The 58,843-nt window shown below is 42.5% G+C and overlaps 1 protein-coding gene and 1 pseudogene across 2 annotated transcripts; both read right to left on the reverse strand.

The window, feature by feature from the left end:
• Positions 1-4,125: 4,125 nt before the first annotated feature.
• Positions 4,126-28,042, reverse strand: LOC115870360 (zinc finger protein 568-like). 2 transcript variants are annotated; one of them, XM_045292894.1, is made up of 6 exons: positions 27,994-28,042; positions 27,456-27,584; positions 26,066-26,105; positions 13,995-14,118; positions 13,624-13,719; positions 4,126-5,828 (listed from the first exon to the last, which is right to left on the reverse strand). In XM_045292894.1, exons 3-6 carry the CDS (start codon positions 26,072-26,074, stop codon positions 4,423-4,425), a joined length of 1,635 nt encoding a protein of 544 aa, XP_045148829.1. In that variant the 5' UTR covers positions 26,075-26,105; positions 27,456-27,584; positions 27,994-28,042; the 3' UTR covers positions 4,126-4,422. The 2 variants fall into 2 exon arrangements, with proteins under 2 accessions (XP_045148829.1, XP_045148828.1); XM_045292893.1 differs by having other exon boundaries at positions 26,066-26,112.
• A 20,403-nt stretch (positions 28,043-48,445) lies between these two features.
• On the reverse strand, positions 48,446-50,687 carry LOC115870361 (annotated as a pseudogene).
• Positions 50,688-58,843: the final 8,156 nt, after the last annotated feature.

A 58,843-nucleotide genomic window follows, 5' to 3' on the forward strand; every position in this document is an offset into this window, starting at 1 on the left:
CCCCCCTCCCCCCTTGATTTCTGTGTAGAACTCTGATTTAAGCTGTGGCGTCATTTCTGTTTTGTTTGTTTTTTAACTTAAGTCTCCATTTGCACCCTTGTGATGATTATATTAAATAAAGAACATTTGGGGTTGGAAAAAAAATTTCTCATAGGCTGTTAGATTTGACTTGTTATATCGTGATCATGAATACAGTGAATTATATCATGCATCATAACTACAGTGAAATCCTGGTGGCATAGTGGGTTAGGCATTGGGCTGCTAACTGCAAGATAAGTAGTTCTAAACCACCAGCTGCCCTGAGATAGATGTTTTCTACTCCTATAATTAGTCTGATACCCGAAGGGCAATTCTACTCTGACCTATATAAGGTCCCTATCAGTAGGAAATGACTTGATGGCAATGAGTTTATTTTTTTTGTAGTTGATTTGACTGCTCTTTGCCCAGATTTTGCAAAAGGGTAACTCGATCCTCACGTGACTCTTTATTTCCTGAAGATTAAGTTTATCTTTAAGACAATCTGCTGTTAAAGGAATTCTATGGTGTTGCTCTTTGACAAATCAGTTTCTTCTTGGTTCTTTTATTCAGGACACTTCCCCCCCAGGACTTATACTATAAAAAGTTGAATGTATATACTATAAAAAGTTGAATGTATATACTATACAAAGTTGAGTATACTGTATACTACAAAGTTATACTATAAAAATTTGAATGTATATATTTAGATATACTAAAAATAGTTGAATATATAAATTTAAGAAAAGAATGCTTCCTGATATACTGGGAAAAGCTGATTTCATACAGCTATACTATAAAAAGTTATACTATATTATATACATACAGCTTTTCCCAGTATATCAGTATTCTTATATATGGATTTTAAATGACGCTTCCAAGATTTACTGACAGCAAACATCTGAGTACACGAGCAAACACAAACATTTAGGATACTCTGGTAGAAAGAGACATATAATGGTGCTTTTTTTGACAAGGTTAGGGACAGGGCAATTGAGTTGTTTCAGCAGCTCAATGTCAAGGACACAGGTAGTTGCAATCTACTCTCTCATAGTGGCATTCACAATTTAGCCCTCCACTGCGGAATTACAATGATAAGTATCACATATATGCATAATATGAACACTTCCTACTTTGATAGAAAACAGGATTAATTGTAGACTTCTGCAAAGCAAGCTAGGAGGGCAAGATTCTAGGACTGATAGCCTCAGATGAGTGGAAGGCTCTCACAGCAAAGAAAAATTATAATGGCCAAGGGATAGACAATTGTGATAGCTTAAAGGTTTTGCTGTCAACTTGGCTGAACCAGGCTTCTCAGTAATGCCCCATAATGAGAGCTAATATAATCATCTCCATAATGAGACCAGTTATGAGCAGACAATCGGTTGAAAGGACATTTCCTCTGTGTTGTGGTCCATTTCCAATATAAGTGGATGCTGTGGAAAAGTTTTTGTTTTGCTGGGTCTGGATCCTGCATCTAGCTGGCCAACCTCTGGTTCTTTGGACCTAAGCCAATGGCTTGCTACACTAAGTGCTGATCCTGGGCATTCTTGGCAGCCTGCCATCTGCTCTCCCAACTTTAGATTCAATGGCTTCTGTAGTCACAAACTTGACTTCATTTGTCTGTGCGGACACCAGCCTGAAGTCATCTTGATTCAGGGTTCATCAGCCCCTGCAGCTTTGTGAACTAGAAGTCTCCAGCCTAACATCTGGCCCACAGACTTGGACTATGCCTGCTTCTACAACCGTGATAGGCATTTCTTAATATGAATTTCTCTTTATATATAGTGAAACCTCACTAGTTTTGCTTCTCTAGAGAACCCAGCCTAAGGCAACAACCGTGTCTGCTACAATACTGTCTTACAAAATATATCCATTTTCCCCCGATACATATTCTTTCATGATGGTTTTCTTGCCAACTTAGTAAGGTTTAGGGTGCACCCTCATTAAAAAACAAAACAAAAAAACTTTCAAATATATGTGTGCATATATATATATTTATATTCCATTAACTTTTTAAGACTCTTTTGTTAAACTTTTTCTACATATTGAATTGAAGGGGAATCCACTATTTCATTCCTTTGATAACAAATGTAAGGACCAATTAGAAAGAGGCACCACACGAATGCAGTGAAGTCAGAATTAAGTCCTGGCTCTGATTACCCTACTTACACCATACGTTAAAAATAACTCATTTTAGCCCACATGGAAGAAGCACACCAGCCTGTAAGATGACAAGGCGGTGAAGGGATGAGGTATCAATGACCCCCCCCCCCAAAAGAATCCCAACATTGTGAATGAGGGGGAGTGGAGAGTGGGGACCCAGGACCCATGGGGGGGGGGGGATTGGACATCCCCTTGCAGAAGGGCTGCGGGGAGATGAGCCAATGAGTGCAGTGTAGCAACGATGAAACATAATTTTCCTCTAGTTCTTAAATGCTTCCTCCCCACCTATCATGATCCCAATTCTACCTTACAAATCCGGCTGGACTGGAGGATGTACACTGGCACAGATAGGAACTGGAAACACAGTGAACCCAGGACAGATTAACCTCCCCAGGACCAGTGGAGAGAGTGGTGATATCGGGAGGGTGGAGAGGAGAGGGAGATGTCGGATGGGGTAAGATATGATAAAATAATAATTTATAAATTATCAAGGGTTCAGGGGGAGGGAGGAGAAAAATGAGCTGACACCAGGGGCTCGAGTGGAGGGTGGGTGTTGTGAGAATGATGAAGTAAACATATGTGTTAATCTGCTGGACACAACTGATGTATGTACGGATTGTGATGAGTTGTATGAGCCCCTAATAAAATGATTATTAAAAAAATAGCTCATTTTCCTGAAGATAGCTTTGTTTGCATCACATTTCAATATGTAGTGCTCTCTTTGTCATCCATCCAAGTGACAATTTGCTTTGATTTCTTTTTCAATTTTTAATTCTTAATTGGGTGGAAAGTTTACAAAGCAAATCAACAGTTTTACATTAAACAACTCATGTAGATTTTGCTTCATCTCATTCATTGCTTAATTCTTTTTAACATAAATTTACAGGTACCTTTAAAATTTCCTACTGGGCAAACAGGTTTTGGCTAAGGTACTGTTGTTTTCTAATTATCTAAAACGGAGGCCAAAGATTGTAGCACAACCCTTTTGCTATTTGAAAGGTTTTAGTAAAGAATGGTTGACTTCACAGCAACCCACTGTTACTCCACAGGGTTTCTTTACTTTATCAATCCCCATATGAAGCAGAAGAGTAAACTACGAATGAGTGTCTTAGTTTTTGTTTTTCTCTATAAAGACTTATCTAACATTTCAATAAAGAAAACAAGATTGTGGAAGATGGTTTTAGATTCACTGCACACATAGAAACCATAATAAAATCGTAACAAAAGCAGCTCTCACTCAGCACACTTTCAATAGGAGCTGGACAGTGTTCCAAGGGATATAAATTTTTATTTTTAAATCCTTACAATGCTACTAAGATATATGGTGATTAATCTAATTTATAAATGAGAAAATTCAGTTAAATAATCTGTCCTATATAAAATAAGTTATAATGCTTAGGGTAAGTAATGACAAAACATTTGTTAAACTTTTTCTCACTTTGATTAAATTCAGAATTCTAGAGAATGAACCTGCTAATATTTAACAACATTTAAGTGGATGGAAAGATTTTTGAACCATTTTTAACATTAACAGGCTTCCTCAAGTACGAATTATCAGATAAATATATCATTAGCTACAACAATTTGGATCTCACACATGGCATTTATAGTATGAATCCTTGAATCTCTCATAACAATGGGAGGTCCCAAAAGTTGAGGAAGGTTTGAATAGTTGAAATCTCTAGCATATTCAAATCCTTGCTAAACTTCTCCGTTTTGAATTCCCAGAGGTTGACTCTTCTGAACCACAGAAAAAGCCTTTTCCACGTTCCTTATATTCATGGAGCTTTTACATTTTTTATTAGCTGAACTCTGATATCCATTAAATTCTGAGTCATAAATAAACCCTTCCCTATTCCAAACATGAGTTAGGCATTGGATTGCTAAATACAAGGTCAGTGGTTCAACCCCCCACAAGCTACTCTTAGGGAGAAAGACAAGGTTCTCTGCTTCCATAAAGATTTACAGTCTCATAAACTATATACACAGGGTCACTATAAGTTGAAGTGATGAGTTTTTTTTTATTCCAGTATTTATAAAAGCTTCTCATTAGTAACAAGTGTTAAATAAATCCAGGCCCTTAAATAAATACTATTCAGGCCTTGCTTTTATAGTACAAACTCTGATATTAAGTTTTCACAAATATAAATGCTGATATTTAATAAATGGTTGGCCTCAGATGTTTTCTCACATTCTAGTCTGAATTTTTTGTTAGCAAGCTCTGAGCCTTTCCACATTTCCTCACTCATCCCTCTGTCCTATATGAATTCTCTGATGTTGAGTGAGGTGTGAGCCACGAAAAAAAGCCTTCCCACAATCCTTACATTCATAAGGTTTCTCACCAGTATGTATCTTCTGGTGGCGACTAAGTTCTGAGCCACGGCCAAAGGCCTTCCCACACTGCTTACAATCATAGGGTTTTTCACCACTGTGACTTCTTTCATGATGAATAAGTTCTGACCTTCTAATGAAAGCCTTCCCACATTCCTTACATTTATGGGGTCTCTCACTAGAGTGAACTTTTTGATGTCGAATAAGTTCTGTGCTACATGTAAAGGCCATCCTGCATTCCTTGCATTTATAAGGCTTCTCACCAGTGTGAGCTCTCTGATGTCGAGTAAGTTCTGCACCACGACGAAAGGATTTTCCACATTGTTTACATTTATAAGGTTTCTCACCAGTATGAACACTCTGATGGCGAATAAGGTGAGCCTCGGAGATAAAAGCATTGTCACATTCTTTACATTTATAGGGTTTTTCACCAGTATGAATTCTTTGATGTAGAGTAAGTTGTGAAGCACAGCTATATGCCTTCCCACATTCCTTACATTCATATTCTCTCTCATTAGTGTGAGTTATCTGATGAAGACTAAGTTGTGTGTCATAACGAAAAGCTTCCCCACATTCCTTACATTTATGGGGTTTTTCACCTGTATGAATTCTCTGATGGCGAGTAAGGTGTGAGGGACGGCTAAAGGTTTTCCCACATTCTCTACATTCATAGTATTTCTCATCGGTGTGAACTCTTTGATGTTTATTCAGCTGTGAGGCAGTTGGAAAGGCCTTTCCACACTCCTTACATTTATAGGGTTTCTCACCACTGTGGATTTTTTGGTGCTGATTAAGTTGCGAACTAGAACTAAAGGATTTCCCACATTCTTTACATTTATGCAGTTTCTCACCAGTATTAGTTTTCTGAGGATGAGTAATTTGAGAGTCACAAGTAAAGGTATGCTTCTTATTTTTGTTACTTATTTTGTTGTCATTAATTCTCTGATGCTGAATCAAGTCTGATCGACTATTAAACATTTTTCCACACACCTCACATTCACTGTCTTTTTTCTTACCATTTTTTCCATTTTGAGCAGAGCACGATTGGGACCTGAAAGCTTTACTTTCCTTGTATTCACAGGCTTTCTCTCCAGTACGAACTCTCTGATGTATGCTACCGGGTGTTATCCCTGTGTGTCTGAACTGTCCCTCCTGGTGTCTCTCTAACTGAACTTTGCTTTCCCTATCATCTCTGGACCCGACACACTCAAGGTCAGAGCTTGAAAGCCTTTCTGTTACTTCTTGCTTCAATGATTCAATTTCACAACTTTCCTCTTTTACAGACAAATTCTTGATTTCCATTCTGGATTCCCAATCTGTAAGACAACAAGAAAAATCAACAAAAACCATTAAGTCTTTTCATGTTGCAGGCAAAATTAGTTTCAAGGTATAAATGACAAACTAAAAGTAGTGAATAATTTACAGTCTATTTGATGAGGAAAGACGAGTCTGTTGAATTAATGGTTGTGGGAAAATTGTATTTCCATGTGAAGAAACATGAAGTAGCATCTATGTCTCATACTACATGAAAACAAATTCAAAATGGATTAAGGACCTACAATATAACAATGAAAACCATTTTATCTTTAAAAAAAAAAAAGAAATGCAAAGGCAACACTGTCAGGCCAATTTTTTAACACTAGAGTATCAACTGAGAAGAGTACAAACAGTACAATACAAAATAAATGGAAACCCTTAAAAATCAAACCTTTTGTTCATCAAAAAATTTTACAAAAAAGATAAAATACTGACTGGAAGAATATTTTGAGAAACCATATATCAAACAAGAATGTAATAACCAAAAAATATATAAAATCAGAACGAACGACAAAACAATTTAATCATAAAATGGACAAAGGACTTGAACAGCCACTACCAAAGAGGGCACTCAAATGGGTGCGTTCAAAGATGCTCAATGCTATCAGTCAGAGAGATGTATGTCAAAGCCACAATGAGATACCATTTCACTCCCACAGGATGGCTAAAATTAAAAACACAAAATACAAGAAATTGATAATGTTGGTAAAGATGTGGGGAAATTGGAACTTTTACCCACTGCTGGTGGGAATGCAAAATAGAATAGCCATTGTGGGAAACAGTATAGAATTCCCTAAAAGAGAAAACTAGAACTGCCCTATGACCCAATAATTCATTCCCAGGTATATACCCACAAGATTTGAAGTAAGAAATTCAAAGACTTGTATACCAACGTTCACTGCAGCATTATTCACAATACTACAAGGTGAAAACCACCAGAGATAGTTAAGGTTTATTGTGCCAACCTGGCCAATAAACATGTGTGGGATTAATTGGAGAGATAAATGGCTCGGTGAGCCTTGCCTTTCTAGCTCTCAGGTCTCTTGCTCTTTGATGATCGGCAAGTATGCGGCTGCCTTAGCTTGTTCTCTGCTTCAATTTGCAAGCTACATTACCTGTGGGACACCTAACCCGTGGACTGTGTCATTGTAGTTTCAGGTTCCTTCAAGACCTGTTTCACCATGCTACTGGAGTATATATCACTTGAGTTGGGGACTGTCGGACCCTGTCATCTGGCTGACTGTTGGTGACCTGCCTTGCTGTTTGCTGTCTGTGGCCAGATAGCCTGAATTGCTCTACAGAGGACTACCTGGTGGCCTTCAAGACTTGAAGGACTGCCAGTGTATTAGCTATCTCATGGAAGTGAGTTGCACTGAGCTATTTGTACCGCTTTACAGATTAATTAACTATTTATTATTATATATAAAATCATTAGTGGCCTGGTTTTGTTTCTCTAGAGAACCGTTTAACATAACTAATGCTTATCAGAAGAAGAATGGCTAGACAATGTGGTACATACATATAATGAAATACAAAGCCAGTAAAATAAATAAAGGGCACTTTATAAGCAAGCTATCTAATTCTATGGTGGACCTCAGCACTTCATATTTACTTAGCATTTTTATTAAAGATTCTATAGAAGCATCTGATCAAAAGAGGAAAAATACAAAATGTAATTTCAAATTCTCATGGACTTCAGATTTCCTAGAACCTATGAAGGTTGGATGAACCCTGAAATTATTGTCCTGAGATAGCCTTTAAACCTTAAACCAAAACATTTCCTGATGTCTTATTAAAACCAAACAATTTAGCTGAGCTGGTAAAAAATATCTGTGAAACATTAGTCTTTTAAGATTTATATGGGAAACAGAAGGATTTCTCTCAAGTTGTCTCCCCCAAATATATGTCAGACATAGCTGCTTGAGAATGACTATATACTTGGAGGTCATCAGGAGTAGATTAGGGGTCATTACCCCTAAGAGCTATCAGCCATCTAGACCAAGCAGACACCACTGTTTATCCCACAAGTAGGGCCCACTCCCTTCTGATAAGGATAGTAGTTGTCTGTTTCCTTGTAGGAGACTCTAGAGAGGTCAAACCTGCCCAAGGATGACCAAGGTTAGGCTGCCATCATGAATCTAGGGTCTGCCCAACTTGTCACATGTATACCCCTAGACCTCCCCATTCCTATGGGCACACCCCTAGCTCATCCCCTTCCTGTCACCCTTATGCCTATCATAGATCCCCTTCCTACAATGTATATACCTATCGTACTGCCCCTTACTGTGACGTGCGGTTACCTGTAATCATGTCCCCCTAAAGAGATATAATGCTTGGTTAGCAATAAAGAAAAAGTTCTCCCCGGTTCCCGGACCCCGAGACTCTCTCCTGCTATCATGGCCAGGCTTCCCCCCACGAGGACCACCAAGCGGGGCTGAGGTGAGCATGCTACCATGAATTGTGCCTGACTCCATTTATTCCAATATCTCCCCTACCTTTCATGCTCTCTGTGACTTTACTATAATCTTTACTTATTATCGCTGTACAATTGCGCCTACTGGACCTGGGATGATTTGTGGGGAACCCTCTCCTTCTCCCTACAGATTTATACGGGATCAATTTGATAACAGCAACTTGAAAGGTTAGATAGAAACCTCAGAGAATGATGAATTTATGTTAATAAGGGAGAAAATACTCAGAAAAGGAGAATAAGAATGGTTACACAACTCAAAGAATGTAATCAAAAGGAGCTGATACCAAGGGCTCAAGTAGAAAGAAAATGCTTTGAATATGATGATGGCAACATACCCGGTTTCCCCAAAAGTAAGATATCCCCTGAAAATAAGACCTACTTACAGTTTTGCCTCTCGTTGAAATACAAGGCACCCCCCCCCCACCCCCCAAGCTACCGTTAGTCTGGACTCTGGACCGCACAGCTCACTGTTGGCCGCAGCGCAGCCGGAGCAGACAGGAAGTGCGTGGTCTCTTTTAATAAAACAATAATCAATAAATGTATACCGTATTCTTCTTCATGAAAAAATAAGACATCCCCTGAAAATAAGACCTAGCGCATCTTTGGGAGCAAAAGCTAATATGACACTGTCTTATTTTCAGGGAGACAGGGTATGTACAAATGTGCTTGATACAACTGATGTATGGATTGTTATAAATGCTGTAAGAGTCCCCAAATAAAATGATTTATTAAAAAAAGAGAGAAAAGAATGTAATCGATTTCACTAAAAGGTGCATGCAAAAAAATTTTAAGTGTTGCCTCTTTTATATCATAAAAATTTAAAGAGCTCTTAACACTGTATTACAATTTGAAAAACTCACAGTGGGGTTAAGAACAGAGTAAATATGGTATCTCATAAAGGAAACTGAAGGCAGTTTCTCTCCTGCTTCTGGTGAGAATCAAAACAGCCAGAGAATTCTGTTAAGTGTGATGAAAAAAAGATAATGGGTAGTAGTGATGATTGTATAGGATTGGGAGCCTGTAAAAAATGACTAAAATGGCAAGTACTGTTATGTATACTTAACCATAATTAAAAAAACAAAATACAGATATTCAGGAATATCCAAGACCTATTTCAAGAAAGTACATCTAACAGCAAAACCTCTCATTACTGCCACGAAGTTGCAGGGCAGAACTGTCTCTGTGAGTTTCCAAGACCGTAACTGTTCGTGGGACTGGAAAGCCCTATTTTTCCCCTGCAGAACAGCTGGTGGTTTTAAATTGCTGGCCTTGATCACAGCCCAACTTGTAACCACTGTGCCACCAGGGCACTATCTATCTATCTTAATTCTATCTGCATCTTTAACAATAGCCCAAGCGACCACCCTTTTTCACTTGGATTAACAAAGTATTCTCCCTGAACTGGCCTTCCTGTTTCTACTGAGGCTCTAATACTTTATATCAACATAGGAGCCACTATGATCAGATCATGTTCTTGTCTTTTTAATACTTTTATTGGGGGCTCTTACATCTCTTATCACAACCCATACCTTCCTCCAATGTGTCAAGCACATTTGCCGCCATCATCATTTTCAAAGCATTTTCTTCCCACTTGAGCCCGATTTCAGCTCCCCATTTCTTCCCCCTGTACTTGTCTATTATCTCTTTCTGACATTATTACCTACCTCCTTCCATTAGCTGACTTTTCCCTAGCTTCCTGATCTACTTGATATTTCTTTAAATTTGCAAGTATCCACCCCCGCACCCTCAACTTGGAATCTCTGCCAGCAAAGATCTCTCCTAAGATATTAACATGGCTCATACAAGTGGGTACCCCGCCCCAAAAAGAAATTTTTTCAGTTATGTATTTAAATTTTTTTTTTACAAAACAACCTTATCACTTTCAAAGCACTCTCTATTACATTTGTCAAATCTGAGATTCCATTCTTGGAAACATTTTTCAAACTCATCTGTTTGGATGGCTGACAAAGAGCACCTCCCTTGTTTTTTTCCTTCACCTCTTCTATGTCATCAAATTGCTGCTTTTGCATGTCCCTCTGCATTTGCAGAAAGAAAAAGAGGTTGCATAGAGTAAAGTCAGGTGAGTAAAGGCGCATGGGGCAAGAGAGGCATGCTGTTTTTTGCCCCCAAAACTGGCACATTGAGATGGCTGCATAAGCAGGTGCGTTCTGGTGGCTACAAAACCAGTCCCCAATCTGCTACAAATCAGGCCTTTTATGTCACACACTGTCATGTTTTCAGAACCTCTAAATATAAAGTTTGATTAACAGTCTGACCTGGTGGAACGAACTCCAAATGCACTATTCCCTTCACATTTAAAAAACCAAATGAGCATCATCTTGGTCTTTGATTTCACTTGCCCAGCTTTTCTTGGGTGAGGTGAAGATGCGTCTTCCACTGGCTTGACTGATGTTTGGTTTCAAGGTCCTAAGCATAGCACCATGGCTCATCACCAGTAATGACCTTGGAAAATCGGTCTGGGTTGCTCGGAGCTGCTCTTTCAAAGCACAGGATGTTTCCACTTGACCCTCTTTTTCCTGGTCAGTCAGAACCTGAGGCACAAATTTTGCCACTATCCTCCTCATTCCCCAATCTGTTAAAATTAGCTGAACAGAGCTCCAAGATATGAGTCCAGATAACTTCCCCATCTCTTCAATGGCCTGTCGTTGTCATCATTGGTCTTTGAGCACAAGTGCACGAATTTTTGTTTGTTGGGGAAGCTGATGGATGTCTAGAACGAGGTTTGTCATCGAGAAAAACACTCATACACTCGAGCTTTCTCATAGCACTGTCTTTGCAAGCTATGTTCAACATCACAACAGTTTCTTTGGCATTTTTCCTGAGCAGGATACAAAATTTCACAGCTGTATGCTGTTCTCTTAAATTGGTCATCACAAAAATTGAGGTTCAAGTGAAACTGCTTTTACAAAAAAATTCACTGTAACCAGAGAGAACTTTCCCAGGAGACACAACTGGATGCACTAACTCAGAGCGAGTTGTTCGATGCTCGCGTGAATGGGAAAAATGCATACTATGAAAGCTCCACTCTGCCCAGAGCAATTCCATTTTTTTTTGATACCCCCTTGTATACTTCATTCTGACATCTATACCAACTTTTGATACCACTTTATAAAATGGAAGCCCATTATTCTACTTACTTTGTGTGCAGAGAACTTATGGTCACCTGTTACCTTATCTATGTTTTCCACATTAAGAACATTTTCAAAAGTAAAAATAAATGGAGAAATGGCAATAAATGTACAAATGTGCTTGACACAATGGATGTATATGTATGGATTGTGATAAGAGTTGTACAAGCCCCCAATAAAATGATAAAAAATAAATGGAAAATAAGCCTCTATTCTTACTACCTAGATTATCTAAAAAATCTCTTTTTAAATTTAATTAATTTATTTATTTTAATCATTTTTATTAGGGGCTCATACAACTCTTATCACAATCCATACATACATCAATTGTGTAAAGCGCATTTGTACATTCATTGCCCTCATCATTCTCAAAACATTTCCTCTCCACTTAAACCCCTGGCATTAGGTCCTCATTTTCCCCCTCCCTCCCCGCTCCCCTCTCCCTCATGAGCCCTTGATAATTTATAAATTATTTTGTCATATCTTGCCGTCTGACGTCTCCCTTCACCCACTTTTCTGTTGTCTGTCCCCCAGGGAGGAGGTCACACATAGTTCCTTGTAATGGGTTCCCTCTTTCCAACCCACTCTCCCTTTACCCTCCCCGTACCTAGATTCTATAGTAAGTATTTTGCTCTATTTCTTAACTCCTCTATCCATCCATAAGTCCTTTTTTGGTAAACATCAGTACTTTAACTCTTATATAAATCAGATTATGTTATACTTTTACTTGTTTATTTCTGAATTGCCTGTCTGCCACATACTCTGCCTGAATCAGGGCCTGGACAATTCAATAATTTTGTGTTCAACTTCCTTCAAGGATTCTGAGACAATTAAAAGTATAGGAATCACTAAACAATGTCTTTCCCCTGCAAGTACAGGAAAATCTAAACTTCCTTACCATATCTGCAAAGCACTGTATTATCTGAACCCTGCTTCCCTATTTATTTCATTTTGAGCCACACTCTTTCATTTATATTCTTTCCATTATACTTGCCTTGGTTGAATTCCTATACCATATTAATCATTTTGTCATCTTAGACCTTTACAGACAATATTTTATCTCTTATGAATTCTTTGCCTTATGCTTCTTTTAATTTGTATCCTTTTCTCTTATAACTGCAATGACTGTGAATCAACTTAATGGCAGTGTTGGTTTTTTTCTTCCCAGTGACCTAAAACAATAAAAAAATTCACTGTCTTATAGCTTTACAAGCTAGAAATCTGAGATGGACCTAAATGGGCTAACATTTTATGACATGGTGTCTGTTCTGAAGACTCACACACAACCAAAAGTGCACACAGACAGAAAACAAACTAGATTATGGGGTATTTTGAAAATTAAATATTTATGTGCATCAAAAGACCTCGCCCAAAAGGGAACCTAAATTTTTTTTGTTGGGGGGAGGAAAATTGATATGTATCTGACAAGGGATTAGTCTCTAAAATTTAGAGAAAACTTCAACATCTCAACAACAAAAAGACAAATAATCCAATTTAAAATTGGCAGACGACACGAATAGACACTTGACCAAAGAAGACATTCAGGCAGCCAACAAACACAAAAAGAAATGCCTGCAACTGTGAGCCATTTGACTGTTGTAAATCAAAACAAAGTGATCTATCGCATCCCAGCAATAAGAGCAAAGCTCAATAAGACAGAAGAAAACAACTGCTGGTGATGGTGTGTGAATTGGGAACTCTTATGCACTGCTGGTGGGACTATAAAGTGGTACAACCACTTTGGAAAACAATATGGCACTTCCTTAAAAGGATGGAAATAGAAATATCGTATGATCAGCAAGCAGTCCCACTTCTGGGTATACCAGGTATCTTCAAAAAGTTCATGGAAAAATTCTATTGTCTATTAATTCCACTTTTCCGTGGACCTTTTTAAAGCCCCCTTGTATATTCTAAAAGGAGTTCTGGTGGTCCTGGGCTGCTAACCTTCATGTCAGCAATATGAAACCAAGGGAAGAAGATGAGGCTTTCTGCTCTTGTAAAGATTTACAGCCTCGACCTCTCAAAGGGGGCAGGTCTACTCTGTCCTAGAGGGGAGATGAAGACCGTTCGTGAAATGAGAAGGATATATGAGACAAGGTTGTACTAATGTCTCGGAAGTGCTAACTTTTCAGAGGCAAACTTGGTTACCACCAAAAATTCACCATTGCTCACCTGGGCACCAGGCTTTTGCTTCCTCTCTCCTAACCATCCAGGGCTCTTTCCTTTGCTCCAATAATGAGATCACAGCTGGCTTATAACCAGTGAGTCCTGCTCAAGGGAACAGGGGAAAAAAAGAAAGAAAGAAATGGGTTATGATGTGAGTGTTCCAAAACTAAATAAAACATGTCCATGAGTAGCCAAGAAAGAGGAGCAAATAGATTACGGGTCAGAGTAAGGGGTAAAGGTTAGAAACAGGGTGACCCATTTTCAACTCCAAAAGGGACAACTCATTGATTTGAAAAGTGTTTATAAGAAATTCACAGCAAAGAATACAAACATTCCAAAAGGCCCATTCTCGATTTGTGGGGTACAAAAAAACCTACCAAGTAAGACCAGGTTGTTGTAAGCCTCCAACATTATATCTCGATACAAATCTTTCTGTGTGGATTCCAAGCATTCCCACTCCTTTTCAGAAAAGTAAATGGCCACATCTTTGAACTTCAGGTCCTGAAATCACACATAAATACACTATTTGTGGAAGCAAAGTACAAAACCATCTTTAATATGAGACAAAATAAATGGAGAGAGCAATGCAGAAGAGGAACGTTATTAGCAAACTATGCAGGTTCTTTTAAGAGATAGGTTCAGGTGTGGAAACCAGAGCCAAATGTATCATAGTTTTTGAATATTCCTGCTCCTATAGATGTAGCCTCTGGCACAAGGTAGAAAATTACCCTTATTTGCCCAGGTCTAAGAATAAAAAAGTCTAGATAATTGGTACATACAAGTGCATAGCACAACATAGGCCCAGTACCCAAGAATTCTCAACACTTGTGATTGCCTTCTTCCTATTTATCCATTAGAGGATTCGAGAAGAAGTCAGTAATAAAACTTTAGTAAATACACGGTTAATCTAAGCCAACATTCAATATTTAAAATGACGAAAATGTCTTGTGGGTTAGAAAAGGGATGATGAAAGAAAATACACGACCTGCTTGACCAGTGAGAATACGCTAGTTGTTCGTTATTAGCTAGCAAAAGCATAAAGATATCCTTTAGTTTTCAGTTACTGGTAAATCAAGAAATCAAGATTGCAAAAATATTTAAGATAGCCAACAAAAATAGTTGATAACTTTCAAACAGAAAGGAAAATTACATGATAATGAAATATAGAAAAGGTAGAACAGAAAGCACAAATAAGGTAAGAACGGTATTTTCAATTATATCAGTTATTACAAGTATTGTAAATGAACTAAATCTTCCTGTTAAAAGAGAAAGATGTCAAAATCTAAAGTCCAGCTAAGTGCTGGACATATCTAAAACATAAGAATTCTGAAAGATTGGGAGTAAAGTGATGAAGAAAGATAACTTGTGCACACAGCTAGTGAATAATACGGTATGTAATATGCAAAAGATCCACACATAAATATAAAAAAGGGAATTACAACAATAAACAAATCAAACCTCTTTAGTGAGCAATTTTAACCCATCAGTATAAATAACTGAAAGGTTGCAAGAGACATTAAGTTAGAAAAATAGATTGTATTTAAATAGAAAAATAAAAACTTGATTTACTATGGGGGACAATGCACCCAATTCTAAAATGCAAACTTTCTTCTTGGCCTCAGATGGGTAATTTCTAAAAACCGGTCACAATGAGTCTTTGCTCAAGATAAAAATATCTGTGTTTAAATGCACATGAATAAAAAGATGCACATTAGCAAACTTTTTCTATAAAAGGCTGCATAATAAATAGCTTAAATTTTGTGGGATATGCATATCTCTGTCACAACTCTGCAACTCCGCAGGCAAGAGTCGCAGATCGCATGTACATGAACAAATGTGGCTACGGCCTAGTAAAATGTTACTCACAGGCACTGACATTGGAATTTCATACCACTTCCACATGCTATCAGCTATTCTTCTTCGTCTTTTCCTCAACCACGTACAAAAGGTAAAGGCTGTGGTCAGTTTGGGCCTAAAAGTAACAGACCTTGACTAGCAGATCAAAGCAGTTCAGTGCATTGCAACACCAATGTTCCTTGCAACATTAGTCACAATGCCCCAAAGGTGAAAACAATCTAAAGATGAACGGATACAGAAAATGTGAAATGTAACATACAACGGACTGTTAACCATCAAGAGAAATGAAACCCTGCTACATGCCACAACATGGTCATTGAAAACATACTGAATGAAGTCAGTTAGTCACAGAAGAACAAACATTATACAGTCTCACTTGTATGTAATATGAATATATACAGATACCAAAGGAGCCTTGGTAGCACAATGGTTAAGTGCTTGGCAGATCATCAAAAAGCTAGAGATTTGAGCCTATGCAGCAGTTTTGTGGGAGAAAAGACCTGGTGATTTGCTCCCATAAAGACTACAAACAAGGAAACCCAGTGGGGCAGTTCTACTTTCTCATACAGGGTTGCCTGGGTCTGAATGGGCTTGGTACACAACAGCAAAGACAGCAAGGCTTACCTGTGGCTACCAGGGGTGAAAGTGAGGAAGAAGGGGAGAGTTGACTAAGTGTTATGATGCTATAAAAAGGGCAAGGTGGGAAATCCCTATCCTCATCAATTCCCTCCGGAATTCGATCCAAGTTTGACCTTGCCAGATCTCTAAGATCCTCATTGCCAGCCACTTCTGTGACATTTCCTTTCTCAACCTAACCACACAAAGTTAGGTCAGTCAAATCCAGGATAAGTTCTAGGCTTAGGATGCTGTACAACACCCAGTACTACAGACTAGCCAGCTCACCTCTCTCTTCCTAGTCCCTGGGGCTCGGCCACAAACTAGGCAAAATTCTGGTTTTCATGGACTACTTTCCATCACCCACATTCCCAGGACAAGGACTTCACTAATCAACCGCTTGTGTAGCCTGCTTCTGACCACCAACTACCCAGAATCCCATTGCTCCCTGTGGGCTCATTAATGCTCTATAATGGCTCAACAAAAGGAGTTCCGGTATTGTAGTGGGTTACACATTGGCCTCCTTCCTACTCCTTGGGAGAAAGATAAGGCCTAAAGCCCCTGTAGACTTACGACCTCAGAAACTCACAGGAGCAGTTCTACTATGTCTCAAAGGGTCATTGGGGCGGAATCAATTCCACGGCAGTGAGGTTTCCCCCCGTTTTTCCTGATACTACCTTATACTTTAATTATAATCAGAAAGACTACGAGTGAAGAGGTGTACCAGGAAAGGTCTGGGAGAGCTCCTGGAATAGGGCTTCCATTATCCCTAAGAATGTGCCATATCCTCCCATTCATGGATGTTATCCCCAAACCCAGGGAACCCTGAATGAGGAAAGTCCTAGGTTCAGGGATTCCAAGTCATAGGGACCTCATGCCTATGTGTGACTGAGGCCTAATGCATAGTTACTATCATCCAATCAATAATTGACTATATCATGCCCCCTTCCCTTCCTGAAGTATGTTGGCTAGATGTGGGTCCTATGTAGCCCCTACTTGTCCAACTTTTTGAGAAAAAAAGAGTATCTCAACTCTGGGCTACTCCAAGGGCTGTTTTCAGAAACCACCAAGGCTAGGTCAAGTTTTTTGTCCTACATAAATGTCTTAGTTAGTCATGTTGGGCCCATGGGTAGATTATGTTGAGAAGACAAAGTATGGGGGTGGCCAGACGAGAGATCAAACATGTGATCCCATGTATAGAGCTTACAGCAACACAGTATCAATCAGCCTGACCTCCAGGGAGAGGAGGACATGTAACCTAGCATCATGAATGATCTAAATTTGTTCATTCTTCTGGCTCGGTGGTATAGTCAATATTCTTTGCCAACAATAAAATTTCAAGGCATCAATTCTTTTTCCAACTTTTACATGCATATACAAAGGGACACATAAGAAGGAGCCTTCAAAAAGAAAGTTCCATTTTTTCCATGAACTTTCTGAAACCTCCTCATAAAGGAACTCATTTTACCACAAGGCTAAGATTAAATCAGCCATACAGATGTAAAGACGTTCCAATAAAACTCTGGACACCAAGGCTCAGGTGAACTTCTCTGGTTGACAATATTCTGCCATATCAATGTGCCAGGACACAGAAGCATGCTGATTCTGCAGGGAAAGGATAACAGGAAGCTTCGTGTTTGGGATTCTCCCAGATCTTTCCCGAGCTCTTCCTTTGGCTGAGACAGGATGAAATAAAGGAAATCTGTCCAACTCCTGGAATTCAACAGGCAGGAAATGGGACAATGGCACAACTTAACTGTGAGTATCTAATGACTTACAAGAAAAAGGATGATCCTGGGAGTAGTTCAGAGACTGGCGGGACTGAGCACAGAGGATGGGGCCACGACTTCTTAATTCTCAAAGAATAACACTCCCAATTTTGGGGGTCTGGAGAATGGGATCAATACACAAGTTCAATGCCCTAAGTTGAAGGAAAGAAGCTGGTGATCTGTTGGCCAAGGAGAATGGGGGCCACTCAGTACCAAGTGTGAGGTCATTGCTCCAATAGTAAGGGAGAATAAGAGCATGGCCTAAAATCAAGGGAACAAGGCTAATGTCCCAGTGGACCTATAAAACAGGGCTAATATTCAGGTCTACAAGAGAAGGGTAGTGTGCCACCCAGAATCCAGAAAGCAGGGCCTTTATCCACAGTCATTGCCCAGATGTGCCCAGAGGATAAAGAATCATTTTCAAGCCTTGAAATCTAACAAAATTTGTCCTGTAGACTTTCAGGCTTGCCTGGTACCCCTTGTGTGGGATTTATAATTAATGCTGACCAAAGAATTTGGTCTTCTTTTGTCTTTGGTTACTAAGAAGTAACCTTTAAACACTGTAATTTTTACAATGATTGAAGTATCTTTAATAATTAACTCCAAACCTTACTTAGATAGAGGTTAGTGAGACTAGAGAAAAACAAAAACACAAAAACAAAAGAACATGAGTCCTACCTTAGGGGAGGCCAGTGCAGGTTGGATTCAATCATGTCTATATCAAGAGACCATACTATAAAATCTCTGGATACCAAATTCATGGCATGTCCTGCCTGGTGAGAGACACCTGTGCATGTGGGAGAACAGTGCTTCCTCTGGGACACTGGGATGCCTCCCAACCTCAATCTATGCATTTCTTCATTTATATTCTTTTTTGCTATAATAAAATGATAATGATAAGCCTGGTGCTGTCCCAAGTTCTGCGAGTCATTCTAGTGAGTTACAACCATGAGAGTAATGGGAGCCAGCAGGTCAGCCATGAAGGTGCTCCTGGAAACCTCAAGCTTCCAGCTGACATCTAGCATCTGGGTCACATAGGCAGGATGCAGGACTGCGCCCTCTACCTGTGAGAACTGCCCTAGTCCCAGGTCGTCAGCATCAGAAGAACGGTCAGAAATGGAATTGGAACAGAGAACGGAATCAACTGAACTTGATTGTACTGACATCTTAATTTTATCACGACTCTGCTCTTTCCAATTTCCTCCTCTTGGAATGGAAATGTCTGTCTTATTATGCGTGTTTCACCATTGTGCTTTGAGTGCAGATTACAGCTAGAGAAGAATTTCATCCCAAATTGGATTATCCTCGGAGTCTCACCAGACCTGATTTAGATGATTCAGGAGATGAGATTTGGGACTTAGAAATGATGCTGGAATGGGTTAAAACTTTAGGGGATGCTGGGCTGCGGTGAATGTATTTTGCACAAGGGAATGGCATGAATTCCTCTGGGGCCAGAGAGAGGAGTGGTATGGATTGAATTGTATCCCTTCAAAATATAAATTGAAGCCCTAACTTCTGTATACAAGTGACTGTAACCTTGAGTGGGAAAATAGGGTTTTCCTTAGCTAATTAAATCATGCCCATGTCGAGTTCATTCAAGTCCGAGTCACGGTTGAGTGTGCCATGACATAGAAAGACAGACACAGGAAAGAGAGCACAGAAGGCTCTGTCCACAAATCACGGAATATGATGAAACACTGGCTATTAGCAACTGAAGGGGATAAGGAAGGAGGAGCTGTCCCTACAGGGGCTAGAGCTAGAGTAAAGCCCTACTGACCCCTGAAAATCACACTTCTAGTTGTCGGCACTGTGGGGAAGTAAATTTCTACTCTTTGAAGTTACTCACTTTGTGGTATTTTGACATGGCAAACACAACTCAACTCACCTCATCAAATCAATTCCAACTCATTTTGATACTTTGGGACAGGACAAAACTGCCCCATAAGGTATCCAAAGCTACAGTCCTATCGAAACAGATTGCTACATCTTTCTCCCACGGAGCAGCTGATGGATTTGAACTGGTTCCCTTTCAGTTAACAACCAAGAACTTAAACACTGTGCTATTAGGGCTTAATCCTAACAAACTTAAAAGATAGTTTACCTCTGAGGGGTAGAAAAGGCAATGAGGCTAAGGTGATCACAGCACACATGGGGTTTCTAACAGTGATTAATGCTCTACTTTTCAAACATTGGTGTTTAATTATTCTTTCAACCTTATATGATGTGGCTTCAAAAAGTTTACAGAAGGTAAAACTAACAGATAATATATTTTTCACCAACTTTTTGAAGGCCCTCATAATTTTCTACGACTCAATATCTAATTAAAGCAGTTTTATAAAGTTAAAGTTCAGCTATAGATAAATACAGCAGAGGGACTGAAGTAATCCCTCAATGCAAGAACACTTTGTTCTATTAAACTGGCATTCCACGATGCTCACCTTCCTGACACAATCGCTGAAGACAAATGTGAAGACAAATAAGCAAATGTGGTGAAGAAAGCTGATGGTGCACCAGCCTGTGTGATCATGAGATGTTGAAGGGATCAGGTATCAGGCATCAAAGAACAAAAAATCATATCATTGTGTGCTCACCTTACCAATATGATTGCTGAAGACAAATGTGTGCATAAGCAAAAGTGTGAAGAAAGCTGATGGTGCCCGGCTATCAAAAGATATGGTGTCTGGGGTCTTAAAAGCTTGAAGGTAAACAGCGGCCATCTAGCTGAGAAGCAACAAAGCCCACATGGAAGAAGCACACCAGCCTGTGTGATCATGAGGTGTCGAAGGGATCAGGTATCAGGCATCAAAGAACAAAATATCATATCAATTGGAATGAGAGGGAGTGCAGATTGGAAACCAAAGTCCATCTGTAGGCAACTGGACATCCCCTTTCAGAAGAGTCGCAGGGAGGAGACGAGCCAGTCAGAGTGCAGTGTCGCAATGATGAAAAATACAACTTTTCCCTAGTTCTTAAATGCTCCCCCCACACACACACTATTATGATCCCAATTCTACCTTAAAAATCTGGCTAGACCAGAGGCTGTACACTGGTACAGATAAGAATTGGAAACACCGGGAATTCAGAACAGATGATCCCTTCAGGACCAGTGGTGAGAGTGGCCATACCAGGAGGGTGGAGGGAAAGTGGGGTGGAAAGGGGGAACCGATTACAAGGATCTACATATAACCTTCTCCCTGTGGGATGGACAACAGAAAAGTGGGTGAAGAGAGATGTTGGACAGTGTAAGATATGACAAAATAATAATCATTTATAAATGATTTATGAGGGAGGGGGAGCGGGGAGGGAGGGGGAGATTCTGATATTAAGGGCTCAAGTAGAAAGCAAATGTTTTAAGAATGATGAGGGCAACAAATGTACAAATGTGCGTGACACAATGGATGTATGCATGGGTTGTGATAAGAGTTGTACAAGCCCCCAATAACATGATTAAAAAAAAACAACAGCAGAGGGGAATGTAGTCGCTCAATGCTACCAACCCCTATTAAAGCCCTGAAAGAGGCTTTGCATAAGTTGGTTCATGAGTTGGGTCCAGCAGAACCCAGAAGCGTGCCTTTTGTGTGCTTTGTGCAATGAAAGGAGGAGATAGCACGGTGCATCGAGGGAGCTGCTAGTAGTTCAACATGGGTAGACTAGAGTGAGAGAGAGAAAGAACTAGAGAGCGATGTGGCTGAAAGTAAAGCTCACGAGACACTTGGGCTTATTCTCACAGATGGTAAGTCTTAAGAGTTTTAAGCAGATTAAATTGACACTAAAGAAAAATAGAAGAATCTTGTTATTAGAAATGGTCACTTTACTCGACTGAGGATATGGAGAAAGTTTTGGGTAGCAAAATTAAATGGGACTTACTAAGGAAACAGAACCCAAACAAGCAGAAAATGGATTGACCAGCACTCTAAATAGAGTGAACAGAAGGTGGAGGGAGACTATGCACATCCCTTGTGCTGGATGAGCACACAGCTAACTGGGGTGACTGATAAGGGGTTGGGGGGACTAGTACAGTGAGTGATTTTGGAGAAGCTGACAAGAAGGGCCAGGTCCGAAATGTCTTGATGGCAGCTATCCCTGGCAGGACTTAACACATTACCCTTTGCTCACCACTTCACCCCAGAGCTTGGTGTTGTACTAGAGAATGTGCTTTCTGGTAAATATGCAACAACTATAAAAGAGTTGGACTGTTAGCTTGAAAGTCAAAGGGATTCCTTGCATAAAATCATGGGCAGCTGAACTACTTTGCTAAGAAGTAAAAGTAGAGCCAGGGCCTTGGTAGTATAGTGGCTACGCCTTCAATCCACTTGGTCAGCAGTTCAAAATCACTAGCAGCTCCGCAGGAGAAAGATTGGGCTCTTTGCTCCCTGTAAACAGTTATAGTCTCAGAAACCAACAGGGGGTTTCTATGACTCGACATTGACTCAATGGCAGTGAGTGAGAGTGACAAGTAGAGCCAGAAATCCCAATTAGGAGATCAATACACTATCCACGGTCACAGGCCTGCTCTGGCACAATGACAGTAGAGTGAGGAACTCAAGAATCGGAAAAGGACTAGAAGTAATAAGGCTTGAGACCTCACTGGACGTTGAGGAGACTGGGAAGAAGGATTGCTGGTACAAACACATTCTAGTGCATTCCCATGGCCATCATGCACACAACAGCCCTGTTTTATAATAGAGGAAGCCCATGCTTACACAACAAATGGCGGAAATGGGTAAGATCCTATCTACTCTTTTACCATAGTACATAAATGAAAATCCCACTGCCCAGAATCAATTCTCACAGGATAAAACAGAAAGGACAGAGTAGAGCTCCTTAGGGTTTTCAGGACGGCAAGTCTTTATGGGAACAGAAAACTTCATCTTCCTCCCATGGAGGGGCTGGGAGCTTGAATATTGGACCTTGCAGTTAGCAGCCTAATGCCCAACTCACAGCACCACCAGGGCTCCTTACCACAGTGCGTATCCACCCTTAATGTGGAGAAAGGGCCATCATCACTGCGGAGAAAAACGGCAGGAAAGAAAGAAAGGAGGAGGAATAGGGAAACGGTAGCTCCTTCCCCACTAAAGCTACTGAGAATGGAGAAGGCGCAGTCCTCGTCCGAGGAGCGTAGGGAAGTTCTGACCTGAATGGAAAGGGAAAGACCAACTCAAGAAGATGGTCACACAACATTCAGAGAAACGTCAAAGAGAGAAGAAAGAGTATTTCTTACTTGGTTAGGGTTAATTGGTCAGACTTAATGAAGGATCACCTCAGACACATCCAGAAAACACAATCTTGAATTTCACAAGCTGTTCCTTAAAACTGATTATTCTTCTCAGGCACCAAACAACAAAATAACATATCATTGTGTGCTCACCTCCCTGATATGATCGCTGAAGGCAAATGGGTGCCTAAGCAAATGTGGTGAAGAAAGCTGATGGAGCCCGGCTATCAAAAGATAGAGTTGTATGAGCCCCCAATAAAATGATTAAAAACAAAACAAAACAAAACAAAAATTGATTGCTCCACAGAACAAACCAGAGTGGAAATCATGAGAAAGTGCACGCACTATAAAGAATGTGACCCATGTGACTGACCAATTTGTTCAGAAATTGTTGCATGGGAACCTAAACTGCTGTGTGAACCTTTTCAGAAAACAGAGTAAAATAGGGAAATAGATCTACGTGCATATATTTGTAGGTTTAGTATTAAGGTAGCAGGATATTGGGCCTCCATTCAAGGACTCCCTCAACGCAAGAATACTATTAAATTGGCATTCTATGATGCTCACCTTCTTGATACAACCGCTGAAGACAAAGCGAGTGAATAAGCAAATGTGATGAAGAAAGCTGATGGTGCCCGGCTATCAAAAGATATAGCATCTGGGGTCTTAAAGGCTTGAAGGTAAACAAGCGGCCATCTAGCTCAGAAGCAACAAAGCCCACATGGAAGAAGCACACCAGCCTGTCTGATCACCAGGTGCTGAAGGGACCAGTTATTAGGCATCAAAGAGCAAAAATTCCTATCATTGTGTGCTCACCTCCATGATACGATGGCTGAAGACAAATGGGTGCATAAGCAAATGTGGTGAAGAAAGTTGATGGTGCCTGACCATCAAAAGACAGAGCGTCTGGGGTCTTAAAGGCTTGAAGATAAAGAAGCGGCCATCTAGCTAAGAAGCAACAAAGCCCACATGGAAGAAGCACATCAGCCTGTGCGATCACGAGGTGTAGAAGGGATCAAGTATCAGACATCATCAGAACAAAAAATCTTACCATAGTGAATGAGGGGGGGAGTGCGGAGTGGAGACCCAAAGCCCATTTGTAGGCCACTGGACATCCCCTTACAGAAGGGTCTCGGGGAGGAGATGAGTCAGTTAGGGTACAATGTAGCAATGATGAAAAATACAATTTTCCTCTAGTTCCTAAATGCTTCCTCCTGCCGCCCCCCTCCCCACCACTATCATGATCCCAATTCTACCTTGCATGTCTGGCTAGACCAGAGGATGTACACTGGTACAGATAGGAACTGGAAACACAGGGAACGCAGGGCGGATGATCCCTTCAGGACCAGTGGTATGAGTGGTCATACCGGGAGGGTAGAGGGAGGGTGGGTTGGAAAGGGGGAACCGATTACAAGGATCTACATGTGACCTCCTCCCTGGGGGATGGACAACCGAAAAGTGGGTGAAGGGAGACGTCGGACAGGGCAAGATATGACAAAATAATAATTTATAAATTATCAAGGGTTCATGAGGGAGGGGGGAAGGGGGAGAAAAAATGAGGACCTGATGCCAGGGGCATAAGTGGAGTGCAAATGTTTTGAGAATGATGAGGGCAATTAATGTACAAATGTGCTTGACACAATTGATGTATGTATGGATTGTGATAAGAGTTGTATGAGCCCCTAATAAAATGATTAATAATAAAAAAACAGTAAAATATTATCTCAAATTACTCCAAAGTCATAGGAAACAAAATCAAAACCCAAACCAGGAATATGACAGCTAACATAGTAATATTTCACATCAGAAACATTAAAAATTAAATTGCTTGGACAAAAAGTTCTTTAAAGGAATACGACTTCTTAATTTTTGTGGTAAGAGAAGGCATTATGGCATGACGAAGGGGGAAGCCATTTTGAGAAATGAGTTGATTGATCTGATATATTTTAAAAACACTGAACTGTGAAAAATAAAATAGTCATGAAAAAATTTCCCACATAATTCACAAGTGACAAAGAGGCACAGGAAATGAGTTAACAATGGATAAATCCTAGTTCTCTCATTTATAAACTGTACGATTTGGGGGTAAGTTGCACAAGTACTCAGAATCTAATTCCTTGTTGCTCAATTCAGAATATCGATTTCATTGATTCTGAGCTGCCACTGACAAAGAAAAGAAAAAAAAATACTGCAAATTAAACTATAATTTGCCAGGATTATAAAATTAACCCGATTTCAAAGAGGCTAAGGGTGTGTTGTATGTGTAGGCACAAAGTACTTATTTAAGAAGTTAATTGCTTCCACTATTAGCAAGGTTCTACTCTGGAACCAAAAGTCATACACATAATTAAAACTTGAAAATAATTTGGAAACATCAACAATGATTATTTCTGGACGGTGGGACCAGGGTAAAAAACCTTCTTAGTACATTAATAAAAATACTGGCAGGAATGCTCTGTTACTTGAATCACTGAAAAGAACTGTAGGGTTATTTCTGTGTTGGGGAAAACTCGCGCTGACAGAGGAGGTGGGGATTAGCGGTGATTTAAACAAATAGATGACTTCATTTGATTGAGGAGGGAATGCCAAAGAAATTAGGGAGAACTGACGCAAGTAACCTGAACCCATTCTTCAACATGACTGGGAAAGTATCTTCAATTAAACACTTTCACCATCAAGACTGCTCTGGACATGAACAAAACGCAGGGAAATAGAAAATGCAGATCACATGAAACAATGTAAACCGGATAGCCTGGAGCCAGTTTTACAGCTGAGTCACTAAGACAAGCAAATTCCCGGACAGAACCTTTCAGAACGTTCTACAAATCCCTGGGTAGTATTAGCAATTGAATACAATTAACAATCTCCTGGTATACTCATTCTTCAGTACTGTCGCTTATTATTTTCTTTGCCATAACACTATTAACAAATGTTCCTCTGACCTGAAAATCAACACGTCCTTTTCGAGAAGAAAGTGCCAAATCAAACTTACCTCCATCATGATTGTTGATGCACTGCAGCGGTTTCTTCTTCTGGGTTCTCAGAAAAGAAAAAAAAAGGTTTAAAAACCATACGACATCAGGTATCAATCAGCCTCTTCTGGAGTCCGAAAGGGGTCAGAATAAATCAGAACAAACCCCTACCTCGCCGCTGGCCCTGAGAAGATCAGAGAAGCCGGCAGCTAGGTCATTTCCAGCTTCAAGGCGTGGCACGAGACTTATGATGCCAAGTGGGCATCCTGGGGGAGACTCCCACTCTGTAGCCTCCTCCTCAGGAGACGGACTTGGGTCCCTTCCATGTCCAGCATCTGACTGAGACTGAGACACCCAAGACACAGCTCTAAATAGATCCAATTGGTCAGTGTCCCAAACGCCTGTCTTTAGGCTGGGGTCATGTTTCTCAAAAACTCCCGGAGATGGCATCAGGTCCATGCTGACTCCTAAGGACCCCCTGTAGGTTTCCGAGACAGGAACGGTTTACAGGAGTAGAAAGCTCAGTCTCTCTCCCTCGGAGCTGCTGTTGGTTTTGAACTGCTGGCCATGCAGATCGCAGCACAACGTGTAACCACTCCACCACCAGGGCTCCATGGGGGCACCTCTAGGGTCCTTAATCTCCAGCAACTTAGAGGTTAAAGATAGAAAACAGTAGGGGCCCCAAACTCCAGAAACCACCGCCCCGGGGGGGAAATATTATTCATTGTGCAGCAATTCAAATCCTCCAGCCCCTCCGGGAGAAGGCTGGGGCGTTCCACTCCTGGAAAGAGTCACAGCGTCAGAAATCCACAGGGGCAGTTCTATCCTGTCCTTCCTATGGACAGGGTCGCCATGAGTAGTCATCGACTCAATGGCAACGAGTTTGTTTTTTGGAATTTTTTCTTTTTCTTGTTTTTAAATCATTTTATTGGGGGCTCATCCAATTCTTATCACAATCCATCCATCCATTGTGTCAAGCACATTTGTACATATGTTGCCCTCATCCTTCTCAAAACATTTGCCTTCTACTTGAGCCCTTAATATCGGCTCCTCATTTTTGCCCCTCCCTCCCTACTGCCCCCTCCCTCATGAATCCTTCGTAATTCATAAATTATTATTTGGTCATATTTTACACTGTCCGACGTCTCCCACCGCCCACTTCTCTGCTGTCCATCCCCCAGGGAGGAGGCTATACGTAGATTCTTGTAATCGGCCCCCCCTTTCAACCCCACATTCCCTCCACCCTCCAGGCGTCGCCAGGAATTTTTTCTAAAAATGCAAAGAATGCAGAAGAGATTTGGCTCGGATGCAGGAAGAGCTACTGGACTCTGGGCGACACGGTATTGGGTTTCCTGGACTGTGAATCTTTACGGGAGCAGACCGCCTCTCTGTCTCCCACAGAAAACTCACCCTGCAGGAGTTTTGAACTTCCAACCTTGCAAGCGTGAGACGTCTGAGCAGCTCGGCTCCAGAGCACACGACGAAACCCTCACTCGGTTCTCAGTTTTCGCCCAAACTCAGAGTTGGCGACGTGGCCACCTGGAGTTGTCACAAAAGGACCAGGGCCCCGGTCAATGGCCAGGGGTCGCCAGGCGGCAGACGCTGCGCGCGGGCTGGGTCCCGGGTGTCGCACGGCGCCGTAGGGCACGGAGCGGCGACCCAGTTGACCTCCGATCCCGCCCCCGCCCCCCGCTGTCTCCCGAGCGAGGCCAGTCCCGAACCACACGCGCTCGGGGCAGCGCGCGGCCGCCCGGCGTCTGCCCACCCCCCGGTGTACCCCAAGAGCGCAGCGCCCACACGTACCCGCCTCCCGCGGAACCGCCCTACCAGCCCCCTCCGCACCCGACCGCACCGTCCTCACGCGCCAAGTTCATCCCACTGTTTTACTTTAGCGAACGCCGGCCCCGCCGGCCCCATGGGAAGGCCCGCAAACAGCGCGGAACCTCACCGTCTGCTTCGGGAGCCTCAGCTGTGGGGTTCGAGCGGATCCACCTCCCCACTGCGCGCCTCGGACGCCCGAGGAATTTGCCTCCAAACTCCCGCCAACTCGCCCCAGCCAGCCGCGCCGGCCGCCCCGGCCGCGGGGGCCGATGGGAAATGTAGTCCGCGGGCGGGACCGTCCGCCGGGGCGGGGCTGGCATCCGCACCCCGGGCTTCCCCGCGCCGCGCCGCAAGTGCGACCCTGAGGGCCAAGGTGAACCTCTATCCTGCGGGCTCCAAGGGCGGCCGCTGAGCGGTGCACGAGCAGCCCACAGCCGGGCAAGGCGCCGGTGGGCTGCAGCCCAGACCACCCGAGTCGCCGAGGTCGATCCAGCTCGGCCCTCGCTCCAAACAGAGGTGGGGGGAGGGGGGAAGGCCCACGGCCGTTTGAGGCCCGTAGTGTAGCGCCCTGGGGACCGGTCGCGCCGGCGAGTCACGCTCAGAACGTGGCGTCTGAACTTGAGCCACTCAGCCCTGCACGTTATGCAACCCCGAAGGAATTAAACGGTGACCGGATTTAAAGCGGGACACCGTTGACGGGGGTGGGGTTCCTGATGAAAAATTTCGTCTATATGGACCAAATAGACCGTTCCCTAGCTTGTCGTGCATTCTTTCCAAAAATCGGGACCGTTTTAAAACGCCAAAAAGCGGGACTTCTGGTCGTCTTACATTCGTCCCCCAGGCCTAGCACTCCTAGGCAGAAGTCTTTGGCACGTGCATTTCGGGGTGGGGTGGTGGGGGCACAGTTTTGGCAGCAGACAGACGGGCAAGTTACACCCTCAGAGGCTGGTAGATGCTGGGCGCAGCTGGATGCATCTACCCCCTTGATGAGTTGGAGACCTGGCTCAGAAAGACCCTAAGAAGGCTAAGCTAGATTCAGTATGGGGGTAGTCTGAGAAGGTCTTGGTTGAGAGTGGAAGGGGACACCCCTCCGGTCAGGGTGTAACAATGGAATATCAATATCGTGAGATGCAATGTATTTTAAAATTAACCTGCAAGAGAATAATGACAAAAAATATGTTCAAGAAATCCTTTAAGTAGAAAAAGAGTTACTAAACTCTACGTGGAATACTGTTTACCAAAGTTTTATAACTGTACCAATACAGACAGAAAGGCATGTGTATAATGAGGTCTCTGGAAAGTTACACCAACAATTATTAACAGTAGTTATAGCCAGGATGTGTCATTGTAATTTACCCCCCTTCTTGAGTAGCTTTATATTTTGACCATTATCATGTACTTCTTGTGAAATCGTTTAACATTTTAAGTGGACACTGTTTCAAGGAGAGGGGGGGAATAAGATTGAATCTTTGTTAAATAATCCTTCATTAAGCATAGATTAAAACTCAGGCATGAAGTAACCAGTCCATGGTGCTCTAAACTTCTGAAATGAGAAGATGTAACTGGAGAAGGAGAAAGAAATACACAGGAAGCCAGCCTTGCAGCTCACAGGCGCAGACAGACAAAGACCTTTAAGGCTAACCACAGAGTCCGTATTTGAGGCTCATCAGCCCTGGTGGGAAGAAAGATGACATCGTCGGCTCCTGAGAGAATTGATTCAAAGGCAGTAGGTGTGGTTTTTCTTGGGCTTTGCTTAAATGAAGCAGGACCCCTGGTTTATTTGATTCAGGACAATTGTTTTTAGGTGCTGTGAGAGCCACCCCATGTACAACCCCACGTCATGTCATTATATAAAGAGTAATTGTGCATTAAGAAAACATCCCAGCCCAGTTCAGATCAAGTCCATAAGTCCAGTACCCATCTGTAAATTCCTCTTCAGACTCATGCAACATATGCAGTGACGCCGACTGCAGGAAGATCACAGGCCAGTGAGTGAAAAGTCTTGTGGATCCAGTGGCGGTGGAAGCATCTCAGCGCTGGCGTGGGTCTCCAAGTGGCTCCTCCAGCTCCAGGACTCTAGTGTAACTCCATGTGTTTTGTCAGCAAGAATACCAAGCAGAGGCTAACAAGCATCCACTCTCCATCTCTATGAATTTGTTTCTCTAGTCTAGTCAGACTAGCACAATGACCAAAGATACAACTATTAATAATAGTTTCATTTTCAAACTTTGTTAAAATTATAAGCCCAGGTACTATCTCTTTCGTACAGCACATGTCTATCCTCCAATGACTAAAGACCAACATCCTAACTAGGAGAATGTAGAAGAAAATGTATTCAGAAGAACTCCCTTTCCACCTGTAATGTTTGAGGCACCCGTTACCCCATGGGGCATACCTTATTGTCTTCTACTGCCAGCTCAACTACTTCCATTTCTACTTGCTTTGATTTAAAGATTAGATCAGTTCAGATGCCTCACCTTTCAGGTAGCACTTATGGCTTGTTCTCTGTCCCCCGTATCTGTCCTAAGGAATTCCCAACCAGAATAGAAATCAAACTTCCTCTTAGGACTCCAGGAGATCTTAGAAATTTATTGCCTAAGATACAACATAAAAGTCACATTTCACAAAGGCTCAGAGGCTAATATAATAAATTAATATGAGCCTTTCGAATGCATGCACACATATCAGTAATAAGAAAACATTTTGCAGTAGGGCACAAGTTCAGCCTTCTCAACAGAAACCACTCTGTATTTTAAAAAGTGACTGCTCTTGGTCCATTGGTTGTTAAATTTAGTTAGAGGAGAAATAGCAGCTGGTCACACGAGAATACTAAAATGTCATTAAACGATAGCCATTAATTACGCTCAGAAACAGCTGCTGTGGGGATCGTCCTGGGTTTTGCAGTGGCGCTGTGCCTAGGGTGCAGCTGACATCAATCTGTCTTTGTTAGTGACTAAAGTTAGCAGATAAAATTACCGCTGCCTCTGTATTTCCATGGCTTACCACGTTAAGAACAATGAAAACAGAGACTAGATCAACAGTACAAGATATTAGGAAGTTTTATAAAATATATTCCTTCTACGTAACTCAGCCAGTCCGCTCCTAAGTATTTATGCAGGAGAAATAAAAAAGATCTAACTATGCAAAGACTGATGTGCAAATGTTCATGGTAGCTTTCTTTGGGCTATGTCAAAACTGAAAACAACAGGTGATAGGATAAAGTGTGGTACCATTACTTAGCAATGAAAATAAACAATGGATAGAATGGTCTCACAATATCTGACCTAATAAAGTTAGATATTAAAGACATTGCGATTCCATTTATATGAGGTTCTAGAACAGATACAACAAATATTCATATAGAGATGGAAACTAGAGCAGTAGTTACGTCACAATGGGGATGGTAGTGATTGTTTGGAAGTATGCCAAGGGAACTTCCTGCAGGGATAAAAATACTCATTTCTTGTTCTGGATTGCAGATAAACAGGGATGTACATGTGTAAAAACTTCAGACTTTTATATTATGATACAAGTGAATTATGCATCGTTTTTAATGGGAAAGAAAAAATGAAAGAAAATAAAGAGCAAGTATGGAAGTTTTAAACTCATGGACAAGGAATAGAGTAGAGAAAGACATAAACCACAAACAGCTTATTACCTATGGACTAATCAAGGACCCACACTCAAAAAACTGAGACCTAAAAAATATCGTAGGCTTTAATAGTAACTACACGATGGAATCAAGATTTATAATGAAGGTCTTTAAATTTGTAAGTGACAGATTTATTACTCAATAGGATTTTATCTGTTGACGTTGTTCTCTGCCGTGAGTCAATTCCTGCCCTATGTACAATAGAACGACACACCTCCTGCCCCTTTGCCATTCCTACAATTGTTCTTATGTTTGAGTTCATCGTTGCAGCCACCGTGTCAATCCATCTCACCGAGGGTCTTCCTCTTTCCACTGCCACTACACTTAACCAAGCATGATACCCACCCCCAGGGACTGGTGGTTCCTGATAACAAGTCCAAAGTACTTGAGACGAATTCCCGACAGCCTGGCCTCTAAAGAGCATTCTTGCTGTGCTTCTTCCAAGCTGGATGTGACTGTTTGGCAGTCCATGATACTTTCAGTCTTCTTTGCCAGCACCATAGTTGAAGTGGATAGGTTTTTCTTCTTTCTTATTCAGTGTCCAATATTCACATGAATATGAGGTGGCTGAAAATACAATGGGGTGCGTCAGATGTACCTTAGGCTTCGAAGTAACATCCTTGCTTTTCAATACTTCAAAGAGGCCTTGTGCAGCAGATTTACCCAATGTCATGTTTGTTTGATCTCTTGACTGCTGCCTCCATGAACGTTGATTATGGATCCAAGCAATATGAAATCCTTGACAACTTCAATGTTTTCTCCATGTATCTTAATGTTACCTATTGGTCCAGTTGTGAGACATATTGGTTACGTATTGGGTTGCTAACTGCCAGGCCAGCAGTTTGAAACCACCAGCCACTCCATTGGAGAAAGATGAGACTTTTTGCTCCCGTAAAGAGTTACAATCTCGGAAACCCACAGGATTTCTACCCTATTCTATAGGGTTGCTATGAGTCAGAAACTATTTGATGCTAGTGGGTTTGTTTGGTTTACATTGAGTTGTAATCCATAGTGAAGGTTGCAATCTTTGATCTTCATTCGTAAGTCCTTCAAGTCCTCCTGACTTACTGTAAGCAAGGTTGTGTCATCTGTATATTGCGGGTTGTTAATAAGCCTTCCTCGGGTCCTGATGCTGCATTCTTCTTATAATCCAGCTTCTCTGATACTTTTCTCAGCATATAGATTGAATAAGTATGATGAGAGATACAACCCTTTCCTGATTTTAAACCCATCATATTCCCTTATTCTGTACTTACAACGACCTCTTGATCCATGTTTAGTATCCCCATGAGCATAATGAAAAGTTCTAAAACTTAAAAAAAGAAAAGAAAAGACAATTTCTGGGGTTCCTATTTTCTCAAGGCCATTCATAGTTTGTTATAATCCACACAGTCAAACGCCTTGACACAGTCAATAAAATACAAGGAATCATCTTTCTGGCATTCTCTGCTCTCAGCCAAGAGCCCCCTGAGGTCGGCCATGATATTTTTTGGTTCTATGTCCTCTTCTCAATCCGGCCTGAATCTCTGGCAGCTCTCTGGCAGTGTACTACTGTAAATGTTGGATAATCTTCAGCAAAATTTAATCTGCATGAAATATTAATTATACTGCTCTAAAGTTTGCGCATTCTGGTGAGACATTTTCCTTTCAAATGGCTACAAACATGTATCTCTTCTAGTCAGTTAGCCAGGCAGCTAGCTTCCTCTTTTTTTTTTTGGCATAGACGTGCTTCCATTGCTTCATCAGCTAGTTGAAACATCTTAATTGTATTCCATCAATTTCTCGAACCTTGTTTTGGGCTAATGCTTTCAATGCAGCGTGAACTTCTCATTTCAGCACCATTGGTTCTTGCTCCTATGCTGCCTCCTGACATGGAATGTCAGCTAGTTCGTTTTGGTACAGCACTTCTGAGTACATTTTTGTCATCTTCTTTTGATGCTTCCTACATCATGACATATTTTGCCCACAGAATCTTTCAATATTGCAAATTGAAGTTTGAAAATTTTAATTGAGTTCTTTCAGTTTACGATATGTTGACTGTGTTCTTCCTTTTGGCTTCCTAACTCTAGGTCTTTGCACACCGCGTTATACTATTTTATTTTGTCTTTGTGCTTCCTTTTGAAAATTTCTCTTCTGCTCTTTTATTTCATACTTCTTTTTCCTTTTGCCTTAGCTACACTGTAATCAAGAGTAAGTGTCAGACCCTCTTCTTTTGCTTTCCTCATGTATAATTAGTCCTTGATGTCATCCCACAGTTCATCAGGTCTTGTGTCATTCGTGTTGAATGCATCAATCAACACCTGTTCTTGCAATGTTCTCAAAATTCAAATGGGATGTACTCAATCTGATTTTCGTTCTCATGGACTTGTTTTAATTTTCTTCAACTTTAACCTGAACTTACCTATGAGCAATTGATGATCTGTGCAAGCTGCACATGTTGAGTGCCTCCATAATTTCTTTCCATGATAAAACAAACACACAAAGTCATTCCTACCAAGTTGATGCTGACTCATAGTGACCCTATAGGTCAGAGTAGAAGCACCCCAGAATTTCAAGACTGCAACTCTTAAAAAATATATATACATATATTTATTTCAGTCAACTTATGCAACAAATAAAACATACAGAAAACATTTTCTCATCACCATCTATTACTTTATCAAATAATATCTTTGAAAACATTCCTTCAGTCATTATAAAGTTCTTAAAATACAAAAGAAATTAAATCTGTAAGAAAGTCTAGTAGACCAGATGCTGTTGCCAGGACTTATGTTGTTGGGTTACGACTCAGTACATTTCACGCCATCCACCTCCACTCATGCTGCCTAGTCCCTAGTGCCCTCCACTCCTGCCAATGCCACCGCCACCACCACAGACACCCCCCCAACCATGAGGAGTACCTCATTCTCCACTGTAATTGTTCTCCATTCTCTTTCTTCCAACAGATTCATGGCCTCCTGATTATCCATTTCATCTCTAGCCTCCTATTCCAGAGCTTCCCATTCCAGAGCCTCCCATTCCAGAACCACCTCCAGGAGGAGAATTTAAGAAGAGTTCAATGCATTTTTATCTTTAGACACGGCAGCTACTGCATCTTGATGTGTCACGAACTCTACATCTGCTTCTGTTGATCTGCCATCAGCTCCAATATCAATATGAACTTGTTTATTGGTAAGCAGAAATTAGCAATGTCCTTTCATTTTCATGATCAGATGATCTTTTCATATGTACAAAGTGACCACCACGAAAACCTGAATCTGTGCAGTATGGCATCGATGCAACATACAACTGTCCTCTAGTCCTTTAATGCTTCCTCCCTTCCCCACTATCATGACCTCAATTCTACCTTACAAATCTGACTAGACCAGAACATATACACTGCTACAGATAAGCGCCCCAAACACACGGAATTCAGGACAGATAACCCCCTCAGGACCAATAATGAGACTAGAGATACCAGGAGGGGAAGGGGAAGGTAGGGGGAGAAAGGGAGAATAGATCACAAGAATCAACATATAACCCCCTCCCAGCGGGACGAACAACAGAAAAGCGGGTGAAGGGAGACAGTGGATGATGTAAGATATGAAAGTAATAATTTATAATTTATCAAGGATTAATGAGGGAGGGAGGGAAAAATGGGCCGATATCAAAGGGCTCAAGTAGAAAACAATTGCTTTGAAAATGATGATGGCAACATATGTCCAAATGTGCTTGACACAATGGATGGATTGTGATAAGAGCCCCCAATAAAAGTATTTAATGAAAAGAAAAAAAGACAGAAAACTGGTGAATTCGCATCACCAGCTTCACCATAACTGTGCCCTCCCATACCTCTTCAATCTCTCATTCTGTCATCAAAGCCATAATTTCCATAGCCATAATTATTATAGCCACCATAGTCATCAAAACTTCCATGCCCAGCTTCATAATAACCCCCCTCTTCCTCCTATTGGTCTCTCCGATGGTCCCGGTTGCTTTCCCAGTAATCTTCTCGGTGGGTCACAACAGCCTTTGATTTCACTCTGACAATCAAGAGTAAGTGTCAGACCCTCTTCTTTTGCTTTCCTCATGTATAATTAGTCCTTGATGTCATCCCACAGTTCATCAGGTCATCACCATCTATTACTTTATCAAATAATATCTTTGAAAACATTCCTTCAGTCATTATAAAGTTCTTAAAATACAAAAGAAATTATATCTGTAAAGAAAGTCTAGCAGACTACATACTGTTGCCAGGATTTCCATATTGTTGGGTGTGACTCAGTACATGCCATGCCATCCACCTCCACTCATGCTGCCTAGTCCCTAGTGCCCTCCACTCCTGCCAATGCCACCGCCACCACCACAGACACCCCCCCAACCATGAGGAGTACCTCATTCTCCACTGTAATTGTTCTCCATTCTCTTTCTTCCAACAGATTCATCAGGTCTTCTGAAGATCTCAATATACCTGTGCCCTGTTCCTTCCCTCTGTTTCCCCAGAGCATTGGCTGCTGTCTCCCCTGAAGCAAACTGCACCATGGCGTCCCCTGGTAGTGTAGGATAACTTCATCAGTCTTATCCCGTTTGGCAGCATTTCCAAACCTTGAAAGAACCAAACTATTTCCTCTTTGCTGCAACCAAATGGTAGGTCACGAAGTTGGACTGTCCCACCCTAGTGTCATTTGAACCACTACGTTTCATAACCCAATCCAGCTCAATTCCTTTTTATTGAAATGCCTGTTGGGACACAGTAACTGTGGATCTGGTGTCCAACGGGGTGCAGTTGTGAGAAGGGAACTGTTCTTTGTCTCATGTGGCACTCCCCACAACAGCCCTTCCGACCATTTTGGATAGCTGCAACTGCTAAGGGAGCGGCATAGCTGAGCAACTGGCTTGGGTAGTCAAGACTCCAACTTTTTTTGTTTGTTTGTTTCTCTCTCTCTCTTTAAAAATTCATTTTATTGGGGTTCATACAGCTCTTATCACAATACATACATGCATACATTGTGTCAAGCACATTTGTACATTTGTTGCCATCATCATTTTCAAAACATTTTCTTTTTACTTGAGTCTTTGGTATATCAGCTCCTCATTTTTCCCCTCCCTCCCCTCTCCTCCCTTCCTCATTAACCCTTGATAATTTATACATTTTTTTCATGTCTTACACTGACTGATGTCTCCCTTCACCCACTTTACTGTTATCCACCCCCCTGGGAAGGGGTTATATGTAGATCATTGTGATTGGTTCTCCTTTCTCCCCTCCCCTTTCCCTTCCCTACCTGGTATCGCTGCTCCTCAATATTGGTCCTGAGGGGTTTATCTGTCTTGGATTCCCTGTGTTTCAGCTCTTATCTGTACCTGTGTACATGCTCTGGTCTAGCCGAATTTGTAAGGAAGAATTGGGGTCATGATAGTGGGGAGGGGCGGGGGAGAGAAAGCATTCAAGAACTAGGGGAAAGTTGTGTGATGGAGGTCACAGGGCAGGCAGAGATCTCTGGAGCTGGGGAGAGTTCAGGGAGTGCCGGCGCATGCCACACCACTGAAAAACAAGGGCCATGGTGCATGAGTCTCCAGTGCAGAGGAATCTCAAGGCTAGCACAGCTCTTCCAACTGTGGAGAAAATACTATAAGGTCCCTGGGGTGTTGAAAGACCATGGCTAAGTCAGACTCCCCCAAATTGGCCCCCTCTCACCCACATATTCAGTGACTACTCACAGGGAGCTGTGGATGCATGTCCCTACATGGACACCATCTTCTTCAAAGTCCTAATGGTAGATGTTTGCTGCTGTTTCTTTTCACTTTGAGTTGCATCCCATCAGCAAATGAATGTTCTGAAGGACATTTCAAGATCTATTTTGAAGTACAATGCAGTCTATGATAGGATTATATTGATCCACCTTCAAGGAAGTCCAATCAATACAACAATTATTCAAATTTATGCACCAACCATCAAAGCTATTGAATAATTCTACCAATGACTTCAGTCTGAATTAAACAATAATTAAGCACACATGCAATCAAGATGCATTAATAATTATGGTGATTGGAATGCAAAAGGTGAAAATAAAGAGGAAGGAATAGCAGTTGGAAATATGGTCTTGGTGAAAGAAACAAATCTGTAGATCACATCGTAGAATTTTTCAAGATCAACAATTTCATTGTAGATATCGTTTTTCAATAACACAGAAGACGTGGACTTCTTCAGATAGAATACACAGAAATAAAGTTGAGTACAACTGTGGGAAAAGAAGGAGCCCTGGTGGCTTAGTGGCTATGAATTAGGCTGCTAACCACAAGGTCAGCAGTTTGAAACCATCAGCTACTACGTGTCAAGATTCTGGTATGCTTGCATCTGGCCTGGTGCTACTATGTGTGATGCATGCCTGTGACTGGTTCTTGTGACTGACTTGTGCACAGGAGTCCTGAGTGGCTCCCTTCCCCTCTGCAGCCCTGAGCATTGGTCCACCTGCATTCCATTGACCTGACCAATGCCTGAGACCAGCCTGCACACAGGTCCCCTGAGCAGCTCCCTTCCTCACCTTGGGCCCTGAACACCAGTCTGCCTGCATGTGTTGACCTGACCAGTGCCTGCAACCAGCCTGTGCACAGGTTCCTGAGTATCTCTCTCCCCCACTGTGTTAGTCTGGGTTGACTAGAAAATCCAGGGACACTCATCTGTGTATAATAAAGAGCTTTATATCAAAGAGTAACTGTATATTAATAAAACATCCCAGCCCAGTCCAGATCAAGTCCATAAGTCCAATATTAGCCCATATGTCCAATACCATTCTATACTCCTCTTCAGACTCATGCAACACATGCAATGACACCAAATGCAGGAAGGCCAGTGGGTGGAAAGTCTTGTGGATCCGGGGATGGTGTAAGAAACTCAGCGCTGGCCTGGGTCTCCACATAGCTCCTCCTGCTCCAGGGCTCTGGCTCCATCAGCATAGCTTCATATGGCTTGCCAACAGGAATGTCTAACAGGAAGAGAGTGTGTGCCCTCCACCTAGGGAGGAAGACAGGAGTGCCCAGAATCCTAAGGAGACGGCCATGCCCACACAAAGGCATTATTGGCTATGACCTGATTGATAGGCTAGACTCCACTCCTTCACAAGTTGACTTGTGAAAATTATAACTGCCATACCCGCTGAAGACCATGAAAGCCAGTCTGCTTGCATGTGATTGGCCCACCCAGTGCCACCCTGCTGCCTGAGGCCAGCTTGGATCTGCTGTGCATGACTGGCACCTGTGACTGGCCTGCACAGAGGTCCTCTGAATTTCTCCTTGCATCCTGGGGCCCGTGACCACTGGCCTGCACTGGGTGCAATTGGCATGCTCAGTGCCTCCCTCACTGCTCAGTGCCTCCCTCACTGCTGAGGCTTGTGCCAGGAGAAACCATCTTCTAGCACAATCATTACGGGTTCGGTAGGCCCAATTGTACTATAATAAGTAAATATTATAGTAAAGTTATAGACAGCATGAGAGATAAAAGAGATATATAGAAATAAATGGAGTCAGACACATTTTATGGTAGCATTGCTCACCTCAGCCCAGCTTGGTGGTCTACGTGGAGGAAGAGAGCAGGGAAGGAGGACGGGAAAGGGAGCAAGGGAGAGAGGATGAGAGAGGAGAGGGGGAAGAGAGGGGAGTGACCAGGGAGAGGGAGGGACTTCAATGCTTCCAAGCTTTTATCCTCTCTGGGGACGTGCAAGCCCCCTAATTACAGGTGAAGACATACGTCACAGGAAAGGGTTGTGCTATAGGTATTGCAGTGATGGGGGGAGGGGTGATCTAGGGGTATCCAGGCAATAAGAAGAGGAGGGATAGGGGTATACACACAGCAAGTTGGGCAGGTCTTAGATACAGGATGGCAGCCTAACTTTGAATATCACAGAGCAAGTTTGGCTTGTTCCTGGTCCAACTGATAGAGACCATTATCAGTAGGATGTGAAGTCCACCTACAGGAGCCTGTCCATTGTCCCCAGCAGCAGGGAGCAGGCCCACTTCTATGATATGGGGAGACAGTGGTCTGGCATCAGGGAGGATGATTGTGAGCTGACTTCCACCCACAGTTTTGCAACTGGGACCAGTGACTGACCTGTGCACAGGTCACCCAAGTTGCTCCCTGCACCCATAACCTGTGAGTGTCAGCCTGTGGTGTGCATGATTGGCCTGCCCAACACCTCCCTTGCTGCCTGTGACCGCCCTGCCTATATTGCCTGAGAGTGCTACTCACGTTGCCCTCTAAATAGTTAACTCCAGCTGTCTGGGAACAAAATCAACCCCAGTGAGACAGAGACACAGCTTGAACTAGCAGTGCCACTGGCTCCAGGTAGTCTCTAGAACTATTCTTACTAGCCTTTGAGAAAGAAAACACAAGCTTTCTGGACTCCTGGGAAAATGGTGCCAAGTTCCACTAAAGTTCCACGCAGACAACCCACAGCAGCAGTCACTGCAAGAAAGCAAGATAAACAAAACACAATGTCTGAGGAGGACATGAACATAGGGACATACATAGGAGAAGCAGACTTTGAACCACTACAGAAAGAAATCTTCAGAATGCTGCTTAGAGTCATGCAGGATATGAGGGAATCAATATAGAAAAAGGATGAAAAATTAGAGTTGAGAGAGTCCACATACCAAAGGGAAATAAAAGTTATGAAATGGAGAGTAGCGATACCTGGAGGTGGAGGGAAGGTGGAGTAGAAAGGAGGAACCAATTACAAGGATCTACATATAACCTCCTCCCTGGGGGATGGACAACAGAGAAGTGGGTAAAGGGAGACATTGGACAGTGTAAGATATGACAAAATAATTAAAAATTATTAATTATGAAGGGTTCATGAGGGAGGGGGTGGGGGGAAATGGGGAGCTGATATTAAGGGCTCAAGTAGAAACAAATGTTTTGAAAATGATGATGGCAACAAATGTACAAATGTACTTGACACAATGGATAGATGTATGCATTGTGATAAGAATTGTACAAGCCCCTAATAAAATGTTTTTTTAAACGTTATGAAACGATACAGAAGAAACAGAGAGTAAAAGACCTCAGCAGCAGGCTTGAAGAAGCAGAGAACTGTATCAGCGACCTTGAAGATATCCAAGCATATTTCAACAAATGTGAAAGAGAATCAAACAAGATGATTAAAGAATCTAAAGAAAACCTGAGGACAATTGGCGATGCTATGAAGAAAAACAACATTTGAATAATAGGGATACCAAAACAAGACATAACAAAGAAATCAACAGCCAAAATAGTAAGGGAAATCCTGGAAGAAAACTTCCCCAATATAATAAAGGAGGACCCAACAATCATCCAGGAAGCAGAGAGGTCACCAAATAGACTGAATCCCAAGAAGAACACACCAAGGCAGATAGTCAAATTATCCAACTTTGAGGAAAAGGAGAAAATCATCAGAGCAACTAGAGGGGAAAATGTGGTTACCTACAAGGGTAATAAGATAAGAATATGCTGAGACTTAGTAGCAGAAACCATGAAGAAGAGTAGAGAATGGAGACGTGTGGTAGTTAGGTTTCTTGTGCCAACTTAGCCAATAAGAACATGTGGGATTAATCAGATTGCAGTTTGATTGGAGGAAAAAGAGTTAAATGACTCTCCAAGGCCCACCCCCATCTCTCTTGCTCTCTGGTGATTGGACCAGCATGCGGCTGCTTTAGCTAGTTCTCTGCCTCAACCTGTGTGCCACACTACCTGTGGGCCAAGCCAACCCATGGATCGTGTTGCTAGAACTTGAGGCTCCTTAAAGACCTGTGTATTAGTCTGGGTACTTTAGAGAAACAAATCCACAGAAACTCATGAATAAGACAGAGTTTTATATAAAGGTTAAGTGTACATCAAGAAAACATCCCAACCCAGTGCTGGCCAAACCAAGTCCAACATTAACCCATTAACCCATATGTCCAACACCAATCCACAAAGTCCTCCATCTCACAAAACACACACTATGATGCCGACTGCAGGAGGAAAGCTGAATCAGTGAATGTGTAAGCATCTCAGCACTGACAGGGGTCTCCATGTGGTTGCACCAGTACCCAGGGCTGCATCGAGGTAGGTCCATGTGGCTTCTTCTTGGGGATGTCTTGCAGGAAGTCAGCCTTGCAAGCTGAATCATGGAACTGCTAAGGCAGCTGCACCCTGATCTGGCCATCACAAAGCAAGAGACCTGAGAACTAGTGTTTAACTAGTGATAAACATGTCTTTATCAGCCAGGTTGGCACAATAAACTAACTACCTCAACCTGCATTGCCACGCTGTTGGTGTGAACATCATTTGAGATTGAGGCTGGTAAATTCTGTCACCTTACATTGCTTGGGTTCGATATCCCATTCAGGTCTGCTTCACTAAGCTCTCCAGCAACTGACTGATGCTGACCCACCCTGTTGTTTGCTGCCTTTGGGCAGACTCTGCCTGCCTTGCCCAAAGGAGGACCCTGTTGTTTGATTCCTTAACCTTGGACCTGGCAGCCTACATGAGTTGAAGGACTTCCAGTATATTAACTGTTCCATGGAAGTGAGTTGAACTGAGCCCTCTGTACTGCTGTGTAAACTAATTAGCTAATATATTCCTTCTTGCTGTATAAACCGATTATATATATATATATATATATAATATCATTATAAATGTCCTGGGTTCGTTTCTCTAGAGAACCCTGCGTAACACAAGTAGCATCTTCCAAAAGTTGAGAGAGAATAACTGAAACCTGAGAATCTTCTGTCCCATCAAACTCTCTATCAAAAAAGAAAGGTGGGTAAGAGTGTTCTGTGATAAGTAAAAATTTAGAGAATATGTTTTTAAAAATCCAGCACTGCGAAAAACACTCTCCAACTCACTTTTGATAGATCAACATCCACAGAACACAAACATGATAACACTTCATAGTGTAACACCATCCAAAAGTCATCGTACTGAGAACAATGCAGAATACTTCCTTGATCCAATGAGAAAAGAAGGCATGAGTGAATCCCCCACTCATACACAATACACAGTTAAGGAGCGAGAAAGGAAAATATCTAACACAAAAGTACGATATGACAGCAAAGAATCCACAGATGGATGTAATCACTCTGAACATTGGGCCAACAGACTGGATTAGGAAACAAAACCCATAAATCTGTTGTCTGCAAAAGGCACATCTCAAGCTCACAGACAAAAACAAGTTGAGGATCAAAGGATAGCAGAAAGACTATCAAGTGAATGGTAATCTAAAAAAAAGCAGGAGTTGTAATTCTGATCTCTGAAAAAAATCAATTTCAAGGTCCAGTACATAACAAGAGACAAATATGAGCCCAAGACAGGAAAATATAGTAAGCATATATAGAGCCAGTAAGTATAATAAACATATAAGCATCAAACAAGAGCCCTGCAAAATTTGCCAACCAAATCCTTCAAAAGATGTAACAAGGAATCACAGGATCTACAATCTTAGTAGGAGACTTCAATATCCCGCTCTCCAAGAAAGATCAACAAGAAAGAAGCTCGACAAAGAGGCTACAGAACTAAACACTACCATTGGGCAACTCAACTTGATAGATGTATTTAGAGCTCTCCACCCAACTGAAACAAAACAAAACAAAATGAACACATTTTTTAAGTGCACGTGAAATAGACCACTTGCTGGGACACAGGTTAGGCTTGAATAAGTCAAACAAATAGAGGTCTTGTAGACATCCTTCTCTGACCACCACAACATAAAGCTGTAAATCAATAAAAGAAAGAACAAGGAAACATCGGCAAATACATGGTGGTTAAATAACTTACTTCTCAGGAAGGACTGGGTATTGGCCCAAATTAGAGACAAAATTAGGAAGTTTCTAGAAACAAATGAAAATGAGGATACAACATACCAGAATTTATGGGATACAGAAAAGGCAGTTATCAGAGGATGCTTGATAGCAATAAATACGCATATAAAGAAGAAAGAGAGACTTATGGTTAACATACTATCACAAAACCATCAGCAGCTGGAACAGCATCAACAGAATAATGCTAATAGCAAGAGAAAATAAATTATAAAAATTGGCAGAGATAAATGAGTGGGAAAACAAAGAAAACAATGGAAAAATTAACTCAGTAAAAAGCTGATTCTTTGAAGTGATCAACAGAACTGACACACCAATAGCAAGCCTAACAAAAGATAGGATGGAGCAGATGTCAGTATTCAGAATGAGGGATGAAACAGGGGAAATTACAATGGACCCCAATGAAATTAAAAGACTAATTACAGAGTACTACAGAGGACTGTACGCCAACAAATTCAACCACTTGGAGGACATGGACAAATCCCTGGAAAAAGAGTTCATCTGCTATTATCTCATATGGATGTCAAGAACTTGAACAGATCCTTAACAAAATCTTGGCCAATAGAATACAAAATTATATATATTTCATAGCCAAATGGGATTCATACTTCACACCAGGGATGCAGGGATGGTTCAACACCTGAGAAGCCATCAACACTAACAAGAGATAAGAACCATATAATACTATCATTAGCTGAAGAAAAAGCTTTTGACAACATGTGACACCCTTTCCTAATAAAGACAATCAAGACACTAGGATTAGAGGGAAATTACCTCAATATAATAAAGGCTATATATGAAAACCCAACAGCCAGTGTTACTATCAATGGAGAAAATAAGTAAACAAGAGGCCATCTAGCAGGGAAGCAACAAAGCCCATATGGAAGAAGCACACCAGCCTGTGTGATCACGAGGTGTCCACAGAATCAGGTATCAGTCATCAGAAGATCCCAAACAATCATATCAATGCGAACAAGGGGGACTAGAATGGAAACCCAAAGCCCATCTTTAGACAATTGGACATCCCCTTACAGAAGGGTCACAAGGAAAAGACGAGCGAGTCAGGGTGCAATATAGCATCGATAAAACACACAACATTACTCTGGTTCTTTAATGCTTCTCCGCCGCCGCCGCCCCCCCCCCCCCACTATCATGACCCCAGTTGTACCTTACAAATCTGGCTAAACAGAGCATGTACAGGTAAGAGCTCTTGAGGCACAGAATCCAAGACAGATAAACCCCTCAGGTAAAGAAAAGGGAGTAGTGATACCATGAGGTTAGGGAGAATGTTGGGGAGAAAGGGGAGAAAGGGGGAACCAACTTCAATGATTGATGTATAATTCTCTCCCTCCCCCCGGGGGGATGAACAACAGAAATGTGGGTGAAGGGAGACAGTGGACGGTGTAAGATAAGAAAAAATATCCAGATGTCCACTGGTAGAGCTTATCAAAACTACCAGACAGGGCCATTGATGTAATGTGTGACTAAGCAAAGTTGTTTACCTCAATGTATAAAAACCCTACTGGTGGCAGACGCAGAGAGGACACCATGCCACTCTGAACTCTCCACTGGTAAGGTAAACCAAAATGTTTGCCAGAATGTTGAGTTAGAATATATACTGACTATAAAATGTGCTATCCCTTTGATGAATAAACACGTGAATTCAGCAACAACAACAAAAAAGTTATCAAGGGATCACAAAGGAGGGAGGGTGGGGAATGAGCTGATACCAAGGGCTCATGTAGGAAGAAAATGTTTTTAAAACAATGGCAACATATGTAAAAATGTACTTGATACAATGGATGGGTATATGGATTGTGATAAGAGCTGTAAAAGCCCCCAGTAAAGTGATTTAAAAAAACACACACAAACAACCTCTGGAATATACACACAATAGAAACACACAATGGAATACTATGCATCCCTAAAAAAAGTGATGAAACAATGAAACACCTCATCTCATGGAAAGAGTTGGAGGACATTAGGCTGAGTGAAGTTAGCCAAGCACAAAAGGTCAAGTACAACATGAGTCCACTGAGGTAAGTTCAAATAGCAGAATGGGCATAAGGGAAAATGCACGTAGCACACAATTCCTGGGCTGAGGACCAGTTACTCTGACATGAGCCAAACCAATGATGACAGATTCATATGTCATCAAAAACAGATAGAGAAAGCACCTGAGCTGAAAATCATCTCCCCACACCCCCACCTCTCATATGTCTTTAAGACCCATAGAGGGGTGAGAGAAGGAAAAAGATGGCACAGTGGGTGAGGTCAGGATACTACCCCACCCAAGAGGAGGGTGCTGTTTATATCTCTACAGGAAAGGAAGGGCAAGAGCAGACTTCATTCCGGGTGCCAATTCTTGAGGGCAATGTTCCTGCTCAGAGCAGCTCATTCTCAGAGATTACTGCAGGGCTGCCCCAGCTCAAGACATGACATCTTTTTCCTAGGTGGCAGCACTACAAAGGACAACCTCAAAGATACAGTTCAGGGAGAGTGCCCGGTCTGACCTGTCCACTTGGGAGCAAAACGAGAGGGGAGTGCAACAAAGCAGTGATGGGAGTGAGGCCATGCAGTCCCCGAGGAATCCCAATCCCATGATGTAGCATGGGTAAAGTCTTTTTAAAAAAAATCATTTTATTAGGGGCTTGAAATAGTTTATTGTGCCAGCCTGGCCGATAAACACAAGTGGGATTAACTGAAGGGCAGAGAGATAAATACCTTGGTGAGTCTCGCCTTTCTTGTCTCTCGCTCTTTGATCATCGGACCAGTGTGCCGCTGCCTTGCTTGTCCTGTGCCTCAATTTAAAGGCTACACTACCTGTGGGACGCCTAGCCTGTGGACCGTGTCGCTGTAAGTTGAGGTCCCTTTAAGACATCGCTGGAGCTGGGGACTGGCAGTTGGTGACCTGGCTGGAAGTTGGTGACCTGCCTTCTGATTGGCTGCTGTGTTGACATAGCCTAGCTCTCGCTATAAATAGAGGAAGATCTGGCATCAGACAGAGACTTGAAGGACTGCTAGTCTCTCACATCTCTCTCATGGCAGTGAGTTGAATTGAGCCATTTGTAGTGCTTTATACTTTAACTGTTTCTTTCTTGTATTATATATTTAACTGTAGATGATTTAACAGTCCATTCCTTGTTATATATCTAATTATCTTTATATATAAATAAATATATTAAATTATCAGCAATTTGGTTTTATCTCTCTAGAGAACCCTGTCTAACACAGGGCTCATACAACTCTTATCACAATTCATACATAAATCAATTGTGTAAAACACATTTGTACATTCATTGGCCTCATCAGTCTCAAAACATTTGCTCTCCACTTAAGCCCCTTGCATCAGGTCCTCATTTCCCCCCTCCCTCCCTACTCCCCCCTCCCTCATGGACCCTTGATAATTTATAAATTATTATTTTGTCATATCTTGCCCTGTCCGACGCCTCCCTTCACCCACTTTTCTGAGTTAAAGTATTTTTGTTTGTTTGTTTATAGCAAGTTTATTCATAAATGCCTCCAAACTGTTAACAACCCAGATGCCCTTGGGTGAATGGTTAACTGACGACACAAAAAGATACATGCCGTATGGTTCCTTTATCTAACATTCTTGAAATGACAACATTATAGAAATGGAGAACACATTGCTGGGTGTCAGACATAAGGGCCAGGGATTGGGGGGAGGAGAGACGTGGGTGTATGTACAAAAAGATAAGAAGGAGCTTCTGGTGAAGCAAGTATGTGCTGTGTCTGGACTATCTATGCCAAAATCTCAGTTGTGACATTGTATTAATTTTACAAGATGGTGCCCTTGAGGAAAACTATGTAAAGAGTGCAAAAGAGCTTTCTGGATTATTTCTTACAGCTGTGTGAATCTTCACTTATTTAAAAGAAAATAATTAATTTTAAAATAAACTTAAATTTAAAAAATCTTCTCGAGGACAACTTTTTATGTATTGGGCAGAAACTATGTCTACAGCAGGAGGACACAATGCCATTAATTCATTAGAATGTATGTACTGTGAGGAGCACTGGTGGCAGTTTTAAACCAAGTTACAATCTGCTTCTCTAAGAGTTCAAGTCTTGGGAACCCACAGGGATAGGACGTACTCTCTATGGGCACGGCATTTACCAGGGAGCTGAAAGACTGAAGACCAAACCTGACAGACACAACTAGAATTTCAGCATCCCCTTGCATGCTGTACATGGTTAAAGACCTTACTTTTTATTAGGAAAAACAAGTACTTCTGTCCTTCAGACATTCGGGTTCAGTAATCACCACAGGACAATCATTAGCCACCAATCAGAGCGCACACCACTCACTGTAGATGCTGAAACACACATGCATGGGTGTTTGCTGGCTTTCTCTGGGAAACGAAGATGCCTCCCACCTCATGAATCCAGCTGATTCCTTCTCGTGCCAAATCCTACCCAGCTCTCCAGGTTTAAAGCCCTGGGAACACATGGGCTACCAGCAACGAGTTCTTTTTCCTAATTCTCTGAGCTTGTTTTTAAAGTGTCTCCTATGCACCAAGTCATCTTGTCTGTTGAGTGGAACAATTAACAAAAAACCATGCCACCATGAAGTTCGTTTTATAGTGGGAGGAGATATTGCTTCAACAGCTACACACCATTCCAGGTAGTGGTTTGTGGTAAGGAGAAAAAGGCATGAGGAATACCAGAGAAAGTTGGGGCGAAGGCAGCACCTAGAAACAGGTGAGTGAGAGCACCTGCAGGTAGCAGCGCACCATTCCCACCAGCAGAAAAGTAAACAGCAAAAATGCTAAGGAAATTCTCAAAATTCCACCAGTGGTGATGTGACAGTGAAATTATTTTCCCTAACATTTCTGAAATCGCATTCTCACTAGGATTAATACTGTAGTTATCATGTGAAGTTACAAGAATGAAGAGGTTTCTCTTTTTCCAAGGCGATCTCTGGGCTGCGAAGATGCTGATCCAGAGGGCCTCCTTAGCTGTAAAACTGGATGTGGGCATCTGCTTTTCCCAGTGATTGTCTTTGCTCAAAGCCTCAGAGGCCTCAGAGGTAGAAGCATGGATTAGGCTGACAGGAAGGAGTGGGGTATCTCAAAAGCATACATCCTTTCATTTTCCTCGACTAGGGCTGGACAGCCCGTGTCACCAAGCGACCAAGTGCAAGCTGGGCCAGGGTCCTGGGAAAGATGCTCTGAGGCAGCTGGACGCTGGTGACTTGCTGTGTGTCACTCATGCTCTCTTCTTGAAGAAGGGAAAGATCTTGGGAAACTGGGTCCCCGCTGAGCTGCCCTGGCCATTGGCTTGGGAACCCTGAATTTTCTGCCAGGGCCATGGGATGGGCCTCCTGGCTCTTTTCAAGGTCATCTTGGGGCTCTGTGGGTGGTCGATCCTGCTCTTGAGCTCATGGCCATCCCCATCATCGATCACCACAGGGTCTTCACAATGCTTGAGCCACTGCCAGGGTCTCCCGGGCTCTCACTCCAGTGTCTCCACTGCGGCCACAGCCTGCTCACCATTCTCAGGCTCCTGGGCCTGCACCCAGCTCTGGATCTCCTAGGGCAAGATGACCAGAAACTGCTCCAGCACCAGAAGTTCCAGGATCTTCTCCTTGATGTGCCTCTCAGGCCGCAGCCAGCCTCGGCACAGGTCCCAGAGGCGGTGCAGGACCTCGTGAGGACCTGCCACTTCCTGGTAGTGGAAACGTTGGAAAAGGTGACTGGAGGACTCTGGACTGAGGAGCTCTCCTTGGGGGCTAGGTTTTTCTTCAGGTGGGCTCCTCATTTTCCTGGCCTCCTCACTTTCCTTCGGAGCCAAGACTTGGGGGTCACAGGGCTTCAAAGGTGAGTTCCTCTTGCAGAGGACCCAAGGCAGATGTGTCTGAGCAGGATGATATCTTGAGGCTTTGGGACAGAAGTCACTGTTCTTGGTCTGAAGACCTTTACAAACTGAGCTCACAGCCTGGAACTCATTCCCAGTTTCTAACTCTGATCCCTCCTGCTGCGGTGCAAGTCCGCAGTCCTCATCGTTCCAGCTCAATCTCCCAGGTGTCCTCCTTCAGGCGGTTTCTCGGCGGGGCCCCCACTCCTTCCCTAGGCAGCCACAAGTCCCTCTCTGGCTCCTCCAGAAATCCAGGGCTCCATTTGGGAGAGAAAGGGCGAGAGGAAGTGGAGGCACCAAGGCTCGTCCCCGTCCCAGAGCCCGCAGGACCAAGGCAAAGTCTTAATATAACAACAGTAAACTACATTGCTACATTTTGTGACAGTGTGCGTAAAAAGCCAACTTCACTGTGAAGGTTGAGATAGCTTCTCTCTCACCAAATCAGAAATTCTCGGGACAGTCTTTGCAAGAGCACAACGAAGATCATTTTCCACAACAAATCTACTTCTGTATTTAGATTTGATAACCAATAAACTGGAAAATCCTGTTTCACAAATATATGTTGTTGAAAATGGAATAAGAAGGTTCAACACAGTCTCAGACAGAACAGGATATGACTGCAAATGTTTGATGCAGAATTTTGTAACTGGCATTGTAGAGAAATCAGTTCTCGCTGCATCGCTGTTAATAAGTTCAATGAACTTTTCTTGTGCTGTCTCAGGAACATCTTCAGCTTTGACTGTGCAAGTGTTCTTTCACAGAAATTATCATCATAATCCTTTTGTCTGGTTCAATATCATGTTCCTCAAAGAAAGCAGATAAGGTAGGCAACATGTAACTTTTATTTTCATCCAATTTTTTTTTGGCTAAAGTTGAAGTTTCATTTGGAATGATTGCATCTTTTCAGATAAATCAAGGCATGTTGCATTTGGTCCTTGCAGTGATAAATTTAACTCATTGAAGGTGGCAAAGATGTCAACCAAGTAAGCTATTTTCTTCAGTTCACTTTTATTGCTGAAAAGTGCTTCGAACTGTGGTCTTGCTCTATGATTAAAAAACGTTTTGAGAGGACTTGGGGGAAGATGGCTGTCAGATAGGCAGCTCACACCCGGAGCTCCGAGGAGATCAGTGAGTGGGGAGAGTTGGGGGCGGAGTAGGGAGAGTTTGGGGTGGAGAGTTGGAGGCGGTATCAAATTTGTCTGTTAAATTCCCAAGACCACTCAGAGCATCTCTCAGACCCAGAGGTGGTCCACCACCAGATTGCCAGGGGTCCCTGCGGACACCCGTGGTCTCTGGTGCGGCACTCCCCGCGCCCCGCTCGCCCTGTACTGGTGCTACAGGGCAGCCAGGTGCATGGCGGAGGCTGCACCCATCTTGGTGCTCCACACAAAACCGCCAGTCAGTAACCTCCGGGGTCCATGCATGAGCTCCAGCCGGCATACCCTCCCACCCCCTTCAGATTCTGGCACCACCCGGGCACCCCTCATGGTCCAGCAGGCCAGACCCTCCGCCCCTTCTCCCAGGAGGCATGAGTCCGGCACCACAGCTAGCCAGAAGGCAGAGGCTGCTGTCCTGCCTTAGTGCTCCACACAAACCACCAATCAGACCTGTCGCATGCTCAGAGGCCTCAGCCCAGAGGTGCCTGCCCAGTCACTGTGCTCCCTGCAGATCTGCCAGCCAGGCCCCTCCCTGGGCCTCCCCCCCACCTGCTCCCCTATACATGAGCACACCCGTGCACGCATGGGGACACACACAGGCACACAGAGGTTTCCATCCAGCCACACCACTTCAGGCCTTCCAGGCAGCGGACCCAAGTCCTGCAGAACTTTCTGCAGCTGCGGCATAGGAACCCAAGCCTTTGGGGCTTTCTCACTGCATTCTCCTTTCTCCCTGCACACTCTGTCCCACCCTTTGGGCTCCAAGCGGTGCATCTGCACACCAGACTTAGGCCCCCCTCCCACCGGCCTAGCTGAGGGAAGTGCCCCTAGCCAGAAACAGATCACCCAATCCCCAACCAATTCCCTAAATACACTCCCCTGCACAGGGGCCAATACTTTCTATCAGACCACAGCCTGCACAGCTGCAAACAACCCCTAAGGGGATCTAAAGGTGATGGCAGCACAAACCATATGCCAAAGCAAGAGGGAATCCCTAGCAGGACAAAGGTGAAACACAACCCTGTGAGACAGTTGGCTAAAGGCAGCCTGCTGAAACACCAACACCCACCTCCCAAAGAGAGAGCCCAGGGCTCTGAGACACCCGGGAAAATGGCACCAAGTGCCAACAAACCGACCCAAAACAGCAAGCTGCTTCCACAGTTTCAACAAGAAAAGAGAAACAAAATCCAATGCCAGAGGACTACCTGGACCTAATGGCAGTCATAGAGAAGGCAGAGGTTGACCTCCCACAGAAAGAAATCTTCAGAATGCTGCTTGGAGCCATACAGGACATGAGGGAAGCATTACAGAAAAAGGATGAAATGATAGAGGAATTAAAGGCCATGCACCAAAAGAAATACAGGAGTTGAAGGGCGATAAACAAAAACTAATAGTAAACTCACGGACTTAGCCCAGAGAATGGAAGAGGCAGAGAACCACACCAATGACCTAGAGGATTTGCAAGCAGAAATTAATAAACGTGAGAAAATGTCTAACAAGTCCATTGGAGATGCTAAAGAAAATCTCAGAGCTATGTCTGGCACTATGAGAAGGAACAACATCAGAATTATTGGCCTGCTGGAGGAATGCACAATCAAGGAAACCAACATCCAAAATAGTGATGGAATGCTTGGAGGAAAACTTCCCTAACTTAATGAATGAAAACCAGGCAACTATCCAGGAGACTGAAAGAAGACCAGCTAGACTGAATTCCCAGAAGTCACCAAGACATATAGTTGTTAAACTATCCAACTATGTGGAAAAGGAGAAAATAAGGAGAGCAGTTAGGGAAAAACGGGCAATCACATATAAAGGCAAGCAGATAAGAATATTCTTAGACCTGTCAGCAGACACTATGAAGAAGAGGAGACAGGGGAGCAGTATATTTCGAAAATTGCAGTAAAATAATGCAAACCCAAGAATACTCATCCGGCCAAATTATCTATGACTGTCACACAGAACAACTCCACCCAGAGACCATCAAAGGGAAAACAGCCCCCAAGATAGAACTGGCTCAACGATGGAAAGAAGGCAAGAACGAACCACAAACACCCATATGCACAACCCACGGGGAAGAAAGGGAGGTAGGAAAATACCCACACAAGAGAGATAAATTGACATCACAGGGTCCACAGATAGATGTAATAACCCTGAATATTAATGGTTTGAACTCCGGCCTTAAGAAACAGAGGCTAATAGACTGGCTTGGAAAACACAAACTCTCGATCTGCTGCTTACAGGAGACACATCTCAACATTACAGATAAAAACAGGCTCAGAATCAAAGGCTGGAGACAAACTTACCAAGCAAACTCTAATACAAAAAAAGCAGGGGTTGCAATCCTAATCTCAGATAAAATTGATCTCAAAGTGCAAACCATAAAAAGAGATGAGGATGGACACCATTTGATGCTCAAGGGAGCATTACATAAAGAACCAATAAGCATTCTAAACATTTAAATCACAGCCTCAACAATTATAGTACATGACTTCAATATACTGCTCTCTGAGAAAGATAGGTCAGACGGAAAGAAACTCAACAAGCAGACTAAAGATCTAAACACTACAATTAGACAATTTGACCTGATAGATATCTACAGAGCTCTCCAACCAAACAAAAAGGAAGTCACATTCTATTCAAGCCCACATGATACATTTACAAAAATAGACTACATGCTAGGGCATAAGTCAAATCTACATAAATTCAAGCACATTGATATCATACAGACCTCTCTCTCTGACCAATGTGCCATAAGATTGGAAATGAACAAAAGGAAGATAAAGAAATCAAGGGCAAATCATTGGAGAATGAATAACTCTCTATTGAAAACGGAGAGTGTACTGGCTCAGATCAGAGATGAAATTAGGAAATTTTTAGAAACCAATGAGAATGAAAACACGACATACCAAAACTTATGGGACACAGCAAAGGCAGTCATCAGAGGAAGTCTCATAACATTACATGCACACATAAAGAAGGAGGAGAGGCTTATGATTGATACGCTGGCACAAAATTTACAGCCACTACAGTGGAGTCAGCAAGAAAATCCAACTAACAGAAAAAGAAAAGAAATAATAAGAATTAGATCTGAGATTCAGGAGAGAGAAAATAAGAAAACTATGGGGGGAAAATCAATGCTGCTAAAAGTTGGTTTTTTGAATGGATAAATCGAATTGAAAGACCTCTCGTGAATTTGACCGAAGAAAGGAAGCAATAGCAAGGATGAGGGATGAAAAAAGGAATATTCCAATGGACCATAGTGAAATCAAAAGGATAATTACACAGTACTATGAAGGACTGTACTCTAATGAATTAAAAAACTTGGAAGACATGGATGAATTCTTGGGAAAACAATCCCTCCCTAGATTATCAATGACCACAAAGAGCCTCAACAGACACATATCAATAGAAGAAATAAACAAGGCTATCAAAGAATTTCCAACAAAGAAGACACCAGGACCAGATGAATTCACGGGTGAATTCTATCAAGCATTCGGGGAAGAACTGACACCAATCCTACACAAACTCTTCCAGACCATAGAAAAAGATGGTAAACTTCCAAATTCCTTCTATGAAGCTAGTATAACTCTGATACCTAAACCGGGCAAGGATCCCACAAGAATTGAGAACTATAGACGAATTTCCCTAATGAATATCAATGCAAAAATCCTTAACAAAATACTAGCCAAGAGAATACAAAAACATAAAACAAATAAATTGCCGTGACCAAGTGGGATTCATACCAGGGATGCAGGGATGGTTCAGTGTACGAAAGACCATTAGTATTATTTGTCACATTGAAACGAAGAAATATAAGAACCACATGATAATATCAATAGATGCAGAAAAAGCATTTGACAACATCCAACACCAAATCATGTTTAAGACACTCAATAAGATAGGAATGGAAGGAAAATTCCACAATATAATGCAAACTATATATGAAAAACCAACAGCCAATGTGGTAGTTAATGGAGAAAAGACGAGATAAGTTCTTCTGAAAAAGGGGACTAGATAAGGATGTCCCTTGTCCCTACTCCTATTTAACATCGTGCTGGAGGTCCTAGCTAACAATATAAGGCAAAGAAAGGACATCAAAGGTATTTGTCTGGGGAAGGAAGAAGTGAAACTATCATTATTCACAGATTATATGATTTTATATATGGAAAATCCTAAAAGTTCCACAAGAGAAGTACTGGAAGCAATAGAGGAATATGGCAGAGTAGCAGGTTATAAGATCAACAAACAGAAATCTATCTCACTACTGTACATACACATCGGACAAAGACACAGAAGAAGGGATCAAAAACGGGGTACCTTTCACAATAGCCAAACACAATTGAAACATCTAGGGTTATACCTGACTCAAAAAACAAAAGATCTGTATGAGGAAAACTACAAACCACTATTAAAAGAAACCAAGGATGACCTCAACAAATGGAAGAAGATCCCATGCTCCAAGGATGACCTCAACAAATGGAAGAAGATCCCATGCTCGTGGATTGGCAGACTCAATATTGTAAATATGTCAGTTCTACCCAAGGCACTATATAAGTTCAATGCTATTCCGATTCAAATTCCAGCAACTTTCTTCAAAGAGTTGGAAAAACAGATTACCAACTTCATTTAGAGAGGGAAGAAAGTGAGAATTAGCAGAGTACTCCTCAAGAAGAAGGACAACGTCGGAGGGCTTGCTTTACCTGACTTTAGCACCTACTATACAGCCACAGTGGTCAAAACAGCGTGGTACTGGTATAACGATAGATATTCAGACCAGTGGAAAAGGATTGAAAACCCAGAAATAAAATCATCAGATTACAGACAACTGATCTTTGATAAGGGGCCCAAAAATATCAAATGGGAAGCAAATGCCCTCTTCAATTCATGGTGCTGGAAAAAATGGATACGTAGTTGAAGAAAAATGAAGCAAGACCTTTACCTCACTCCATGCACAAGAATAAACTCAAGGTGGATCACAGACCTTGAGGTAAAACCCCAAACTATTAGGGCCATCAATGAGGGAATTGGGACAAACCTGAGAATTTTGTCACAGGGATTACATAGGCTATCGGAAATCTGGAAGGACGCCAACAAAGAGGAGGCACAAATTGACCAGTGGGACATACTAAAGATAAAACACTTATGTACATTGAAAGAATTCACCAAGAGAGTTATAAGAGAGACTACAGAAAGGGAAAACATCTTTAACAATGACACATCAGACAAAAGCCTTAATACTAAAATCTACAATACTCTGCTAAACTACAACAAGAAAAAAACAAATTGTTCACTCAGGAGGTGGGCAAAGGACCTGAGCAGGAGTTTCTCAAGGGCAGAAATTCAAATGGCCAATAAATATATGAGAAAATGTTCCAGATCTCTAGTTATAAGAGAAATGCAAATCAAAACAACGATGAGATACCGCCTAAGACCCTCAAAGATAGCCAAGGTCAAGAAATCAGAAAGTAACAAGTGTTGGAGGGGATGCGGAGAGATAGGAACTCTTGTCCACTGCTGGTGAACCTGTAGGTATGTACCACCATTATGGAAATCGATTTGGCGATATCTAAAACAGCAATCCCCTTACTGGGCATATACCCAGAAGAGACAAAAACCAAACCACAGCCCGACATCTGATCCCCAATGTTCATCGCGGCACAGTTCACAATTGCAAGGAGTTGGAAACAGCCCAAATTTCCATCAACAGACGAATGGATTAAAAAACAATGGTACATACATACAATGGAGTATTACGCATCCCTAAAAAACAGTGATGAACGCATGAAGCACATCGCTGCATGGGAAGAACTGGAGGAAATTATGCTAAGTGAAGTAAGCCCAGCACAAAAGGACAAGTACTACATTAGTCCGCTGAGGTAAGCTAAAAAAAAATTCAAAAGGGGCATAGGGAAGAAGATGCTGTATACATACGTCCCTGGGGTGAGGTCCAGGTAATATGGCAGGGGCCAGACTAAACTCAGGGATACATATGGGATACATATGGTAGCCCATTAAAAGGGAGGAGGGAAAAAGGTATGGGTAGCCGGGGAAACGTGGCACTAACCCACACAGGGGGAGGGTGTTGATTGTGTTTCCACAGGGAGAGAGGGACCAGACTTCAACTGGGAGCTCCAAGACAAGAATGAAACACACTGACATGAAGCAGGGAACCGGTAGAAAGGCCTGAGGGGCCGGCCACATTACCAACTAAGTGTACAGCACTACCCTCCCCCCAAGAATAAGTCACTTCAGAGGACAGCACTGAAGATACAGTTCAAGAAGAGGGGAAGAGGGACTCGTCTGGTCAGAGCACACAGGGGCCAATGAGGGGGGATAGGGAAAAAAGAAAAAAAAGAGTGAAGCACATCCTGGCTCAGCAAGCCCTGAGGACAATGTTCCTGCTCTGAACAGCAATGCACAGAGATGACCATAGGGCCGGCCCCACCACAGGACACAGCATTCTTCATTGACCCATAGCACCACTGGAGACAACACTAGAGACACATGGTGGGAATTGTGCCCGCCATGAGTTCAACACGCCAAAGCCAGCCACTGGGGACATGCAGCGGAGCAGTGGGGAAGCAGAGCAATGAAGTCCCCAGGGATAGAGGCAGTGCCAAGGCATGGCACCCCATCAGACTTGACTGGAAAGCACCCGTGAAGGAAAACAAACAGACCCTGAGCTATTCACACATTTATGTGTGTACTCGTGTGTGTGTGTGTGTGTGTGTGTAGTTTTTGTTGTAGCTATTGTTTTACTTTCTGTTGTTGCTTCATTGTACTCAGTCTTGTGATGGTACATAGCATGTCTACCTGGATGGGATAGGCGGAACAAACAAGTCAGAAGAGAGAACAGCGGATGACAGTTCCGGGGGGACATGGAGGTAGGGGAGGCGGGGGAAAGGAAGAGGGTGTTAACAAGCCCAGGGACAAGGGAATAACAAGTGATCCAGAATCAGTGTCAAGGAGGGTATGGGAGGTCTGGCAGGACAGGATCAAGGGCAATGTAACCTAGAGGAACCCATATGAAGGCAGAACATGATAGTGGGACAAGAGGAAAGTACAAAGATATAGAGGAAAAAACTAGGAGGCAAGGGTAGTCATAGATATTTAAATACAGGCATATAAAGATGTAAATATATTTGTATACGGTAAGGAGGAAATAGATCTATGTACTATATATTTATATATTTATAGGCTGGGTATTAATAAAACAGATGGACAGTGGGCCCATCCACAAGTACTCCCTCAACACAAGAACACTTCATTCTAACAATTCGACAGTCTGAGATGCTCACCTGCCTGGCACGGTGGCTGAAGACAATGGGTGCACAAGCAAAAGTGGTGAAGAAAGCTGATAGTGCCCAGCTATCAAAATATATAGCACCCGAAGTCTTAAAGACATGAAGATAAACAAGCAGCCTTCTAACTGAGAGACAACAAAACCCACATGGAAGAAGCACACCAGCCTGTCCCGACTTGATTGCTGAAGACAGAGTGGGTTCATAAGCAAAAGTGGTGAAGAAAGCTGATGGTGCCTGGTTATCAAATGATATAGCATCTGGGGTCTTAACGGCTTGAAGACAATCAGGCGACCATCTAGCTAAGAAACAACAAAGCCCACACGGAAGAAGCACACCAGCCTACCCCGACACGAACGCTGAAGACAAAGCGGGTGCCATAGGCAAATGCGGTGAAAAAAACTGATGGTGCCTAGCTGTCAAAATATATAAAATCTGGGGTCTCATAGGCTGGAAGATAAACAAGGGGCCATCTAACTAAGAAACAACAAAGCCCACATGGTAGAAGCACACCAACCTGTGAGATGACAAGGCGTCGAAGGGAACAGGTATCAAGCATCAAAGACAAAAAAAAAATCATAGCATTGTGAATGAGGGGGCGTGCAGAGTGGGGACCCAGGCCGCATCTGGGGGAAATTGGACACCCCCTTGCAGAAGGGCTGCAGGGAGGTGACGAGCCAGTTAGAGTGAAGTGTAGCAAGGATGAAATGTACAATTTTCCTCTAGTTCTGAAATGCTCCCCCCCCCCAATTATCATGATCCTAATTCTACCTTACATATCCAGGTGGACCGAAGGATGTACATTGGCACAGATAGGAACTTGAAATACAGGGAATCCAGGACAGATGAGCCCTTCAGGATCAGTGGTGAGAGTGGCGATATAGGGAGGGTGGAGGGAAGATGAGGGAGAAAAGGGGAACAGATGACAAGGTCTACATATAACCTCCTCCCTGGGGGACGGATAGTGGAGAAGTGGGTGAGGGAGACGTCGGATGATGTAAGATATGATAATATAATAATAATTTATAAATTATCAAGGGCTCAGCGGGAGGGGGGAGCAGGGCGGGAGGGGAAAAATGAGGAGCTGATACCAAGGGCTCAAGTAGAAAGCAGGTGTTTTGAGAATGATGATGGCAACATATGTATGAATGTGCTGGACACAAATGATGTATGTACAGATTGTGA

This window comes from Echinops telfairi, unplaced genomic scaffold, assembly GCF_000313985.2.
Source record: "Echinops telfairi isolate 266 unplaced genomic scaffold, ASM31398v2 ScPeMD7_655;HRSCAF=1070, whole genome shotgun sequence".
Taxonomy (NCBI): Eukaryota; Metazoa; Chordata; class Mammalia; order Afrosoricida; family Tenrecidae; genus Echinops; species Echinops telfairi.

Bases quoted from the DNA above. Each gene is read 5' to 3' on its own strand.
- LOC115870360 (XM_045292894.1), bottom strand. The intron at 13,720-13,994 runs GTAGGTTTTTTT...TCCCTTGAGCAG, and splicing joins CAACAACCTGGTCTTACTTG to GACTCACTGGTTATAAGCCA. The intron at 5,829-13,623 runs GTGAGCAATGGT...GTTGTCTTACAG, and splicing joins AGCAAAAGCCTGGTGCCCAG to ATTGGGAATCCAGAATGGAA.